Here is a 72,089-nt window from a genome sequence, read left to right as displayed (position 1 = left end):
ATTCTGAAAAAAGATGAGAGAGGCAGATTGCCATACATATAGTGCTTCTTGAGCATTGTGGATCCAAGGAATTACAAAAAAGTTCCTTTCCTTGATCCTGATTCTAGTGTTCCTGCCTATGAGGCTTCTTCTACTACTATAGATCCTTACAAACTGCAGACACCAAAATTTACAACTGCAAACCATAGCTAATCTATCTCTATGTGACTCATCTTCCTTGCTGTAGAATCTTCCGGGTTTAGATCTGGCTCGTTCAGTTTTGCACTGGAGGAGGATGACGCTTCTTTGAACTTTTTATCCATCATGTACCTGAGGACGGTGATCGATTCTTCGGCATGACTACATCTGTTGTGCAGACTGCTGAACTGCTCATGCAAAGAGTGAACTCTATGCAGGAAGAGATTCATCTCGGCTCGATACTTTTCATGTAAAATTCTGCATTGTTCATCGAATTTTGCTTCCAGATTCCGAACTTGGTCTGCATGCCTTGCTTCCATACTGCGCACTTGGTCTTCCAGGGTCCTCTGTTGCACGCGCACCTCCTCAAATTCTGCCTGCAGGTCACGGCAGTGGAAGCACTGTTCTGGCCGCTCCATTGGCACAGGGGAATGCCTATTTGTTCTGGACGTATCTCTGATGCAGGGGCGCTGGACTCGCTGCTTGCCACTAATGGCACCCGCTGAATACTCGGAAATCTTATGATCGGCACCTCTGGCAGAAAGGAAGTAGACAGAGGCGTCTCTGAAGCAATGATCACAGTCACAAAAAGCTTCTCCGGAATGAAGGATCCTGAAGCTCAAAATAGGTATATATAACGCATACATGCTGTTGAGGCGGGAACGAACCCGTCTGCGACTTCCAAAAATGGACCACACTGCCCAATGCAAATCCTGATAGGCACAGGGGATCTGTCTGGCGGGACGATTTCCCCCTGCAATTCGCCTGTTTCCCACGCTCTGAGTAGATCTCCCAATCCGAATTCTGATCAAAATCTTATCAACCATACCTGTTCTGTCCCCTGCACTGATTGTTTGCCGGTAGTCATAGATGCTGTCAACTGTGGTACGATGAGTGTTGACTGGATGCGTGTAATTCATGGAAGCGGTTGGAGAGAGGAGGTGTTATTGCAGTACAGGTTGCCCTTGGAGCGCTCACATGCCTTGTTGGCACACATGTCAGCCTCCTTATTCAGTCCACGGAGGATATGGTAGTAACGGACTTCTTGCATGGAATCGTGGAGGATTTGGTTCCTGTAGTTGATCTGTTGCAGGAGGATGTTCGGCGTGCTCTGCCGTTGCACCATGAGCCTGATGATGATTGCTGAATCCCCGAAGACTACTGCTGTTCTTATCCCAATCTTGATCAGTTGGAGGAGCCCTTGATACAAAGCCAATCCTTCTGCTCTGTTATTGGATAATTCTCCCAATCCCCATTCGAATTGAAGAATTTTTTCGCCATTCGCATTGCAGATTAGACCCCCTGCACCTGCTTGGCCCGGATTAGATTTAGAGGCGCCATCAAAGAACAGAAAGAACCTGTTGCAGTTTCTCAGCCAAGTTGCAAACTCCTCCTCCTTTAATCTCAGCTTCCATGTCCTGTGTGTCTCTTTCGTTTGCACCCTTCTTTGGCTTATCTCCTGAGCACTGGTTATGTTTTCTTGTACATGGCTAATCAGAATTCTCTCTTCGACGCTGCAGTTGGTGACCTCTATCTTGCCTTTGGTATGGGCTGTGATTGTCTCTACCGCTAAGATCCTAACCTTGTGACACATGACTCTGATATTGCAACTTTTTTCTTGAAAGATCTTGCCGTTACGGGCTAACCAGATTCGCCATAGGAGGGTTATTGACATGGTGTTCCAAATCCTTTGTGTCAATTTACTCTGCTTTCCTTTCCAGGGGCAGATTTTCTTCCAGCTATAAAGAGTGTCTGCAATAGATGCCTTAGGCTCCCATGGAGCATTCCCGAGTGATGCCATCGTTCTCCAGCATTCCTCAGCTACTGGGCAGTCTATGAACAGATGTTGTATTGTTTCTTCTGATCTGCAGCAGTTTGGGCATCGAGAGGGTCCCATTATGCCTCTTTTTTTTAAGTTTTCTGCTGTTAGAACCTTCCCTTTTAAAAGGAGCCAAATAAAGAATTTGATTTTGGGGGGAGCTTCCGCTCTCCATACCAGTTTCCAATGACTCCAAACATCCTGTGGGAAGATGTTGTCGCATAAGTATTGGTGCCCAGCCTTGGTCGTGTACTGTGTTCCAGTTGGGTCCCAACGGTAGCCATCTTGCTTGCCTTTTTGCGTCGGGGCTTTGCTGTGTAGGAGGTTCTTGAGTGCAGCAAGGCTGGTCTCTAGCTCTCTAGGGTATTCCGGAAATTCCCAACCTATCCATGCTTGTGAAGAATTTTCCCATTGTGATATTTGGGACAGGTACACTATTTCTTTAGTACTGAGCCAGTTTATTGCAGGGATTGCCTCCGTTTGTGATCCAATTGGGTGCTGTCCGAGAATTCTATCTGTAGAGAAGTTGACACTGTTCCCTCCTCCAGGGACCTTTGAGATATTTTGAGTCATGAAGGGTATGGCTTTCTTGCAGAGCTGCCATATTTTTGTGCTATCTCTGTTGGGAATATTTGTATCCAAAAGTTGTTGTCTCGTGTTGTTCAGATATTTAGCCTCTAAGACCTTCTTCCACCAAGCTGCGGGACCAGTGATCATTCTCCAAATTATTTTAGCTCCAAGAGCTAAATTCAGAATTTTTGGTGATCTTATTCCTAGCCCACCTTTTTCCTGAGATTGGATGACATTCTTCCAACTAACAAGGTTGAACTTTCTTTTTTCCGTTTTGCCTCCTTGCGAGAGGAAATGCTTGAGATCCTTTTCCATTTTCTGATGAAAGGCAGCAGGAGCTTGGTATAAAGAGAAGCGGTAAATGGGCAGAGAGGCCAAGCCTGATTTCAGAAGAACAAGCCGTCCTGCTGGGTTCAGCCACATGGTGCCCCATTGTTGGATTTTTCTCTTTATTTTGTCGAGGATTTCACTCCAGGTGTCAGATTTCAATGGTCCCAAACTTACTGGCATCCCAAGGTAAGTGAAGTGGTTCCAATTGAGCTTGTATGAGACTCCTAGAGTGCTTGCAATGCTGTGGATGGTATGGCTGGGAGTGTTCCAACCATATATGCAACTTTTTAACTGATTAACCTTTCCTCCTGAGTATTCCATGAATTGGTCTAAGATCTTCTTGAAGCGCCTTGCAATGGTGATGGACGCTCCTCCTATCAGTAGAGTATCATCTGCAAATTGGGAGTGATTAATATTTTTTGTGCCATGCTCAAATTTGATGCCGGTGATTAGGCCTATTCTTCGATTGAAATCCAGGGTTTGGCTAAGGGACTCAGCCAAGAGGATAAACAAGTAGGGAGACAGGGGACAGCCTTGTCTAAGGCCTCGAGAGGATTGGAAAGCAGCACACGGTCTTCCATTAATCAGAGGGGATATCCAAGGGTCCGAAATACAAGCTTTGATCATTGTGATAAAGGAGGAGTCAAAACCCATTCTATGAAGGACTGCAAACAGAAAGGAGTGCCTAACCCTGTCAAAGGCATTGGCTAGGTCCAGCTTGAGGACAAACCCTTTCTCCTTTCTACTTAGGCTGGAGTGAATGGCCTCTTGTACAAGGAGGATGGAGTCAGAAACGTACCTATTGGGGAGGAATCCCCCTTGGTTTTCGGAGATCAGAGATGAGAGATGAGGTTTGAGCCTGGAGGACAGGATTTTTGTGATAATTTTGTAAGATGAGTTGCATAAAGAAATTGGCCGAAATCTTGAAAAAGAGGAAGGTCTGTTCTCTTTTGGTATTAAAGCAAGATGGGTAGAGTTGGTGAATCCCCCCGTTGTGCCTTTATTTAGAACCCAGCGTATCATCTTTAAGAGGTCTTTCTTGATCATTTGCCAATACTCTCTATAAAAACTGATTGAAAACCCATCAGGCCCAGGGGCCTTATCTGGGTGTAGACTCCAAACTGCATTTTACACTTCTTCCTCTTCGACTTCTTTCTTGAGACTGTTATTCATTTCGTGAGTAACTTCCTTATTCATGTGCTGTAAAAAACTTGAGTAATCCTCTTCACTTTTGTCCTCAGTCAAAAGATTTTTGAAGTGAGTTGTGGCTGCTTCTTTTATCTCTTCCTGAGTATAATAACTGTTCCCCTCATTATCTTTAATTGTATTCATAGTGTTTCTGACCTTTCGAACTGTAGCCTGCTTATGAAAATAGGAAGTATTTTTATCTCCCTCCTGCAGCCAGAGCTGTCTTGACTTCAATCTCCATTTTATTTCTTCATCCTTTGTAATTTGCCTCAGCTGTGAGTATAATTTTGTTTCTCTCTCTTTGGCTTGTTGGGACAACCCAATGGCTTCTATGTGTTGCTGCACATCCTCTAATTCTTGTTTGATTTTCTTTTTGCTCACCTCGGGCTCTTGATAGTTGTTCTTTGCCCATTCTTTTAGAGCCTGTCTTGCTCTCTTTAATTTTGTTTCCCATATGAAAGTTGGGGATCCTTCCACATGTTGAGACCAAGCCTGCCAAACCACATCTTTTGCTGCTGGGATACGATTCCAAATGGGGCAATATTTGAAGGGAAGAGGTCCTAGCTGACATTGACTATGCAGAGTAAGCGTGATTGGGTAATGATCAGAGGCGGAGACATTGAGGATGTTCGACTGGCCAGTGGTGAAGGTAGATAAATAAGCAATACTTATGAGGAATCTATCGAGACGTTCCATAATATTGCCAACTCCTATTCGTCTATTGCTCCAGGTGTACCTTCGGTTCTTGGGTCTGATATTGACCAGATCTTGCTCCTGCATTATGTTTTCAAGTCGATCCCTGAAAGGATCGGGGTTGAAATTTCCCCCTCTTTTTTCGTTGGAATGCAACACCAGGTTTAGATCCCCTGCAAGTATGAGGTTGTTATCCTGCTCTTCTTCTATACTTGTTTCCAAAGTGTTCCAGCACTCTTCTTTCTCTCTATAATGATTCGGGGCATATATATTGTAAATTTTTACTGTTGTTCCATCTGTTTTGTTCTCTAGATTAACACAGATCCAATGCTGATGTATTCTGGAGGAATGGCAGCTCCATTTGTTGCAGTCCCACATTGTTAAAATGCCACCTGAGGCTCCTCTTGCTTCACTTGCACATCCACTGTAACGCTTTTGCTGGCTGATGACTCTATTGATTTCAGATTGGTCTTGCTTTGTTTCTTGAATGAGTACTATTTCAGGGTTTTCACTTTTGATTAGATCCTTGAGGGCTACTATCTTGGAGGGGTGCCCTAATCCCCTACTATTCTAGGATAGTATTTTCATCATGTTTTACTGCTTACATGGAGAGGTGCCCGCCTCTCTTTGCCTTTGTTATTATTTTCTTTGTCCGAGAGTCCAAGAATAAAGGATTCTATAGGAGTCTGGGAGCCCATGGCGATATCTTTCTGGGTGCTTTCTTCTCTATGCTGTTTGGCCGATTTCGTACCTGGCCCATGCTTTTTGGGGATATCACTGGGAGCTCCATGCTCCTTTGAGGAGCTTCTAGTAACTCGAGCAGAAGGGGTGTCAGGGGAAGGATGAGAGATTAGGGGGGGGGGAGGGATGAAGGGTAGGTTCAGAGGAGGGGATTTCAGGCTCAGGTCCTTCCTCAGAGAGGGAGGCAAAGGGATTAGAAGATGGAGGAATGGAAGGATCAGAGGTCCGGGGAGGAGATGAAGGGTGCTGAATAGGGGATTGTTGGGAGGAAGAGGAGGGGTGGAAGGGGGGGGGATGATGAAGGGGAGGGGGCTGTTGGGATGGGCCAGGAACATCAGAATCCATAGATTTGAGAGGAAGGGATGATTTTTTCCTTTTAACAGTTTCCCATTGTCCTTCTTGCTCTTCAGATTCTACATTAACTACTTTAGGGCATCTATTTGCAAAATGTCCATATTCGTGACATACCTTGCATTTGAAGGGTATTTGTTCGTAGTCCAGCTGCTGAATATGGCACCAGTCATCCACTTTCAGTTTGATTGCTTCCGGCAGTCCACGGCCCAAATCAACCTCAACACAGATCCGCGCACAAGCCTGCATGTTGTCTTTGGGTTCGCTGCGATCTATATATTTTCCCACCGTGTTTCCTATTGCTTTAACCAAATCGTCCCCCAGCAATGAAGAGGAAGATGGGGCAATCTGACCCAGACAGGAACTGCATTCGGAATATCTAGCTCTGGATCGAAATCCGGGGTCCATTTGTTGAGATAGAGGCCCCTAGAATCCATAAAATAGGGCCCGTTTCTGAAAATAAGGTCTTTATCCTCCTTGGTTTCAAAGTGAAAGGTAAAATATCCTCTGCCACAGAATCTTATTGATATTTTGCCCTGGATCTTGTCCGACCAGTTTCGCTCGACCCATCGTTGCACAGTTTTGGGAGAAGGCCATAGTCTTGTAAATTGCCCGATTAACCCTTTCTCAGCTAGGGAGAGGGCTGCCATGCGAGGGATGGTCGGAGGTAGAAGAACTTCCTGTAAAACATCCAGCTTCTTCACAAACTTAGATGCTGTTGGTCTAGGTCTTTGCGGAGGGAGAGATTTAACCAGAGATGAAAAAGCTCGTTGCAGCTCCGGATCCCCACCAGGCGGATCCGGAGGGTCCATGGCGCAGGTTCTTCAGACAGAGGCCGGCAACAATGGCAGTCTCCAGACGCGCGCGCGCGCACAACAGCAACTCTTTTACTCTATTTTGTTATTATTATTATTATTGAAATTATATATATATATATATATATATTTTTATTTTTATTTTTACTTTCAAATATTATATATAAATGATTTTTTTTTTCAAATATTTAAATATAATATTATTAATAAACTTGGGAAATTAACCTGGATGCGGGTGATTTAATGAGCCGTTAATGCCCATACGAGCGACGCCGGCATCGGGTATCATCGTGAAGCAAGTAGGTGATTTATGGCAGCGCATCAAATCCCATTAATGAGGAATTGGACGTACAGCATGCAGAGTAAGTTCTTCATGATGATAAGCATACGATTCATTTCAATTGCCCAGAGCTCGACATTATCTCTGGCTCATTCTAGCAGAGACATTCCCGGGCGAATTGGTTCACAGGAGTTAGGAGCAAAGTTAAGCATTTGGGAGCCATCATGGCTCCATAGAAGCCCGCATCTGGACAACCTCAACCATTTCATTGCGGTTCTTCTGGCTCGCATCTGGTATGGTCAATGTTTTTTCTTTTGGTATATAACTGTAATAGGTCGTGTTACGGTGTCTGTTGAAGCTGCTTGGGTAGGGTGTGGGACTCATTCAGACAATTCTGGAATTTATTTAGGGGTTCTGATTTCTATCTGTGTGGTGCTTTCCCTGGGTGTTCTCTACTCTGAGCACTGTTATCCTCTGTTTATTTCAAATTGGGGTGGGTCGTTATTCTTCATCCTTCAACCCTTTTGTTCACTCAGTTTATCAATCTTTGATGCTATGGCCCGACGTAGAGGAGTTTCCCGGAGGGGTAGTAGTTCAGGCACTCGTGGGGGTATTAGAGGAAGGGGAGGTCCTGTTCCACGACGCATTTCCCCGCTAGCTTCTGTCTCGCCGGCCTCACCGTCATCCGACCACTCTGGTCCGTCCCTCCACAGTTCTTTCCACTCCTCCCGTTTCACATTTAAAAGCAAGCTAAACAAGCCTACTATCTCTGCTATTATCACGGTCATATTCTCAGAGGAAGAAGATGACCTCACTGGCTCTGATGAACAATACATGGACAGGACTCTCTCTCAGAATTCTAAGGATTCTCAAGGAAGCATGGCAGAGGATATCCTCAATCTTCTAGAGGTGCAGCAGGCCGAAGGTCATGAAAAGGACGCGCATCTTCCGCAAACTCCTTAACACGAGGAGCTCATTCCTTGTGCACCGGCGCAGTTCTCAGGTACTCTTCTGTATCCGGTGATGCCTCCTGGTCGCAGTATTATGGATGTCGAAGACAATGTGATGATTGAATGGGTCAGCTCTCCGGGCAAAGCCAACGATGCCGATGCAGAACTACCACCTCAGGTTGAAACAATCAACGACGGAGAATGATGGAGCAGATCGGACGGCGGTGGACGATTTCGGAAGGCCCCTTTTTGATGAACTTTACGTCCCGAAAAGTCAGAAATGATGACGTAAGTAGAGAGCCACGTGTCAACAGGAGATTATATCGGGCTCGTTCATACGGAAACCGCTTGCTGGTCGACAACGGCCCGATATACTGGTGGTTTATGATAAGCGGTTTTGTGCTGCAGTTGTTGTCCGCGTCCGCTTTTTTATGTATAATTCTCCATCGTCGTCTAGTTTTTGGTTTTTGGTGGTGGTTTCTAGTTCTAAAGAGTCTTGGGCTCTCGTTTTTTATATATGTAAACAGACAGTTAAGAGCTGATGGTAGAATTTTTTTTGACAGAGGGCTGGCTTTAGCCCCCTCAGAGGTTCCAACCTCTTTGTAAATGTTTTCCTCTTTTATTTATACATAATAGAATAGTCTTTACTCAGGAAAAAAAAAAAAAAAAACCTTGGGAAATTAAATATTATTAAAGAAACTACATGGCATAAATTTATGATTTATAATTTCTTTTATGACATAAATCTTTGTAATTTTGTAATAATGTCTAAAAAAATTTAAATATTAAAAAATATATATTTATCTTAAAATATAATATATATATATATATATATATATATATATATATATATATATATATATATATGTATATATTCAATTAAATTTTGTAATAATCTCTAAATATTTGTAACTTCAATACGCTCTCCTTCAACTTTTTACATTCAAATATCCCCTTCAATTCTTACAACGATGTCAACATGTGGAGACCCAGGAAGGCCACTTATTTTTAACAACGAAGTACAAGTAGGAATTGTACTTCAAATTTGGAAGAGGAATAATGCATTTTAACACATGAAAACAACCGAAAAACTATTAGCGCACCCAATCAGAGTTCCCATTGTTGCAGACTGCCATAAACTGAGTTCATGATCTCTGAAGAAACATCTACTTCCCATGAAAACCATGTACAGGTAACCTGCCAAACTTAGTCGCCATTCAATTTAACTGTGATCATTGTGCACCTACGACACAGCAAGCAAATACGCCCAACGATCTAATAAATTTTCTTGTTTCTGTGGTTTGAGCCCAGGCGTCACATGGTTTACCAGAAGGCGTGGAAGGAGGAAACCATGGATGGTTTACTAGGAGTGATGGTCTAAGTCTGTCTTCCACTTGTCAAACTTTTCGAATTGAAATGGCGACTTCTTGATATCCCACATTCAACAAGCTACATTCTAAAACTCAATACATAAGGCCATATCTGGCCATCCATCCGATCGCAAGATTTGGGCCGGCCAGAGCATGCCACATGGCAGTCATCGGACGTCGAGATCTGTGCTATTGAAAATGTGCCACGTGGCGGTCATCGGACGGCGAAATTTGGGCTATTGAGAATGCGCCACGTGGCGATCATCCAACAACGAGATCTGGGCCGTTAAGAACAAGCCACGTGGCCATCATCCGACGACCAGATCTTAGCCATTCAGAATGAGCCAGTGGTCATCATTCGACAGCTAGATCTAAGCCGTTGAGAATCAGCCACGTGGCAGTCTTCCGATGGCCAGATCTAAGCCTTTGAGAATGAGCCATGTGACGACCAGATCTAAGCCATTGAGAAAGAGTCACGTGGTGGTCGTCCGACGGCCAGATCTGGGCCGTTGAGAATGGGTCACGTGGCAGTCATCCGATGGCTAGATCTTTGCCGTACAGAGGGCGCCACGTGGCAGTCACAGACGGCCAGATATGGGCCGTCCAGAGGGCGCCATGTGGCAGTCATCGGATGGCCAGATATGGGCCGTCCAGAGGGCGCCACATGGTGGTCATCAAATGACCAGATCTGGGCCGTTGAGAATGAGCCACGTGGCAGTCATCGGATGGCCAAATCTGGTCCGTTGAGAATGAGCCACGTGGCGATCATCGGACGACCAAATCTTGTCCATTGAGAATGAGCCATGTGGCAGTCATCCGAAGGCCAGATCTAAGCCATTGAGAATGAGCCACATGGCGGTCATCCGATAACCAAATCTGGGCCGTTGAGAATGAGCCACATGGCGGTCATCCAATGGCCAGATCTAAGCTGTCCAGAGGATGCCACGTGGCAGATATATGACAACCAGATCTGGGCCATTGAAAATGGGATACGTGGCGGTCATCCGACAGCTAGGTCTGGGCCATCCAGAGAGCACCATGTGGCGTTCATCGAACGGCTAGGTCTGGGTCTTCTAGAGAGCATCATGTGGCATTCATCGGACAACCAGATTTGAGCCGTTGAAAATGAGCCACGTGGCGGTCATCCGACCGCCAAATTGAAGCTGTTGAGAATGGGCCACGTGACGGTCATCAGATAGCCAGATTTGGGCCATTGAAAATGAGCCACGTGGTCGTCATCGAACAGCCAGATCTGGGCCGTTGAGAATGAGCCACATGGCGGTCATCCGACGGGCAGATCTAAGCCGATGAAAATGAACCACGTGGCAGTCATCTGATGGTAAGATCTCTACCATCCAGAGGGTGCCTCGTGGTGGTCATCCGACGGCCAGATCTAAACCGTTGAGAATGAGCCATGTGGCGGTCATCCGATGGTCAGATCTAAGCCGTTGAAAATGAGCCACGTGGTGGTCATCCGATGGCCAGATCTAAGCCGTCCAGAGGGCGCCACGTGGCAGTTATCCGACAACCAGATCTGAGCCGTTAATACTGAGCCATGTGGCGGTCATCGGATGGTCGCATGCAAGTCCACTGGAGTACTGAACAGGCTCGCTGGCAGTGGAGCAATGCGTGTGTTCCTACGTGACTCTGTCGGGGTACTATCCAGGCTTGCTGGTAGTGGAGAAACACCAGAGATGAAACTTATACTCTGAAAATCTTCAACTCGCGAGCTAAACTACCCTTCCCGATTTCGAAACACTGTGATCAAGCTGAACTTTTGTTGTGTTTGACTGAGTTGGAAAAAGGTGAACCATGTATGTCCATGGGGTAAGTGGGGAAGCCGAAATAACTCGCATAGCGATTCAATACTCCCCGAAATACCAAGGCCCTGTGTTGTCAATGAACCAAAACAGAGAAGCTGGAGTTCTACCAGTGTGTCGCCAAGTGTTGTAGCGGCTGCAACACCCTCCAAAATTTTGGCCTACATCCAATTTTAGAGCCTCCTTTGAGATTTTTACTTGATGACTGCATGCACTCAGGTTCACTCTGTGAGCTCGTGTGAGTCTTCGCACCCACCTTTCTTGATCATTCCACCAACAACTTTTGCATGTTGATGTCAATGTCATGCTTGCGACCATGTTCTGGTCATACACAAGGTCTTCGCTTCGTGTGTACATGTTGTGTTCGCTATGTAAACATCTGTCGCACTCACACATGGAGTCATATACACTGTCGTGCAAGCATCATCGCGGTCATCCAATGATCAATCACAAGCGTCGCGCTTGTCACTCACACTGTCAATCAGTCATGTTGAGCATGTGTGTCTAGATGGTTTGAATCGTCTCATCGTCAAGTCATGTAAGTGTGTGTTTGTAAGTACATGAATGCATCTTTTCACTTGCTCACACACTTAGTCATTTTGTTGAAGTTCTGACGACTAGATTCCCCTCTGACAGTCGGGCCTTCACCCCACCATCATCTTGATCGACTGTCACCCAGGATAGCACAGAAGCATCAAGTAGGCCATTTCAAAATACGATGCCTGCAAGCTGATCAATCAACCTTCATGCTGGTTAAATGGAGAATTTGACCCGGCAGTCACCCTGGCACTCATTCCCCTCAAAAATTGCGCAGTGGTTGCAAACTTTTCTCACTCCACTCACTGAGAAAATTCCGTAGATAGGACAAACAAACACCCAGTGCTCGTCCCTATCTCCCTTAGAAAATTGCGTAGTTTTTCCATCCAACCCTCTAGTTAGACGAACGGCTGCTCACCTAGAAAACTGCGCAGATTTCACGAGCAAGCCCTCTACTTCCCAGTAATCCGCTCGACTTAGAAACTGTGCAGAGGTGATTAGCAGGCCAGCCTCCCAGCATCAACACAGTTTTTCCCACCAGCAGATCCTAATAGCTGACTCCCAGTTCCCTCTAGGAATTGTGTAGTTTTTGTTGCCAAGCTCCCAGCAGCTGACTGCCAGTTCCCTCCAGGAATTGCGCAGTTTTCTCTGCCAAGATCCCAACAGCCAGATGCCAGTTCCCTCTAGGAATTGCGTAGTTTTGGTTTCCAGGCTCCCGCTCCTTCCAAAAATTGTGCAAATTTTGTCTGCCCAACCTAGACTGCTCCTCCCAAAATTTGCGCAGTTTTGTCTTCCAATTGAGCCAGACCCTGTGGATAGTCACTATCGATCCAGATTTCTCATCTCCATCACCTAGTGACTTATGTGCAATTTTCACTAGTAGTGGCCCGAGCCACCATCCCAGCTCGAAACTCGCAACCTTGTCTCCTCTCCCGGTCCCCTGCATCTGAAACAATCATGCATCATGGTAGCCTAGGAGGTTTATGGATTTGATGTCATATCGTCATGAGTGACTGTAGATACAGGTACACAAACAAACATGGCATGGCAATGGATGGGATGAACAAAGGGAGTACATGCAGAAGGACATGTTCGCCAATGGACGAACAAATGATGCATGCAAAGAGATGTGCTCACGAATAGACGATCATGCAAAGATGTGTTCACGGACAGACAGATGAACGAATATGCAAGGATGTGTTCTCACATGGACGGACGGATGGACATGCACTTTTTGTGAACAAATGAACCTGTCAAGAATGCTAACATGCAAGCAAGGAGAAACGTACGAATGCAACATCAAGCCAACCCAACGACCATCGAAGACTCCGCACACTTTGCCATGCAGAGGTGAAGCTGTGACACACCATGAGGACATCCATCATCCAGAAACACTGCATTTCAACATGCACACCAGCAACAACATGAATGTACCAGCACTATCATGTCGAGTCTTGTCATGAGTCATGTCGTCCACATCTCTACTATGGGCCATACTGTCAATCAATGTAATGTAACGTGGAAGTCCAAGAGACCCACTTGTCATATGAAGAGTCATGTAAATTCAAAAGGTCATGGAAGTCAAACAATCATGAGGGAAGTCGAACAACCACAAGGGTCAGTTTCACCCTTGGCTATAAATACCCCCTCATTTGTACATGCAAAGGACTTTTCACCTCAGCTCCTCCCACATAGCCTTGAGAGTTTGTAATATTTTCTTTGAGGAGTAAGTAGTGGCTCCAACGCCCCACCCACGGGGTTAGTGATGTATGGTGTAATGATGTGTCTTGGAAATTTCGCTTAATTCAGAAGCCTGCTAACAGGCCAGCATGTTTTCACATGTGTTGTAACTGTTGTAAGACTAATCTTGAACACTTGTAATGCATGTTGCTTTAACCTGTGTTTAACACTTGAACTCATTCAATTGTTGTAATACATATATATTAATGAAAATGTGTTGTATGAGCTGTTAATGTTGTCCTATCCATGTTGGTTACCTCCCCGGACATCAGATAGACCTTTCACGTAAACTTGCTATAACAATCGTCGCACTCGCGTAGACTCCTCCATTGTGTGTTGTACGTGTTATCTTTCCTTGTGTGTTGTGACTGTCGCATCTGTGTGGATTGCTCTTCTAGAATTTGTGCACGTCCTGTTGTGTTGTGTGTTCCTAACAGAGTTGGGGCTTCCTCTCATCCGACTTGGGACTCACTACCACCCTCTCCCTCTATGGTGAATGAACCTTTGACACAAGTCACACTGGAAATCACCAGGCATGCGAACCTCACTACTCGAAGACAAAGCATACCACTCTCTTGTGCTGATAAGCAAGAGCTAAGGAAAATATTTAAGATAATGGCAACCGGGCCATCATACCGGATGGGACTCCCACACCAAACGGTGTGAGGTCTAGTTGGGACTTCATACCGAGGTGATCCCCTAAATGTTGGCGGGTCCAACACCGTCAACAAGTACATATCTACTAAAGAACAGATAATAGATATCTTTACTAAGCCCTTGGAAAGAGAACCATTTGAATATCTAAGGATCAAATTAGGGATAGTCCCCGCTGCCTCTTTTCATCAGTTTGAATTCAAAGATGAGCTTAAAAGGAATGTAGAGAATATGAAAATGATGTACTATCTAAGGGGGAGTCTCTATAATCACATGATAGCAACAAAATGAGAATACTAGATATGAAAATCCGTAGCACAATAATCTATATAGGCTGGATCAACCTTCTTCATGTAGAAAACCATCAAGTTGATTCAACAATAAAAAAGTTGACATCTTATAATATAGCTTTGGTATCAAAATCTATCCAAGAAATGTGTATCTAACCTATCATCATCAAAAGGGTAAACAGTTGGACATACATAGTCAGAGCTTTTTTAATATGAATCTAATTTAGTATATGTATATTCTTGCATCACTAGGATTTCTTCAAAATCCTTCAGCTCTGTCATTACAATCACAAATAATTTGAATGATATATATGCTTAGTATTGATGCCAAATTTATGATCTTATGTACTCATGTATACAAGTGATGGATGCCTAAAATTTTGAAGTTCCTCTGCAATTAAATGAAAAAGGGCTAATGAGTTCAAAGACATAAGAACAAGCACACAAATTGTGACTTCCTCAACAATATGCTTGAACAATAAACCATGGAGAACAACTGCATTTTTTAAGACAAAGAGAACGAATTTATCAAAGAAGTATTGGTCAAATGGAGAGCCACAACCTCATAAAATGACAACATAGCCTTGTAAAATGACATTGTTTATGTAATGAAATTACTAAAGGGCCACTAGCACTATGAAAAAATGAGAACAATTAGACTCAAGTATGCATTAATCAAACTATGTACATGAAGTGCAGATGGGGATAGAGAGTATATTAAAAAATGCAAGGCCAATATTTGTTACAAAGAGAAAATAAAAATAAAAATTTGAAGTGCTTCAATATAATCATTACTAGTTTGGTGACTTTGGACACCATGTTCATTTCCTCAATCATAATATTGGATATGAGTGAAAAGATCTTTGAATTTCTAAGTTTTATTGTTAACAAAAAAAGACAGCTCTACTAATACTACAAAGAAATAAATATAGACACAAAGAAAACAACAACTCAAATCACACACATTACAACTCACATTGTAGGGTGAGGAGTGAAGTAACTATAGTTAGAGTCATTTTAAGGTTCTCGTCTATAGAGCATGCACAAGATGGTGCACTAAACTCTTAGGACTGTAGCATAGATCATGTGAGTGCATTCATGGGTTGAAACTTATGTATAGGCAATCTGGAACGATGCAACAAGGTGCGGACTATGGACGACTTGAACCAAGAGTTGTTGCACAGTGTAAAACTAAGTTGTGGCATGGGGTAAGCCAAGGGTTGTGCATGATGTAGGATCAAGGACTACACACAACATTGAACTAGGAGATGCAAGAAAATTAGATTGTCAGCTCATACGGAAAGTTGGATCTTGGCCTCATATGGCAGGTTGGATTACAAACCCATACGATAGAGGAACTATGTATTGTGTGATGAGTTTGAATCTTGGGTTAAGTGTGTGGGTGGCATGACCCACTGATTCTATTTGATATTGTATGTTTGCATGATTGGCTTAGCATGGGACCGGAGTTCATAAACATTGTAACAAACATATATATTTTAGGTTTAAAATGCCCCCATCAACTGAGAGATATGAGATCATCTAAACAGTGAAAGGAATGAAGCAAAACTTTGTCAATAACAACCCCTAGTTGATTTTCGATGTAAAAAAACATATAAGGCCAAGGTCATGGGACACGTATTCCAAGATGAATGGTGGGAAAAACATTCTAGTGGGTGTCAAATCAATTGATTATGGCTAAGGAAATTGGTAAAGGTTTTGAAAAGGTAAAGAGGCATTAATTGGCATTTTATTTATGAAAACAAAGAAAAATAGAAGAAAAGGGAGATGAAAGGTCACAAATTGCTTGTGAGGAGGAAAATGAAGAAAAATAATAGAAATTGAAGAAAATAGAGGCCTCATTGATAAAAAGGCTTCTAAGGATCAGTTCATAGCCTTTTGACAAGATTTGGGTGGAGCTCTCTTATATTCTCTCATTCTCTAATACACTTGCACACTAGAGTTTCTTGGAGCACTCTTGCAGGATTTTGGGCATACTTTGGATTTGGAGCAAGAAGGAAAACGAAAAGCATGAAGGCACAAGGGGAAAACGAGATTAGTAGCTACAACGGGTTTTCTTTGTAGGTACCGACTTGCATGTATGATTTCCTCGCTAGTTTTGGCATGCATGGCATATGCATGTGGTTGTTTGGTTATGATATATCATTGGCATGGAGGATTGCGTGGATTGATAGTGGTTTTTCCTAGCCTTTCCATTTCTTGTATATCCATGTTCTTGTGGGCTTTCCCATTTTTTTTCTAATTGGTGCTCATGTTCCTTATGCCTATGAGTTGATCTATTAGTTCCTGGAGCCTTGGTTGGAAAAACAGTCTGGAAGCCCTGGAACAACTTGGGTTGAGTTACTAGTCCTGGAAGCATTGGTCAGACAAACATTGTGGAGCCCTTGGTGGGTTTAGTTATTAGTCATGGAAGCCTTGGTTGGAGAAATGCTCTGGAGCCCTACGACAACTATGGGTTAAGTAAATAGTCCTGGAGTCAGGTTGGAACAAACACTCTGGAGCCCTGGACAACTTTCGTAGAGACCGATCTGGTGGTGGTTAGTGAAGTTCAGCCATAAGGTGGAATCATTGGTTGAGGTTTGAGGCGGTTTGGCCTCTTGATGCCCTAGTTTGGTTTTGTTTGGTTTATTCCATGAGATCCCACATTCATGCTTGGAATATGGCGTGGGGGTGATTAGCTGAAAGAAAGATTTGGTTCAGCTCAATCTATGGTCGGGTGGTATGTGGAAGTCCTTGACTTGGTTGGCATTTTCATATGTTAATAAGAGGAAATTTCTATTGTGATTCATGTATATATGTATTAATTATGATGGTGATATTATGGTTGAGTTGCCATGGTTTATATATCGATTAATTGTTGGTTTATATGTTGGTTATATGTTGGTTGCATGATGTATATTGTCTATGGTTTTGTTGTCGCGTCGAATGTTTGTTGTGCCAACAAAGGGAACCAACCCAATCGCAAACCCCAATTAGATCCACTTTCGTTTGGAGTGGCTAGTTCCAACGGGTTTTAAAGGATCCCGTAAACTATTATAGGTGTTGAAAGATTACTTCTAGGAGGAAGACTTCAATTAAATTAACAAAAGAAATAGCTAACCTATATGCACTAAGCTCTACCTATACTGATTCTACCTACTTGTGTTAATCTTAACTATTCTAACCTATCTTACAGGAGCATAATCAAAAGAGATTAAACATCATACATAGATTCCAAGTCCAAATGAATCAATTATTGTGTTCACCGATGAACAAGGCTATATTTAAGCTTAATTGCAATCTAATTATTCATACAAGAATACACATTCATGTTTCTACAAATAAAACTTGCAATTGATGTTTAATATAGCTTCGAATTAGAGACCGCTCATGAGTTAACCGTGATAACGAATTATATTCAAATAACCAAGACTAGTCATAAGTTGTCTGTTATCAATGTGCATAAAAACAAAACATATATATCCTCATGCCAGTCACAACACCCTGATTCCAAACATGAAAGAAAAAGGAAAATGAATCTAAAAAAAGGCTTCTTCTTGACCGAAACAGTCTTCTTTATTAGCATAATAAAATTAACCCCTGTTCCGCCAAAAAAAATCCTCCTTTTGATCTCCAGAGGTAATACTTATGCAGAAAGAAACTGACCCTCCGTCTTCTCCTGACTTTCCACCTTCCTGCCCTTTTCGATATACAAATTAAAATATACAGACGTAGAACAGTCGGTGAAACCACTGACACGTTGAGGCCACATTTGCTGGAGCGTTTTATTTCCTGGGGAAATGAATGGATGTCGATGGAAAGGAGCATGACTGCGTGTCATCTCTTCATGATAAAACCCGGGACAACATAACTTTCGAAATACACAGGCAACACATGGAAACCCGACCGTGAACGCCTAAGGTCGGATCTTCAATAGAATACACCGGCATATATAAACTCTTCGGATCCGCTCATGCGTCTTTTACCCGCAGCCATTCCTGATGCTTACGCATCCGCTCTTCGACCTCGCTTGCCTTCCCTTGATTCTCGCCTGCAGAAATAATTAACATTAGCTATGATTATGAAAAATATGCTAGAAATGCCCAAAAAACAAATCTTGCCCTCATTAAAACTTTTATAAAGAGATGGACTATGGTGAAAGAATCGGCCCCTGGTTTAGCCAAGGTTGCGATGCGATCAAGTCGCAATCGCACACCACAGCGGGCAGTCACATGCAACATCACCCCTGGTTCCGCCGATTGCGATTTGCGATGGGCCGGACCTGAAAAAATATATGCGTTATGTTTAATAATCCCGGCGGGTCCGCCATATCGCGGAATGTTGAAGCTTGGGCCGATGCACTGGTTGAAAGTGCTGATTGCGATTTGCGATAAGCGACATTATGGCTGACCGTTGGATCATATTCTCTGATCAACGGTGGAGAAGCTTAAATGAACATCGCATCACAATGTTTCAATGGCGAGTGAATGGACCTTGGGTTTTAATGAAGCGCGATTGCGATGTGCGATGCGATCGGAGGCCTGATCGGATCGCAATTATTCATGGGAGGTAGACCTTAGCCCTTAACCAATGTAAAATGCGATATGCGATGGAGCGATGTAACGGTGGACCCGATAGGATATGGACATGGTTAATTGCATTTGAAGTCAGGGAGGTCATCGCACATCGGATGCAAAAGAGGAATGCGTAGTGTGACCGCGGAGATTGCGGGATTGTGATAGTGATAAAGGCAAGCTTCGAGAAATGTGTAAAGACCGAGGAAGCACGAAAAAGGTAAGTTATGCATGCTTGTAGAGTATTTCTATTATAAAAGCGTTATAATAGAAATAAAGACGCGATAGAAGGTTTTGTGGGTTGAGTAAGTCCTGATGAAAGGATATGAATGAAGGGTTGGACTGGGTTATAAATAAATCATTCCGCAGAGATTTATTCAAGGGGGTCTTGACCATTAAGAATTGAAAACATAATTCCATGTGACAACTCCAGTTAGAAATGAAAGACCAAACGTCTAGGGGACCCATTCAAATTTGCCACCAGAGCAGGTTTTAATAGGGTGGTGGTTGTGGCCACAACAGGTTCTTGACGTGTTTGATGAATAAATGAATTGTTGATGAATGCATGGACTAACAAATGTTATTGCAACTATTATGAGAGGGTATTTGACCTTCTTGATGATTTTCACCTAAGTATCAAACCCTTATGTTTAATTATGTATTCATGGCCTGTAAATTACATGTTTGCCATGTGTTTGACTAAATGACTGTCATGGTTAGGCTTGGTTAGGTCAAGTCCTTGATCAAGTTTTGTGTTAGAGGCTTTGTCTTCATGTCATTTATTTTTTGGAAAGTTTCATCAAGTTCTGGGCAGTGGTCTGGAGACTAGCCCTTAAAAGGTGGCTCAAATTTCGTGGTCATAGGCACAAAACTGGGAAAAAAAGACTGCAGTCTCTCCCTTGCAAGATTATTAATGCAACTGGAGGCCTGTAGTTGCATGGATGTAGGCTTGTGCATGCAACTGGGAGTTCAAGCCAGTGAAAAATCAATTTTACTCAGGTTTTGTGCCCCTGGAGGGGTGGTTTAGCTCTTGGGGGTCATGTAGCTCCTAAGGAAGGTTATTAACGTTTCTATTTGTCGATTCCACTTCCTTAATTGTACTTAAGAGGTTAATTCATGTCATAATAACTCTTCGTCACATATTTACCCTGATGGACCAATAAACTTGGGTAAGCGTGGGAGGAGGTGGTTATAGAGTGGTATAAGAGCATGGTTCAAACACTTGGACTAGATGGGTGGAATGTGTTTGTCATGCATGCATGTTAGTTGTCTATGTGATTGTTATGCATGCATTGTGATATTAATTACTGCAGTTTGTGTTATCATGATATTGTTGGTATGTTATGATGTTGATATGTTGGTTGAGATAGAGCAGGAGAAGCATGTTATTAGAGTGAGGTTGTAGCACTAGACCTCAAGGTAAGAGTAGATCGTCATATAGGTTTATATGTTGGGCATGAAGGTATGTTGGTTAATGGTTGTTAGATGCGTTACAGTTATATATAAGTTTTTCATTCTATTGTTGTTGTGGTTACATGCATGATAGAGGTTAGTTAATTAGTGCAGTCATAAGCACATGTGTGAGATAGCCATGCATGGTAGTAACTTGTTGTCATATGCATGATGAGCATGTTCATTGAAACTAAGATCTTAATGTTATATGTATCATGCTAGTCTAGATTGGGCTATGCAGATGGTTATTGTTATGATATCTAGGTATGAGTCAATATATTTGTGATATTGGGTCATACTAATCTGGACTGAATTGTGCAGACGTGATAGCCTCCCTTGAAATACACTGTCATATGAGTTTGATTATGTCACTTAGTTGGTTTATCTATTATGACTAATGAATGTGAGTTGATTGTCGATTATGAAATGGTTGTTAGTATTGGTAAAGGCTGATTTCATATTAACAAACATGATGTCTTGATCTTTGGAACATGTGATTGACATGTGTGAACAATTGCAGGGCAACATGCTTGATATTAACATGACAAGGTAACAATTGATTTGTTTATATAACTAACAGTTGGGTGATGTGATAACACCCAATAAGATTCAATTGCAGCAAGGTAAAAGGGTAAATGAAAGGAATTGGATGATAATTACTTGGCTATGTTTGAGAAACTGCAATTCCAAATGAATGAGTGCTTTGCCTGAATACAAGAAGTCTTCTTAACCTTGATTTCGTTTTACATTATGTGGATATGTGCTATATTCCTGAACATTTATCTAACATGCATAGTAGTTGGTTTTCAGTTATGGTAGGATTCATCAAGGAATCAGAGTCCCTTGAGAAATTATACATGTATGTGTTCAGTTATAGGTTAGCGTGCTGGGTATTACAAGGTAAGGTAACTAGTATATCGTTATGTTGATTTATGAATTGACAATTATGTTTTATGGCAGTATGATGAAGGGAATTGCATGGAAAAGACACTGCCATGAAATCTTGAAGAAGGCTCGGGTTGAGCTTTCCCTTAGAAGCATTGGGAACCCATGGGGATCGAGTCACAGTGTTTGTTGCTAGTTTTGAGTTTTTGGTGCTTTGTGATTTGTTTGCAATTGATTTGCAGTTTTGTTTATGTCTGGTGCATGGGCATGCCACTTTTTTTATGTTGTCGCATGCCACTTTGGTTGTGGTGTCGTATTGTTATTGGTTTTCATGGTCTTCTTCATCTTTGTTTCTTGTTCTTGTGTTTTATGTTTTGGGGGTCTTGGGATTGGTTGGGAAAGAGGAAGTTATTGGAGCTTGGCGAGAGCCATGTGGTACCCAACAAGTAATGTAAGACATGGATGAAGCCCGGTACATGTATAAGGGCAACTGAAGACAAGATTATGATAATCGATTAAGTTGGTTGGGTCCATTCGGATAAATGGATGGTGGCAGGAAAGTCATGAGGAAGGTAACCAAGAAAGGTAAATTAAATGGATTTGAGGTGTCATATGCCTTGGCTATGTTGTCAGTTGTTGTTCTCCATGTTGTGCATGGATAAAGGGAGTTCTCTTAACCTTATCCTTATGATATCTAGTATTATGTGGTGATCATGATTATGCCAATGTTTATATGTATATATGTATGTATGTATATTGTTGTTTGATAGGGTCATCATGGATCATGTTTTTTTTATGCTAATGTTTATATGTATATATGTATGTATGTATGTCATTTCCTGACAGGGTCATTAAGAATCATTCTTGTGGAGGAATGATTGTTTATGCATTTGGATGGCAAGAAGAGGTTCCTGGTCTTATGAGGAACCAAGTGGGAAGAGTAGCCTTGACAGATCTATGAGGTCAGTATTATGTGGATATGAATTAATATTATGTGATTATACTATGTCTATGTTTATGTTATGGACAGGCTATGCTGAGGGATACAGCAGCGAAATGAAAGCAATGTGATCTACGACATGTTGGACAAGCATGGATAATGGAAAGACACTATAAGCAAGGTTGCATGGTAGAGTCAGTGTGGTCTCTCAATGTGTAATACTATTGTTGTATATGTGGTGCTATGTACATATGGTGTTGTGTACACATTTTATAGCGGTGTTATGTACATATGGTGTTGTGTACGTGTTGTATATGCGGTGTTATGTACATATGGTGTTGGGTACATGTTGTATATGAGGTGTTGTGTACATGTTGGATATGCGGTGTTGTGTACATATGATGTCGTGGGCATGTTGGACATGCGGTGTTGTGTACATATGGTGTTGTCCACATGTTGTATATGTGGTGCTATGTACATATGGTGTTATGTACAAGTTGCATATGTAGTGTTGTGTAAATATGGTGTTGTGTGCATGATTGTACATATGTTGTTGTGTGCATGTGGTGTTGTGACACATCGTGCATGTGGTTTTATGTACATGTGGTGTTGTGCACACGTTGTGCAGGTGGTGTTGTGTACACGTTATGCAAGTGGTGTTGCGTGCATGTGGTGTTGTGTACATGTTGTGCAAGTGGTGTTGTGTACATGTTGTACATGTGGTATTGTGTGCATGTCGTACATGTTGTGTTATGTAAATGTGGTAATGTGTGCATGTTGTACATGTTGTGTTGTGTACATATGTGCACTTTGTAGTCATTGTATTGTGACATGTGTATTCATTGTGTTGTACTCTGTGTACGTATATGTGTTGTGTTCTACACCGGATGTAGGTGTATGTGTTGTGTGGTACATGGTGTGTGGGTGTATGCGTGTGATGTACATTGTATGTATGTGTACATGATCGAAGAGAAGAGAAGGTATTGGATGCTTGTCGAGTTTGGAAACCGATCATGTGTGTGTATGGAAAGGACGAAGAACAAAGGGTGAAGTAAAGGACTGGTTGAAGGATAAGTATTAGTATTTTATTTCAGTTTTATTATGCATATGATATATGTCTATGATTTATGATGGTTACATGTGATTTATGATTCTGATTTATGATGGTTGCATTTGAGCTAACCTGATGTGATATGTTATACATGATGATTTGATCAAATAACTAGTTTGACTTGTTGTGACAGGAAGTGAACAAAATTGCAAGTATACCATATTGACGAGCTACTGATGAGGTATGATATGAATTTATTTCAATTTATTTTTAATGTAACGGAAATTATGTGGTTGGTATAGGAAATCATGAAAGTTCCCAATTAGGTGGTTGGAACTAACTGCAAGGATTAGCAACAACAACAAAAGGAATTGGAACAAGCAGTAGTATGTTGGTAAAGCATTTCAGGAGTAGGGCCATTGTGGGACACTGGTACCAAATACTGTCCATTGATTATCAAGCATGTTATTACTGGTATGATGGTTTTAAGGAAGGGATATGCCTTGGTTTTTCGACCTTCCGATGCGAGGAAACCTTGCCAAGGGATGGGTCACCCGAGGGAATGTGTAGCAGAGAAGGGAATGCCCATGAAACTTAAAAGGTGTGTGATTACATGGAAAGGGGTTACCAAATTTCCCGAGGGACTGTGTAGCAGAGAAGGGAAGGCTACGGAATACATTGATTATGCTCATTAGCATTGTCAGATGGAATCAGAAACACATTAGGAGTGTGCCTTAGTCATCGGACGTCGAGATCTGTGCTATTGAAAATGTGCCACGTGGCGGTCATCGGACGGCGAAATTTGGGCTATTGAGAATGCGCCACGTGGCGATCATCCAACAACGAGATCTGGGCCGTTAAGAACAAGCCACGTGGCCATCATCCGACGACCAGATCTTAGCCATTCAGAATGAGCCAGTGGTCATCATTCGACAGCTAGATCTAAGCCGTTGAGAATCAGCCACGTGGCAGTCTTCCGATGGCCAGATCTAAGCCTTTGAGAATGAGCCATGTGACGACCAGATCTAAGCCATTGAGAAAGAGTCACGTGGTGGTCGTCCGACGGCCAGATCTGGGCCGTTGAGAATGGGTCACGTGGCAGTCATCCGATGGCTAGATCTTTGCCGTACAGAGGGCGCCACGTGGCAGTCACAGACGGCCAGATATGGGCCGTCCAGAGGGCGCCATGTGGCAGTCATCGGATGGCCAGATATGGGCCGTCCAGAGGGCGCCACATGGTGGTCATCAAATGACCAGATCTGGGCCGTTGAGAATGAGCCACGTGGCAGTCATCGGATGGCCAAATCTGGTCCGTTGAGAATGAGCCACGTGGCGATCATCGGACGACCAAATCTTGTCCATTGAGAATGAGCCATGTGGCAGTCATCCGAAGGCCAGATCTAAGCCATTGAGAATGAGCCACATGGCGGTCATCCGATAACCAAATCTGGGCCGTTGAGAATGAGCCACATGGCGGTCATCCAATGGCCAGATCTAAGCTGTCCAGAGGATGCCACGTGGCAGATATATGACAACCAGATCTGGGCCATTGAAAATGGGATACGTGGCGGTCATCCGACAGCTAGGTCTGGGCCATCCAGAGAGCACCATGTGGCGTTCATCGAACGGCTAGGTCTGGGTCTTCTAGAGAGCATCATGTGGCATTCATCGGACAACCAGATTTGAGCCGTTGAAAATGAGCCACGTGGCGGTCATCCGACCGCCAAATTGAAGCTGTTGAGAATGGGCCACGTGACGGTCATCAGATAGCCAGATTTGGGCCATTGAAAATGAGCCACGTGGTCGTCATCGAACAGCCAGATCTGGGCCGTTGAGAATGAGCCACATGGCGGTCATCCGACGGGCAGATCTAAGCCGATGAAAATGAACCACGTGGCAGTCATCTGATGGTAAGATCTCTACCATCCAGAGGGTGCCTCGTGGTGGTCATCCGACGGCCAGATCTAAACCGTTGAGAATGAGCCATGTGGCGGTCATCCGATGGTCAGATCTAAGCCGTTGAAAATGAGCCACGTGGTGGTCATCCGATGGCCAGATCTAAGCCGTCCAGAGGGCGCCACGTGGCAGTTATCCGACAACCAGATCTGAGCCGTTAAGACTGAGCCACGTGGCAGTCATCGGACGGTCGCATGCAAGTCCACTGGAGTACTGAACAGGCTCGCTGGCAGTGGAGCAATGCGTGTGTTCCTACGTGACTCTGTCGGGGTACTATCAAGGCTTGCTGGTAGTGGAGAAACACCAGAGATGAAACTTATATTCTGAAAATCTTCAACTCGCGAGCTAAACTACCCTTCCCGATTTCGAAACACTGTGATCAAGCTGAAGTTTTGTTGTGTTTGACTGAGTTGGAAAAAGGTGAACCATGTATGTCCATGGGATAAGTGGGGAAGCCGAAATAACTGGCATAGCGATTCAATACTCCCCGAAATACCAAGGGCCCTGTGTTGTCAATGAACCAAAACAGAGAAGCTGGAGTTCTACCAGTGTGTTGCCAAGTGTTGTAGCGGCTGCAACAACCTCCAAAATTTTGGCCTACATCCAATTTTAGAGCCTCCTTTGAGATTTTTACTTGATGACTGCATGCACTCAGGTTCACTCTGTGAGCTCGTGTGAGTCTTCGCACCCACCTTTCTTGATCATTCCACCAACAACTTTTGCATGTTGATGTCAATGTCATGCTTGCGACCATGTTCTGGTCATACACAAGGTCTTCGCTTCGTGTGTACATGTTGTGTTCGCTATGTAAACATCTGTCGCACTCACACATGGAGTCATATACAATGTCGTGCAAGCATCATCGCGGTCATCCAAGGATCAAACACAAGCGTCGCGCTTGTCACTCACACTGTCAATGAGTCATGTTGAGTATGTGTGTCTAGAGGGTTTGAATCGTCTCATCGTCAAATCATGTAAGTGTGTGTTTGTAAGTACATGAATGCATCTTTTCACTTGCTCACACACTTAGTCATTTTGTTGAAGTTCTGACGACTAGATTCCCCTCTGACAGTCGGGCCTTCAGCCCACCCTCATCTTGATCGACTGTCACCCAGGATAGCACAGAAGCATCAAGTAGGCCATTTCAAAATACGATGCCTGCAAGCTGATCAATCAACCTTCATGCTGGTTAAATGGAGAATTTGACCCGGCAGTCACCCTGGCACTCATTCCCCTCAAAAATTGCGCAGTGGTTGCAAACTTTTCTCACTCCACTCACTGAGAAAATTCCGTAGATAGGACAAACAAACACCCAGTGCTCGTCCCTATCTCCCTTAGAAAATTGCGTAGTTTTTCCATCCAACCCTCTAGTTAGACGAACGGCTGCTCACCTAGAAAACTGCAAAGATTTCATGAGCAAGCCCTCTACTTCCCAGTAGTCTGCTCAACTTAGAAACTATGTAGAGGTGATCAGTAGGCTAGCCTCCCAACATCAACACAATTTTTCCCACCAGCAGATTCCAGTAGCTGACTCCCAGTTCCCTCTAGGAATTGTGTAGTTTTTGTTGCCAAGCTCCCAGCAGCTGACTGCCAGTTCCCTCCAGGAATTGCGCAGTTTTTGCTGCCAAGATCCCAACAGCCAGATGCCAGTTCCCTCTAGGAATTGCGCAGTTTTGGCTGCCAGGCTCCCACTCCTTCCAAAAATTGTGCAGATTTTGTCTGCCCAACCCAGACTGCTCATCCCAAAATTTGCGCAGTTTTGTCCTCCAATTGAGCCAAACCTCACGGACAGTCACTATCGATCCAGATTTCTCATCTCCATCACCTAGTGACTTATGTGCAATTTTCACTAGTAGTGGCCCGAGCCTCCATCCCAGCTCGAAACTCGCAACCTTGTCTCCTCTCCCGGTCCCCTGCATCTGAAACGATCATGCATCATGGTAGACTAGGAGGTTTATGGATTTGATGTCATATCGTCATGAGTGACTGTAGATACAGGTACACAAACAAACATGGCATGGCAATGGGTGGGATGAACAAAGGGAGTACATGCGGAAGGACATGTTCGCCAATTGACGAACAAATGATGCATGCAAAGAGATGTGCTCACGAATAGACGATCATGCAAAGATGTGTTCACGGACAGACAGATGAACGAATATGCAAGGATGTGTTCTCACATGGACGGACGGATGGACATGCACTTTTTGTGAACGAATGAACCTGTCAAGAATGCCAACATGCAAGCAAGGAGAAACGTACGAATGCAACATCAAGCCAACCCAACGACCATCGAAGACTCCGCACACTTTGCCATGCAGAGGTGAAGCTGTGACACACCATGAGGACATCCATCATCCAGAAACACTGCAGCTCAACATGCACACCAGCAACAACATGAATGTACCAGCACTATCATGTCGAGTCTTGTCATGAGTCATGTCGTCCACATCTCTACTATGGGCCATACTGTCAATCAATGTAATGTAACGTGGAAGTCCAAGAGACCCACTTGTCATATGAAGAGTCATGTAAATTCAAAAGGTCATGGAAGTCAAACAATCATGAGGGAAGTCGAACAACCACAAGGGTCAGTTTCACCCTTGGCTATAAATACCCCCTCATTTGTACATGCAAAGGACTTTTCACCTCAGCTCCTCCCACATAGCCTTGAGAGTTTGTAATATTTTCTTTGAGGAGTAAGTAGTGGCTCCAACGCCCCACCCACGGGGTTAGTGATGTATGGTGTAATGATGTGTCTTGGAAATTTCGCTTAATTCAGAAGCCTGCTAACAGGCCAGCATGTTTTCACATGTGTTGTAACTGTTGTAAGACTAATCTTGAACACTTGTAATGCATGTTGCTTTAACCTGTGTTTAACACTTGAACTCATTCAATTGTTGTAATACATATATATTAATGAAAATGTGTTGTATGAGCTGTTAATGTTGTCCTACCCATGTTGGTTACCTCCCCGGACATCAGATAGACCTTTCACGTAAACTTGCTATAACAATCGTCGCACTCGCGTAGACTCCTCCATTGTGTGTTGTACGTGTTATCTTTCCTTGTGTGTTGTGACTGTCGCATCTGTGTGGATTGCTCTTCTAGAATTTGTGCACGTCCTGTTGTGTTGTGTGTTCCTAACAGAGTTGGGGCTTCCTCCCATCCGACTTGGGACTCACTCCCACCCTCTCCCTCTATGGTGAAAGAACCTTTGACACAAGTCACACTGGAAATCACCAGGCATGCGAACCTCACTACTCGAAGACAAAGCATACCACTCTCTTGTGCTGATAAGCAAGAGCTAAGGAAAATATTTAAGGTAATGGCAACCGGGCCATCATACCGGATGGGACTCCCACACCAAACGGTGTGAGGTCTAGTTGGGACTTCATACCGAGGTGATCCCCTAAATGTTGGCGGGTCCAACACCGTCAACAAGTACATATCTACTAAAGAACAGATAATAGATATCTTTACTAAGCCCTTGGAAAGAGAACCATTTGAATATCTAAGGATCAAATTAGGGATAGTCCCCGCTGCCTCTTTTCATCAGTTTGAATTCAAAGATGAGCTTAAAAGGAATGTAGAGAATATAAAAATGATGTACTATCTAAGGGGGAGTCTCTATAATCACATGATAGCAACAAAACGAGAATACTAGATATGAAAATCCATAGCACAATAATCTATATAGGCTGGATCAACCTTCTTCATGTAGAAAACCATCAAGCTGATTCAACAATAAAAATGTTGACATCTTATAATATAGCTTTGGTATCAAAATCTATCCAAGAAATGTGTATCTAACCTATCATCATCAAAAGGGTAAACAGTTGGACATACATAGTCAGAGCTTTTTTAATATGAATCTAATTTAGTATATGTATATTCTTGCATCACTAGGATTTCTTCAAAATCCTTCAGCTCTGTCATTACAATCACAAATAATTTGAATGATATATATGCTTAGTATTGATGCCAAATTTATGATCTTATGTACTCATGTATACAAGTGATGGATGCCTAAAATTTTGAAGTTCCTCTGCAATTAAATGAAAAAGGGCTAATGAGTTCAAAGACATAAGAACAAGCACACAAATTGTGACTTCCTCAACAATATGCTTGAACAATAAACCATGGAGAACAACTGCATTTTTTAAGACAAAGAGAACGAATTTATCAAAGAAGTATTGGTCAAATGGAGAGCCACAACCTCATAAAATGACAACATAGCCTTGTAAAATGACATTGTTTATGTAATGAAATTACTAAAGGGCCACTAGCACTATGAAAAAATGAGAACAATTAGACTCAAGTATGCATTAATCAAACTATGTACATGAAGTGCAGATGGGGATAGAGAGTATATTAAAAAATGCAAGGCCAATATTTGTTACAAAGAGAAAATAAAAATAAAAATTTGAAGTGCTTCAATATAATCATTACTAGTTTGGTGACTTTGGACACCATGTTCATTTCCTCAATCATAATATTGGATATGAGTGAAAAGATCTTTGAATTTCTAAGTTTTATTGTTAACAAAAAAAGACAGCTCTACTAATACTACAAAGAAATAAATATAGACACAAAGAAAACAACAACTCAAATCACACACATTACAACTCACATTGTAGGGTGAGGAGTGAAGTAACTATAGTTAGAGTCATTTTAAGGTTCTCGTCTATAGAGCATGCACAAGATGGTGCACTAAACTCTTAGGACTGTAGCATAGATCATGTGAGTGCATTCATGGGTTGAAACTTATGTATAGGCAATCTGGAACGATGCAACAAGGTGCGGACTATGGACGACTTGAACCAAGAGTTGTTGCACAGTGTAAAACTAAGTTGTGGCATGGGGTAAGCCAAGGGTTGTGCATGATGTAGGATCAAGGACTACACACAACATTGAACTAGGAGATGCAAGAAAATTAGATTGTCAGCTCATACGGAAAGTTGGATCTTGGCCTCATATGGCAGGTTGGATTACAAACCCATACGATAGAGGAACTATGTATTGTGTGATGAGTTTGAATCTTGGGTTAAGTGTGTGGGTGGCATGACCCACTGATTCTATTTGATATTGTATGTTTGCATGATTGGCTTAGCATGGGACCGGAGTTCATAAACATTGTAACAAACATATATATTTTAGGTTTAAAATGCCCCCATCAACTGAGAGATATGAGATCATCTAAACAGTGAAAGGAATGAAGCAAAACTTTGTCAATAACAACCCCTAGTTGATTTTCGATGTAAAAAAACATATAAGGCCAAGGTCATGGGACACGTATTCCAAGATGAATGGTGGGAAAAACATTCTAGTGGGTGTCAAATCAATTGATTATGGCTAAGGAAATTGGTAAAGGTTTTGAAAAGGTAAAGAGGCATTAATTGGCATTTTATTTATGAAAACAAAGAAAAATAGAAGAAAAGGGAGATGAAAGGTCACAAATTGCTTGTGAGGAGGAAAATGAAGAAAAATAATAGAAATTGAAGAAAATAGAGGCCTCATTGATAAAAAGGCTTCTAAGGATCAGTTCATAGCCTTTTGACAAGATTTGGGTGGAGCTCTCTTATATTCTCTCATTCTCTAATACACTTGCACACTAGAGTTTCTTGGAGCACTCTTGCAGGATTTTGGGCATACTTTGGATTTGGAGCAAGAAGGAAAACGAAAAGCATGAAGGCACAAGGGGAAAACGAGATTAGTAGCTACAACGGGTTTTCTTTGTAGGTACCGACTTGCATGTATGATTTCCTCGCTAGTTTTGGCATGCATGGCATATGCATGTGGTTGTTTGGTTATGATATATCATTGGCATGGAGGATTGCGTGGATTGATAGTGGTTTTTCCTAGCCTTTCCATTTCTTGTATATCCATGTTCTTGTGGGCTTTCCCATTTTTTTTCTAATTGGTGCTCATGTTCCTTATGCCTATGAGTTGATCTATTAGTTCCTGGAGCCTTGGTTGGAAAAACAGTCTGGAAGCCCTGGAACAACTTGGGTTGAGTTACTAGTCCTGGAAGCATTGGTCAGACAAACATTGTGGAGCCCTTGGTGGGTTTAGTTATTAGTCATGGAAGCCTTGGTTGGAGAAATGCTCTGGAGCCCTACGACAACTATGGGTTAAGTAAATAGTCCTGGAGTCAGGTTGGAACAAACACTCTGGAGCCCTGGACAACTTTCGTAGAGACCGATCTGGTGGTGGTTAGTGAAGTTCAGCCATAAGGTGGAATCATTGGTTGAGGTTTGAGGCGGTTTGGCCTCTTGATGCCCTAGTTTGGTTTTGTTTGGTTTATTCCATGAGATCCCACATTCATGCTTGGAATATGGCGTGGGGGTGATTAGCTGAAAGAAAGATTTGGTTCAGCTCAATCTATGGTCGGGTGGTATGTGGAAGTCCTTGACTTGGTTGGCATTTTCATATGTTAATAAGAGGAAATTTCTATTGTGATTCATGTATATATGTATTAATTATGATGGTGATATTATGGTTGAGTTGCCATGGTTTATATATCGATTAATTGTTGGTTTATATGTTGGTTATATGTTGGTTGCATGATGTATATTGTCTATGGTTTTGTTGTCGCGTCGAATGTTTGTTGTGCCAACAAAGGGAACCAACCCAATCGCAAACCCCAATTAGATCCACTTTCGTTTGGAGTGGCTAGTTCCAACGGGTTTTAAAGGATCCCGTAAACTATTATAGGTGTTGAAAGATTACTTCTAGGAGGAAGACTTCAATTAAATTAACAAAAGAAATAGCTAACCTATATGCACTAAGCTCTACCTATACTGATTCTACCTACTTGTGTTAATCTTAACTATTCTAACCTATCTTACAGGAGCATAATCAAAAGAGATTAAACATCATACATAGATTCCAAGTCCAAATGAATCAATTATTGTGTTCACCGATGAACAAGGCTATATTTAAGCTTAATTGCAATCTAATTATTCATACAAGAATACACATTCATGTTTCTACAAATAAAACTTGCAATTGATGTTTAATATAGCTTCGAATTAGAGACCGCTCATGAGTTAACCGTGATAACGAATTATATTCAAATAACCAAGACTAGTCATAAGTTGTCTGTTATCATTGTGCATAAAAACAAAACATATATATCCTCATGCCACTCACAACACCCTGATTCCAAACATGAAAGAAAAAGGAAAATGAATCTAAAAAAAGGTTTCTTCTTGACCGAAACAGTCTTCTTTATTAGCATAATAAAATTAACCCCTATTCCGCCAAAAAAAATCCTCCTTTTGATCTCCAGAGGTAATACTTATGCAGAAAGAAACTGACCCTCCGTCTTATCCTGACTTTCCACCTTCCTGCCCTTTTCGATATACAAATTAAAATATACAGACGTACCACAGTCGGTGAAACCACTAACAGTTGAGGCCACATTTGCTGGAGCGTTTTATTTCCTGGGGAAATGAATGGATGTCAATGGAAAGGAGCATGACTGCGTGTCATCTCTTCATGATAAAACCCGGGACAACATAACTTTCGAAATACACAGGCAACACATGGAAACCCGACCGTGAACGCCTAAGGTCGGATCTTCAATAGAATACACCGGCATATATAAACTCTTCGGATCTACTCATGTGTCTTTTACCCGCAACCATTCTTGATGCTTACGCATCTGCTCTTCGACCTCGCTTGCCTTCCCTTGATTCTCGCCTGCAGAAATAATTAACATTAGCTATGATTATGAAAAATATGCTAGAAATGCCCAAAAAACAAATCTTGCCCTCATTAAAACTTTTATAAAGAGATGGACTATGGTGAAAGAATCGGCCCCTGGTTTAGCCAAGGTTGCGATGCGATCAAGTCGCAATCGCACACCACAGCGGGCAGTCACATGCAACATCACCCCTGGTTCCGCCGATTGCGATTTGCGATGGGCCGGACCTGACAAAATATATGCGTTATGTTTAATAATCCCGGCGGGTCCGCCATATCGCAGAATGTCGAAGCTTGGGCCGATGCACTGGTTGAAAGTGCTGATTGCGATTTGCGATAAGCGACATTATGGCTGACCGTTGGATCATATTCTCTGATCAACGGTGGAGAAGCTTAAATGAACATCACATCACAATGTTTCAATGGCGAGTGAATGGACCTTGGGTTTTAATGAAGCGCGATTGCGATGTGCGATGCGATCGGAGGCCTGATCGGATCGCAATTATTCATGGGAGGTAGACCTTAGCCCTTAACCAATGTAAAATGCGATATGCGATGGAGCGATGTAACGGTGGACCCGATAGGATATGGACATGGTTAATTGCATTTGAAGTCAGGGAGGTCATCGCACATTGGATGCAAAAGAGGAATGCGTAGTGTGACCGCGGAGATTGCGGGATTGTGATAGTGATAAAGGCAAGCTTCGAGAAATGTGTAAAGACCGAGGAAGCACGAAAAAGGTAAGTTATGCATGCTTGTAGAGTATTTCTATTATAAAAGCGTTATAATAGAAATAAAGACGCGATAGAAGGTTTTGTGGGTTGAGTAAGTCCTGATGAAAGGATATGAATGAAGGGTTGGACTGGGTTATAAATAAATCATTCCGCAGAGATTTATTCAAGGGGGTCTTGACCATTAAGAATTGAAAACATAATTCCATGTGACAACTCCAGTTAGAAATGAAAGACCAAACGTCTAGGGGACCCATTCAAATTTGCCACCAGAGCAGGTTTTAATAGGGTGGTGGTTGTGGCCACAACAGGTTCTTGACGTGTTTGATGAATAAATGAATTGTTGATGAATGCATGGACTAACAAATGTTATTGCAACTATTATGAGAGGGTATTTGACCTTCTTGATGATTTTCACCTAAGTATCACACCCTTATGTTTAAATATGCATTCATGGCCTGTAGATTACATGTTTGCCATGTGTTTGACAAAATGACTGTCATGGTTAGGCTTGGTTAGGTCAAGTCCTTGATCAAGTTTTGTGTTAGAGGCTTTGTCTTTGTGTCATTTATTTTTTGGAAAGTTTCATCAAGTTCTGGGCAGTGGTCTGGAGACTAGCCCTTAAAAGGTGGCTCAAATTTCGTGGTCATAGGCACAAAACTGGGAAAAAAAAGACTGCAGTCTCTCCCTTGCAAGATTATTAATGCAACTGGAGGCCTGTAGTTGCATGGATGTAGGCTTGTGCATGCAACTGGGAGTTCAAGCCAGTGAAAAATCAATTTTACTCAGGTTTTGTGCCCCTGGAGGGGTGGTTTAGCTCTTGGGGGTCATGTAGCTCCTAAGGAAGGTTATTAACGTTTCTATTTGTCGATTCCACTTCCTTAATTGTACTTAAGAGGTTAAGTCATGTCATAATAACTCTTCGTCACATATTTACCCCGATGGACCAATAAACTTGGGTAAGCATGGGAGGAGGTGGTTATAGAGTGGTATAAGAGCATGGTTCAAACACTTGGACTAGACGGGTGGAATGTGTTTGTCATGCATGCATGTTAGTTGTCTATGTGATTGTTATGCATGCATTGTGATATTAATTACTGCAGTTTGTGTTATCATGATATTGTTGGTATGTTATGATGTTGATATGTTGGTTGAGATAGAGCAGGAGAAGCATTTTATTAGAGTGAGCTTGTAGCACTAGACCTCGAGGTAAGAGTAGATCATCATATAGGTTTGTATGTTGGGCATGAAAGTATGTTGGTTAATGGTTGTTAGATGCGTTACAGTTATATATAAGTTTTTCATTCTATTGTTGTTGTGGTTACATGCATGATAGAGGTTAGTTAATTAGTGCAGTCATAAGCACATGTGTGAGATAGCCATGCATGGTAGTAACTTGTTGTCATATGCATGATGAGCATGTTCATTGAAACTAAGATCTTAATGTTATATGTATCATGCTAGTCTAGATTGGGCTATGCAGATGGTTATTGTTATGATATCTAGGTATGAGTCAATATATTTGTGATATTGGGTCATACTAATCTGGACTGAATTGTGCAGACGTGATAGCCTCCCTTGAAATACACTGTCATATGAGTTTGATTATGTCACTTAGTTGGTTTATCTATTATGACTAATGAATGTGAGTTGATTGTCGATTATGAAATGGTTGTTAGTATTGGTAAAGGCTGATTTCATATTAACAAACATGATGTCTTGATCTTTGGAACATGTGATTGACATGTGTGAACAATTGCAGGGCAACATGCTTGATATTAACATGACAAGGTAACAATTGATTTGTTTATATAACTAACAGTTGGGTGATGTGATAACACCCAATAAGATTCAATTGCAGCAAGGTAAAAGGGTAAATGAAAGGAATTGGATGATAATTACTTGGCTATGTTTGAGAAACTGCAATTCCAAATGAATGAGTGCTTTGCCTGAATACAAGAAGTCTTCTTAACCTTGATTTCGTTTTACATTATGTGGATATGTGCTATATTCCTGAACATTTATCTAACATGCATAGTAGTTGGTTTTCAGTTATGGTAGGATTCATCAAGGAATCAGAGTCCCTTGAGAAATTATACATGTATGTGTTCAGTTATAGGTTAGCGTGCTGGGTATTACAAGGTAAGGTAACTAGTATATCGTTATGTTGATTTATGAATTGACAATTATGTTTTATGGCAGTATGATGAAGGGAATTGCATGGAAAAGACACTGCCATGAAATCTTGAAGAAGGCTCGGGTTGAGCTTTCCCTTAGAAGCATTGGGAACCCATGGGGATCGAGTCACAGTGTTTGTTGCTAGTTTTGAGTTTTTGGTGCTTTGTGATTTGTTTGCAATTGATTTGCAGTTTTGTTTATGTCTGGTGCATGGGCATGCCACTTTTTTTATGTTGTCGCATGCCACTTTGGTTGTGGTGTCGTATTGTTATTGGTTTTCATGGTCTTCTTCATCTTTGTTTCTTGTTCTTGTGTTTTATGTTTTGGGGGTCTTGGGATTGGTTGGGAAAGAGGAAGTTATTGGAGCTTGGCGAGAGCCATGTGGTACCCAACAAGTAATGTAAGACATGGATGAAGCCCGGTACATGTATAAGGGCAACTGAAGACAAGATTATGATAATCGATTAAGTTGGTTGGGTCCATTCGGATAAATGGATGGTGGCAGGAAAGTCATGAGGAAGGTAACCAAGAAAGGTAAATTAAATGGATTTGAGGTGTCATATGCCTTGGCTATGTTGTCAGTTGTTGTTCTCCATGTTGTGCATGGATAAAGGGAGTTCTCTTAACCTTATCCTTATGATATCTAGTATTATGTGGTGATCATGATTATGCCAATGTTTATATGTATATATGTATGTATGTATATTGTTGTTTGATAGGGTCATCATGGATCATGTTTTTTTTATGCTAATGTTTATATGTATATATGTATGTATGTATGTCATTTCCTGACAGGGTCATTAAGAATCATTCTTGTGGAGGAATGATTGTTTATGCATTTGGATGGCAAGAAGAGGTTCCTGGTCTTATGAGGAACCAAGTGGGAAGAGTAGCCTTGACAGATCTATGAGGTCAGTATTATGTGGATATGAATTAATATTATGTGATTATACTATGTCTATGTTTATGTTATGGACAGGCTATGCTGAGGGATACAGCAGCGAAATGAAAGCAATGTGATCTACGACATGTTGGACAAGCATGGATAATGGAAAGACACTATAAGCAAGGTTGCATGGTAGAGTCAGTGTGGTCTCTCAATGTGTAATACTATTGTTGTATATGTGGTGCTATGTACATATGGTGTTGTGTACACATTTTATAGCGGTGTTATGTACATATGGTGTTGTGTACGTGTTGTATATGCGGTGTTATGTACATATGGTGTTGGGTACATGTTGTATATGAGGTGTTGTGTACATGTTGGATATGCGGTGTTGTGTACATATGATGTCGTGGGCATGTTGGACATGCGGTGTTGTGTACATATGGTGTTGTCCACATGTTGTATATGTGGTGCTATGTACATATGGTGTTATGTACAAGTTGCATATGTAGTGTTGTGTAAATATGGTGTTGTGTGCATGATTGTACATATGTTGTTGTGTGCATGTGGTGTTGTGACACATCGTGCATGTGGTTTTATGTACATGTGGTGTTGTGCACACGTTGTGCAGGTGGTGTTGTGTACACGTTATGCAAGTGGTGTTGCGTGCATGTGGTGTTGTGTACATGTTGTGCAAGTGGTGTTGTGTACATGTTGTACATGTGGTATTGTGTGCATGTCGTACATGTTGTGTTATGTAAATGTGGTAATGTGTGCATGTTGTACATGTTGTGTTGTGTACATATGTGCACTTTGTAGTCATTGTATTGTGACATGTGTATTCATTGTGTTGTACTCTGTGTACGTATATGTGTTGTGTTCTACACCGGATGTAGGTGTATGTGTTGTGTGGTACATGGTGTGTGGGTGTATGCGTGTGATGTACATTGTATGTATGTGTACATGATCGAAGAGAAGAGAAGGTATTGGATGCTTGTCGAGTTTGGAAACCGATCATGTGTGTGTATGGAAAGGACGAAGAACAAAGGGTGAAGTAAAGGACTGGTTGAAGGATAAGTATTAGTATTTTATTTCAGTTTTATTATGCATATGATATATGTCTATGATTTATGATGGTTACATGTGATTTATGATTCTGATTTATGATGGTTGCATTTGAGCTAACCTGATGTGATATGTTATACATGATGATTTGATCAAATAACTAGTTTGACTTGTTGTGACAGGAAGTGAACAAAATTGCAAGTATACCATATTGACGAGCTACTGATGAGGTATGATATGAATTTATTTCAATTTATTTTTAATGTAACGGAAATTATGTGGTTGGTATAGGAAATCATGAAAGTTCCCAATTAGGTGGTTGGAACTAACTGCAAGGATTAGCAACAACAACAAAAGGAATTGGAACAAGCAGTAGTATGTTGGTAAAGCATTTCAGGAGTAGGGCCATTGTGGGACACTGGTACCAAATACTGTCCATTGATTATCAAGCATGTTATTACTGGTATGATGGTTTTAAGGAAGGGATATGCCTTGGTTTTTCGACCTTCCGATGCGAGGAAACCTTGCCAAGGGATGGGTCACCCGAGGGAATGTGTAGCAGAGAAGGGAATGCCCATGAAACTTAAAAGGTGTGTGATTACATGGAAAGGGGTTACCAAATTTCCCGAGGGACTGTGTAGCAGAGAAGGGAAGGCTAGGGAATACATTGATTATGCTCATTAGCATTGTCAGATGGAATCAGAAACACATTAGGAGTGTGCCTTAGAACAATGAGTCAGTAACTGTTCACTGAGAGAACAAGTAGCGCAAGGATCGTAGAGTTGGACATTGGATGCAGATTTTGAATTTCGCGGTGAATTCCAGACTTCCTAGGAAGGAGTTGAATCCTGGTATTACTTTGAGGGTGGAGGTGCGAGGCTTTGGATTCCCTTGTTGTTGATGTAGGCATTGTATCATTTTATTTGTTGGTTAGAGTAAATGTGCATATGTGTATATGTGTATGTTATTGTGAATATTGTATCAAGTTGTGGCTATAAAGCTCGATAGACAATATAATTATTTGTTGGTTGAAGCAAATGTGCATGAGTATATATGTGGATGTTATTATAAATACCGTAAATGAGTTGTGCTGTAAATATCTAGTAAATGGTATGTTTCTTATGTTTTCAGCAGTGGTCATTGTAAATATTGCAACGAGCTGAGTTATAAAGCTCCATGGGCAGTATGTTTTGTTTACAGCGGCTTGTTGGTTTATAGGTGTCATTGAACATTGGGGACGATGTTCCCCCAAGGGGGAGGGTTCTATAACAACCCCTGCATGATTTTCCATGTAAAAAAAATATAAGATCAAGGTCATGGGACACGTATTCCAAGATCAATGGTGGCCAAAAATCCTAATGGGTGTTATTTCAGTTTATTATGGCTAAGGAAATTGGAAATGGTTATGAAAAGGAAAAGAGGCAGCAATTGGAATTTAACATATGAAAATAAAGAAAATTAAGAGAAAAGGGAGATGAAAGGTCATGGGTTGCATGTGAGGAGGAAAATGGAGGAAAATAATGGAAATTGAAGAAAAAAGAGGCCTCATTAATAAAAAGGATTATGAGCATCAATTCATGGCATTTTGACAGGTTTTGGTGGAGCTCTATTCTATTCTCTCATACTCTTGCACACTTAGAGTTTCTTGGAGCACTCTTGGAGGATTTTGGGCATACTTTGGATTTGGAGCAAGAAGGCAAAGGAAAAGCAGTAAAGCACAAGGGGACAACAATATCAACAACTACAGTAGGTTTTCTTTGCAGGTACCGAAGTTGCATGTATGATTTCCTTGTTAGTTTTGGCATGCATGTGGTTGGTTGGTTATGATCTGTCATTGGCATGCAGGATTGTCTGGATTGACAGTGGTTTTGCCTAGCCTTGTTATTTTCTAGATAGCCATGGTGTTGTAGATTTTCCCATTTGTTTTCTGATTGGTGTTCATATTCCTTATGGTTGTGGGTTGAGCTATTAATTCTTGGAGCCTTGGTTGGACAAACGCTATGGAAGCCTTAGAATAACTATGGTTGAGTTAATAGTCCTAGAAGCCTTAGTTGGACAAATTCTCTGGAGCCCTTGGTGAGTTGATTTACTAGTCTTGGAAGCCTTGGTTGGACAAATGCTATGGATCCCTGTGAGAGTTGTGGGTTGAGTTACTAGTCCCGGAGTCAGGTTGGAACAAACGCTCTGGAGCCCTAGACAACTTTGGTAGAGATCGATCTGGTGGTGTTTAGTGATCCAACCGTGAGGTGGAATCACTAGTTGAGGCAGTTTGGCCTCTTGAAGCCTTGGTTTGGTTTTGTTTGATTCATTCCATGAGATACCACATTCATGCTTGGAATATGGCATGAGGGTGATTGGTTGAAAGAAAGATTTGGTTCAACCCAATCTATGGTTGGGTGGTATGTGGAAGTCCTTGACTTGGTTGGCATTTTCATATGTTAATAAGAGGAATTTATATTGTGATTCATGTATATATGTATTGATTATGATGGTGATATTATGGCTGAGTTGTCATGGTTTATATGTTGGTTATTTGTTGGTTTATATGTTGGTTATATGTTAGTTACATGATGTATATTGTCTATGGATCTTGACATGTTTGATGAATACATGAATGGTTGATGAATGCATGGACTAACAAATGTTATTGCAACTATTATGAGAGGGTATTAGACCTTCTTGATGATTCTCAGATAAATATCAGAACCCTATGTTTAATTATGCATTCATGACTTGTAAATTACATGTTCGCGATGTGTTTGATGAAATGACTATCATGGTTAGGCTTGTTTAGGTCAAGTCCTTAATCAATTTTTATGTTAGAGGCTTTTTATTTGTGTCATTTATAGTTTTGGAAAGTTTCATCAAGTTTTGGGCAGTGGTATGGAGACTAGCCTTGAAAACGTGGCTCAGATTCTGCGGTTGCAAGCACAAAACTGGGAAAAAAAGGTTGCAATTTATTTCTTGCAGGCTTATGCATGCGACTGGGGCCTACAATCGCATGGATGCAGGCTTGTACATGCGACTGGGAGTTTAGGTAAGTGAAAAAGCAATTTGACTCAGGGTTTGGGCACCTGGAGGGGTGGTTTAGCTCTCGAGGGTCTTGTAGCTCATGAGGAAGATTAGTAAGGTTTCAGTTGTCAATTCCACTTCCTTAATTGTACTTAGGAGGTTGAGTCATGTCATAGTAAATCTTTGTCACATATTTACGCCGATGGACCAGTGAACTTGGGTAAGTGTGGGAGGAGGTGGTTATAGAGTGGTATCAGAGCATGGTTCAAACACTTGGACTGGATGGGCAGAATGTGTTTGTCATGCATGCATGTTAGTTGTCTATGTGATTTTTATACCTGCATTGTGATAGTAATTATTGCAGTTTGTGTCATCATGATGTTGATGGTATGTTATGCTGCTAATATGTTGGTTGAGATAGAGCAGGAGAAGCAAATTATTAGAGCGAGGTTGCAGCACTAAACCTCGGGGTAAGAGTAGATCGTCATATATGGGCATGCAGGTAATGGTTGTTATATTCCTTATGTGTGTTTGTGTGTCATTCTATTGTTGTTGTGGTTACATGCATGATAGATGTTAGTTAATTAGTGTGGTCTTAAGCACATACGCAGAGCCATGATTTCATATACAAAGAAATACTATACACACAGTGAGAGTGATATTGGTGATAAAAAATGATCAAAAGAGATCTTAATGATCTCAAGACCATATATTTAATGGCCTAAGTGTATGATTGAGCTCTCTTGATATGTCTTCCATTTGGTGAAGTAGTAACGTAGGCCCTAAGATATGCCAAAGGTATTTTGGTGGTAACGTAGAGAATCAAAGAGTAACATTGTATGCAGTGGATAAAAAGGTACTCCAGGTAACAGAGATTCCATAGAGGTCATGCCAGGTGACAGAGGCCAAATAATGATAATGATACATTAATGACTCAAATACGTTAAGGACTTAGATGTGTTAGGGACAGAGGTCAAGCTAGGTGACAGAAGCCGAAGAATTTGTAAAAAAAAGCAGAAAAAGACTTAGGTGGAGATCCCAATGAGGATATAGGTGTAATGCACAAAACTCTAAGGTGTAATGCACCAATACAAAATGAAAAAGGATGCATTAAGGATTCTGAGTAGATGAAATGGACCGAAAATGTTTAATTTTGACCATGACATATGTAACAAATCAAATTCTCCATAGCTCATTCCAAAAATTGATAGAATGCATATTTACTTTCTCATTTATAACGTCTACCAAGAACAAATGACATGCCTTCTCCATTTACTTTGCTAACTATTCTCTAGATTGATTTTTTTTTGTTATCACCCATTTTGTTGTTGAGATTGTAATCAACATATGTTTGTTCATGCACTACATATCCACAAAAGCTTTTAGAATCTTATTTGTGTGCTACAAGTTTGCATATATATTAGTATCATGAATGGGCCATCTTCTCTCTCAATCATTGTTTTGAGTATTCTAGATTTTCAAGCTTATAAGAAACATACATTTTTCCATGTGCTGCAAATCTATAAAAGCTTTTAGAATCTTATTCATCAAGAGAAATTTACAAATCTTGGAGGTCAAGATATCATTCAACAAGGGAAACCATAATTCACATCACATGTAGAAAAGATTGGTCTAACTATATGCATTCAATTTGGTCAATTCTTAGGTATATTAGCAACTATCTCTACAATTGCTCTTCTCACCACAAGAAGTAATGAGAAAATTTGATGTCAAATGGAAGCCCCATCCTTTGACTTCTATTTCTTTGCGAATTATGTTGGCACGATGTTGGGGAAGTCGTGGATATCAAAACTCCTTGTTGGATGTCATGCATTTTTAGAACTTGTTCTTGAATGTCAGTTGTTATTATGCAGGGTTGAGTTTCCAATCTTAATGCTCTTCCATACAAAGAGGACAAAATTTTTGCTTATATCTTTTGGGTGTTTTATGGTACTTAGTGGGAAACGGGTAATCTTTTTAAAACTTCAATGGTCATAATTTCAACGTATGGAAGGAGTGCAGAATCATCCATCTTCTAATATAATTATCAGTGAAACCACATATACTATTGGTTTCTAGTCAAAAGTTGAATGATCAAAATTTTAATGTATATAAACAGTGTATGATTATCCTCTTCTATCACAAGTTATTGTTAAAGTAAATCACTACTAAAGAGAAGAGATCACCATCTTCCATTAATACAAGAAGCTCATGAATTGAAACAAATTTACACTCTTTGCCAAAATCACTATCAATTCTTTTTTCCCATCTCTGATTCCAAATTATGTCGAAAACCATTGCCTAAAATGAAGTGGGGGTAGGCACAAACAAGAGCCCTTTTCCATTAATGTCAAAGGGGGAGGTAAGCAGAGAATACGATAAATTCTCAAGGAAGCTAGGAGAAATAAGAAGGATGATTCTCAAGACAAAAGGATGTTGCCATCAATGCCAAAGGGAAGAATGTTGGTAATGTTGGCATTGATGTCAAATGGCTATGAAGGTTGAGATTATGAAGAAGACTGATTTCACAAGGCTAATTAACGTAATGTGATATGATGTGTAAGGTTGATCCAATGAAGGTTGATTGATGTACATTGAAAGGTTGATGTGTAAGGCTAATCCTTGTTCAATACATTACAATGAAGGTTTATCCTTGCTCAAGACATTACAATGAAGATTGATCCTCGTTCAAGATATTACAATGTAGATTGATATTTGTTCAAGACATTACAATGGTGTGTGAGGCTAATCAAATTAAGGTTGATCCAATGATACAATGCATATTTTATGAACAATGGTTGTGGTATTGTTTGTTTTATAAACAAATTAAATGCATGGCACATGATAGCTTGAGAACAAAGTCTAGAGAACTTGATATTTTCATTGAATATTATATGTTGAGTTTACATTTGCAAGAAGGCACTAATATGTGTTGAATTTACATTTCCAAGACATATAGTGCAATCATTGTTGTTGGATTATATTATTTCAACTCTTTTTAATATTACAAAGTTCATTTGTCTTGAATTGAGTTTCAAATTTGGAAATGAAGAGGCGGATTATGAACAACCCTAGAAGATCAAGTGACAAATCTTTAATTTGTATTCCTACATGGAATGCAAATAGTTAGAAAGCCTAGTTTATAAAAGCTACCATTTTGAATGGAAAAAAAGAGTTAGTGAATTGATTTATGAGATAAAGAGAGAGCTCATAAATAAGTCTCATAAGAAGCATAGAAGAGAAGGAACAAAAGCAAAGCAGAACAGAAAAATAGTAGTAGAGAAGAGAAGCAACATAATAGACGATATAATCAAATTTCAAAGCATAGAAAAGTGACTATGTAACCAGTAACATTCATTTGTAATTTGGGTAGGAGATTTTAGTCTCCTTTCAGGAAATTTCTTTAAAAAGAATAGGTTAGAGCCTATAAGTGGAAGTAGGAGCTTCCAAGCAAGTTGTAGCTTGTAAAATAAATTGAGGTAGTAGCTTCCTGTATGTTGGAGCCTACTAAAAAAATGTAATAAGGGAGTAGGAGCTTGCATTCATATCACTTTATCTAAAATTCGTGGTTTTTCCCTTTATGGGTTTCCACTTATATCTGGTGTCTTCATGTGTTTCATGTTGAATGTCTCGCTTGTGTGAATGCTTTTGAATTCATTATTATATGATGAATGCAAATGTCTCTCTGGTAACTGCAAAAGAGATAATTAAGAGTTGAACATATACATAATTCACTAGTTGCAAAAGAAAATACTTGAAAGAAAATTAACTTGAATTGATTGTTTAAAAAGACACAATTACTAATTCATTGCCACCTCTCAATAATTGCCAAGTATTCATCGGGACACTTACTACATGCAATATGTTGAAGATGAATCTCAAGAATTGGTATATAAACCACTTGGGAAACTTTTTTTTATGCCTTCAAGGAGGGATTCTAATATGTTGGGAATTGCAAAAACCAATATATGAGATGAACAACTTCGCACTAGAAGAAAGACTATGTAGTGTTAGAGTACACTATCACATTCCATACCTTGCATTTAAAGCCAAGTATTAAGTACTCCAAGAGGCACTATAGTGGCCTACATAGGTACATTTAAATAGAAATGTAGTTTGTAGCCATATTTCACTTGGAGTCACTTATCAATATCTTGCTAAGATCAAGCAAAAATTACAATAGAAGAATAAGAGAGAGTTTGGTTTGAAAATAAACCACAACAAAAGAGTAGTAAAGACAAACTTAATTATTAAAACAAAGGGTAGAGTAAGGTCATCCAATCTTGTGACAACCAGTCTAAGCTGCATACAAAAAAGAGCAATATGAAGTTGAAGAAGGGTGCTAGAAAGTGGCGTGAAATCCATAAAATCCCTTGGCAAAACACTTATGAATTTCATTCCAAACAACCATTATTGGTTTAACTGAAAGGCTCAAAATCTTATTATAGGTTAGACTCTAATTCCAAATTAGATAAGGAAATATTGATCATCGACATGGAACCTAGTGTTACCATTGCTACTATAAATATCCAATGAAAGGAACTAGATGAACTGAAGCAACAACTATTCCACTTACAAACATGGTTGAATGGGATTCCAATGCATTTTGCTATTGATAATTATGGCTATAAGAACTTATCTCAACATTGGTTCTCAAGAAGTTGAAGTTATTGACAACACTACATCCCCAATAGTTCACCATTGCTTAGTTGAGCTAGGGCCAAGACATCTACATGAGTAAGTAATGTCCCTTGAAATACAATATAAGGGCATGAAAAGATGAGGTACCAGGCACTATTTCCATGCTTGAAGCTTGTGATGATATTTTAGGACAACCATTTACATGGACATTTCATGATGTTTACAATAATAGGTCCCATAGTGCCATTTTTATTTTGGGAGGTGAACTCTACAAAGTACTAGAGGTATCCTTGATTACCACAATCTCTTTGATCATAGCTAAGAAATGTAGGAATGTAATCTTCATATTGGGAGATTTATCATGTGGTTTCATAAAAATGTGAACAACAGATCAATATAACTATTAATGCTTCTACAAGGGGTTTATCTACACAATAGAAGTAAGTGGAAGAATATAGAGACGTCTTCACCTCACTTCTAAGGTTGGCTTTGCATTGTTAGGTAAATCATGAAATTAATTTGACACATAGGGCCTCATTACTTAATAACCAGGAATGTAGACTCTCTCTTTCAGAGAAAAAGGAGATCAAGTGTTGGATTCAAGAGCTAATACAAAAGGGCCCCATTTGAACAAGCTCCTCACCTTGCAGAAGCTTGATTATGTTAGTTTAGAAAAAGGGTGGGACATGGTGACTCTATATTAATTACAAAGCCCCAAACAAAATCACAATTAAGAACTTGTATCCAATCCCCCATACTGATGAACTTTTTGATCAACTCAAGGACATTTAATTTGTCCATAGGATTGATTTGACGTTTGGGTATCTCCAAGTGCCAATTGAGTAAACTATTGTGTGGGAGACAACTTTCAATTCTAAATAAGGTCTATTCGAATGGTTAGTCATGCTAGCTTAATTAATTCCATAGGAAGGTTCATAAAGATAGTGGACAGTATGTTACAAACATTCATTGATTCTTTTGTGGTTATATATTTGAACAATATCCTTATATTCAGTAGAACCCATAAGGGTATTTGAAGCATATTCAACAAGTTATAAGAATCGTACAACAACCCAAGTTATAAGTTAATTCAATATATGGGATGCATCATAGATGATCACGGTGTGCACGTGGACCCAACCAAGATTGAAGTTGTTCATGGTTGCCTAGCCCTGAAGCTAGTAATATAGATTTGTAGCTTCTTAGGATTTGCCAATTTCTATCAGAGGTTTGTGTTGGGGTTCTCTCATATTTCTTAGCCCCTAAGCCAAGTGACAATGGGTGGAGCCAAAGCCAAGTTTGTTTGAGTTGTGGCATAACAAAAAAAATTCTAGGATCTAAAACACCACCTTTTCTTAGCTCTACAACTTATTTTTCCAAACTTGCAAATATTTTTTGAAGATTGAGACATATGATTTAGATTATGTTGTCAATGTAGTCCTCATTCAACATGAAATTTGATGGTCCATCATAATGAGACATTCTATAACATGGTTCATAGGTACCCCACCTATGAAACGAAGATGTACTCCATTGAGCAGACATGTTGGTAATGGAAGCATTATATTATGGAAAATAAAAGTATCATCCACACCAATTGAAAGGTCTTCCAATTCATGTAGATGCAATGGAAGTTGTGGAATGACTACTAATAGAAGTGTTCATGTACCTTCAAAAACCCCACTTGAACACCAAGTACAAGAAGGACAACACAAACCAAGTTGTGGATTACCTCAACCAACCTCTAATTGTGGCACTAATCTCAAACCTTAATTCTTTTGGACATGAGACTTTTGGGAGACCTAATTTGTATGACAATAATTTTGACTTTACTACCTCCTATCAAACACTAGATGCAAGGAAACAAGTTTTATATTTCCACCTCCAAGATGAACTTATATGCCATCTTGGACATCTTTGTGTTCCTTCAAGCAAGTGTACTAAGCTAATTTTGAAGATGAATTGTAGTAAAGTAGCAGGGCACTTTGGTGTGGAAAAAAAAATGTTGTAACATAACCCCTACTGACCCTAGCCCCCACTAATTGTAGAAAAAAGCAGTTATTGTGATGACCCAATCTCCAAGGTATAGTTATGGAAATGGGGCCTATTTCAACCTTTACCAACTTCCTTGAAACTTAAAATGGATAACATCGTTGCGTCGATCTCATCAAGACCTTTCCAATTGTATAAAATTTGCTTTAATCTGACTCTTGAATCAAAATATACGTTCGATTAAAGTCTGACCTATTAGATAGTGCCATGTCACTTTGGCCTGCCATGTGGTCCCCTCGTGGCACTCGTGTGGCTACCCAAGTCAGAGCCCTTGATTGCCACATGGTATTTCTACCCAATTTTCCAACCCATTCATGTTGGTTAGCCGTATAACATATGCATATAATACAATCGGGGTATGCTTACGTGGGCCCCTCTACGACCATGTCATCCCGAGAATAAAATCCAGACGAGATCCTCTATTGTTCCCCATCGAAAATTTTGGGGAGGAAATGTCAGGGTTACGTGGATCCCCGGTGGACCCTCCTCTAATGTGCACCAATCACTCATTTGCTACGATCGCACACTTGGCTCCACCACCATCAGATCATCCCCGTCTTTAATTCCTTGTGACGCATTTAAAACCGTTGGGGTTACGTGGAGTTGGAAGGTTTTATCACCACACCGACGTGATTCAACCAATCACATGGGTCACATTCCCATTACACCTATGCTTGTGGGCCCCACCATGACCACATGACCCTGGGATTAAATCTCGGCGGGATCTGCACATGCCTCCACTTGAACCCTCCAAGGTAATTATTATGGTGCTACGTGGACGGTATTGATGCTCATGCGCATCCAACAACTCATATCTCCTCCTCCTTTGCACTTGGTTGTGGCTCCTAACCTTATGGTTCATCACAAATTTTAACCTATAGCCTCCAACAAATGAATTTTGACCCCCGCTCTTAGCGCTTGGACACGATGCTTGTTTGCGTAGCTACATAATATTAAACCACTTTGCTCCTCGAGGCATTGAACTTTTAGTCCTCACAACATGAACATATATATGGTTAAGGCACCTGATTGTAAGGACATCTGAGGTTCGAAACCACTCCTCTGCAATATTGTAGACTCCCAGAGATGTGCATCCTACATGAGAGACTCATTGTAGACAGAATCACTTGCAGTAGTCACCTCCGAGCCAAATACATGATCTAAGGAGAATTTTCTTCAGCAGTGTTAGCAGGAGGCCCTAATCAACTCAAAGATGACAATGGTTACTTATGAAATTAGGTGGTTTATCAACTCTTTAGCAACCACCCTCAATGTTGTTCTCAGCCAATTATTGACAAGCACTCATTCCCATTTTCCTCAAAATTTCTTGAGCTCCTCCAGGCCTTCCAGAGGAATTTCATTCCCTCCACTTTGCATATCTTTCCAACACTTCTCATATGCTTTCTCTAGAAGAAAATCTGTTAAATTGGCAACTAGGGCCAAACTCCATGTGGGTCAACTTATTTATGGCAGCTGATATTTTTATTGGATCCCTCTCGTCGAGAGGTGTAGGATTGATCCAAAGATCATCCGATTCCAATAAGTATTTATGGAGATATGAATTTATTTTGTTTATGTAATTATTATCAAGCCGACCAGCACATATTTAGGCTCTAGAAGCCCAACCGACGTGTCTATTCAACCTCTACATTTTTAGTATAAATAGAAGATGATTTGAAGTCATTAGGGACACACTCTTTAGGTGATCTCCCCTCCACGTCTAGGTTTTTGGAGAAGGAGAAAATGCTAAGAGTACTTGCTATGATGCCCTAACTGCAGTAGCATTAATCTGGGTAGCCGTAGCATTATTATGAAACGTTGTTATGGTGATAGCCATAGCATTATAGTGAAACGCCTCTTGATTCATGGAGCTCACTGCGCCTCTTCATGTCCATGCTCTTCGAAGTTCCTCGAATGATTACTTCTGCATTTCACCTTCATTGCGGTGGGCGTCGTTGCATTCTACAAAAAATGTAAAGGGCAAATTTCGATGACCAGACCGCGCAATTTTATGCAGTGTGATACGGATTTCGCCATCCTTCTTACAAATAAGTCGAAAATTGAGATACGCAATAAAAGTAGGCTTACAACTCATGCACAATCTTATGAGGATAGAATGTCGGTGTCCTTAAATGACAAGCCTGAAAGGACGTCAAATATTAAGGAGGAAGATGCAGATGATGGGGAAGATTCTGGCTACGGCGATCTCAGTGTTGGCCCCGACCACCGGAGCGGATATGTAGCTGTAGTCGGCAAGCCAAATGTTGGAAAGAGTACACTTCTGAATCAGATGATTGGACAAAAGCTTTCCATAGTTACAGACAAACCCTAGACTACACGGCATCGAATCCTTGGCTTGTGTTCTGCCCCTGATTATCAGGTGATACGCAAGGCATAAGATTAATACGCAGGCAATAAGATCAACGCAGCAAGATATATTTTACGCAGGCAATAAAGATACAACGCCACAATGACATCAACGCAGCAAGATATATTTTACGCAGGCAATAAGATACAACGCAACTGTCAGGCCAGGAGTAACTCCAGACTTGGCAGAAAAACTCAGAAAAACTGATTCGTTTATTTCATTAGGTAGCTATTGTTATATACATGAATGTGACTGATCAGTTCATCTTCTTGATGACTGTTCACATTCCAAATTCATTTATTTACATAAAATTCCCAATCATGAAGATTAGGTGTCAACATTCCCCCCCTTAATCTGAAGGGATGTTGGTGAGTCCAAGCATCATTCTGAATCGTTCAAGCTTTTCCCTTCCAAGTGCTTTGGTGAAGATGTCTGTAATTTGCTCATTTGTGGAACAATGACGGAGATGGATTGTTTTGGCCTCAACATGATGTCGGATCAGATGATATTTAGTATTGATGTGCTTTGTACGATCGTGGAACTTTGGGTTCTTGGCCAACTTTATTGCAGAGGTGTTATCAATCATGAGTGGAGTTGATTGTACTTGTTTTACCTGCAAATCTTCAAGAATTTTCCTGAGCCACACAATTTCTTTCGTTGCTTCAGCTGCTGCCACGTATTCTGCTTCTGTTGTGGAATCTGCTGGAACTGATTGTTTGTGTGATCTCCAGGAAACAGCTCCCGATCCAAGACTCATAGCATATCCTAAAGTAGATACCCCAATTTCTTTGTCTCCATCGAAGTCTGAATCTGAGTATCCAATCAAGCTGAAGTCGTCCACCTGTGTATACTTGATTCCAAGGTCTTGAGTTCCCTTCAAGTACCTTAGAACTCTTTTTGCAGCAGACCAATGTCCCTCACAAGGCTTTTGCATAAACCTGGAGAGGATTCCAACAGCAAATGAAATGTCTGGTCTAGTAGTAGTGAGGTAGATGAGACTTCCTACAAGCTGTCTATACTTTGTTGCATCCTCAAATTCCTTTCCTTCAACAGATGTGAGCTTTAAGTTTTGTTCCATTGGAGTAGAAAGAGGATTGCACTCTGTCATGCCAAATTTGTTTAACAAGTCTCCAATGTATTTCTTTTGAGAAAGAAATATGGATTTTGGATGTTGGGTTACTTCAATGCCAAGATAGTAATGAACATAGCCCAAATCAATCATTTCAAAACTTTTTCCTAATTCTTTCTTTATGGATGCAATATAGCTTTCATTGTTCCCTGTCATTAAAAGATCATCTACATATACCAGAAGATATACAACTGTTTTGCCAACTTTCTTGAAAAATAAAGTTGCATCATCAAGATCAAAATGATTGAAGTTGAGTTTCAGAAGATGCTCAGTTAGTTTTTCATACCAGGCTCGTGGTGCTTGTTTGAGGCCATACAAGAACTTCACAAGTTTGCATACTTTATGTTCATGTCCTTTCACAGCAAATCCTTCAGGCTGGGACATAAAAACATTCTCTTTTAGATCTCCATTCAAGAATGCAGTTTTTACATCCATTTGATGGACTTTCCAACCGTTCTGAGCAACTAGTGCAAAGAGTGTCCGGATGGTGGCCCATTTTGCTGTGGGAGCAAAAGTTTCCTCATAATCGACCCCTTCCTTTTGTGCAAAGCCTTTTGCCACAAGCCTAGCTTTGTGCTTGTCAAGTGAGCCATCAGCTTTGTATTTGTTCTTGTAGACCCACTTGCAGCCAATTGGTTTGGTTCCAAATGGAGGATCAACCAGCTTCCAAGTGCCATTCTTTATGAGGGCATCATACTCCTTTTTCATCACTTCTTTCCATTCATCATGAGAAGCAGCTTCTTTGAAGGAAGTTGGTTCAAAATCTGTAGACAAGTTCAATTCACAATCATAAGTAACATCCATATCAACAGGTGAATTAGAGTCATCTAAATCACCTCCATTTTGTCGGTTTGAATTTCTGGTTCCTGTTTTTCCAATTTCATCAGGATGAACACTTTCAAGTGTCTTTGTCAGCCACTTTGGGGGACCTTTCTGAGATGGTCCAGGCTGCTCTGTTGATTGAGTTGGGACTGAATCAAGATTGAGTCTCCCAATTCTATCAATTACATCACTTAAAGCATCATCCGTTGTTGGAGTTTCATGCAGGGGAGATTGTTCTTCAGAAGAAGATTCCACATGTTGATCTAGTATATGAATCCCCCCTTCAAGATGTGGAATCTAATTATCAAACTCTTGAAATGATTTCATTTTTGTGAATCTATCCAAGCGATCAAGTTGCCGCTCAACAACATTGTCAGATTTGGATGATTCAAGAAAAATGACATCTCTAGATACAACAAACTTTTTATTTACTTCATCATAGAGGCGGTATGCTTTAGAGGTGTTTGAATACCCCAGGAAGATACACTTATGACTTCTAGCACCAAGTTTGTTTCTATGTACCTTTGGTATCAAAGCATAACAGGTGGAACCAAAAATCCTGAGATGTTTTACCGAAGGAACATTTCCATACCACAATTCATAAGGAGTCTTGTTTCTTATAGCACTAGATGGACATATATTCTTTATATATGCAGCACATAGAACAACATCAGCCCAAAACATTATCTTTACATTTTTGAAGAAAAGCATGGATCGTACCATATTCAAGATTGTTCTATTCATTCTTTCTGCTACACCATTCTGTTGGGGATTATAAGGCACAGTTGTTTGATGTTTGATCCCATGTTGGCGAAGATAGTGTTCAAATTCATTTGATGTATATTCTTTTCCATTATCAGTGCGTATAGACCCAATATGAGATTGTGCATCATTTTCAATCCATTTATGAAAATTCTTGAATGTTTGAAAAGCATCAGATTTGTTCTTCAATAAATAAACCCAACACATTCTGGTGTAATCATCAATAAATGTCATGATATATTTATTTCCATTTGCAGAAGGAACAGGCATTGGACCACATAAATCTGAATGAATGAGTTCAAGCTTCCTATGTGCTCTTGAATGTGAACCATGAAAAGATTGTTTGCTATGCTTTCCTAGAATGCAAGCATCACATTGCTTATGTTTCCTAGGAATTGTGGGCAAACCAGCAACACCATTTTTCTTCAATAAGCGGAGACTGTCATAGTTTAAATGTCCAAATCTAGCATGCCATAATAAACTTGATGGAAGTGTACCTTCTTCATGATGAGAAATATATGAGAAATGTTGTGCATGAGCAGAGGTTCCTTGCAGTTTGAGAAGTCTTTCTTCTTCTATTCCCCTCATGACAAGTGAGTGGTCAGATGCTTTTCTTACCTCAAGCTTGCCATCAAACATATGAATGGAGTGACCTTGCTGGCGGATGTGGACCAAGGACAGCAAGTTTCTCTTGAGCTGTGGGAGATATAGAACATGATCCAGAAGAAAGTCTGGAAGACCAGGCAGTTTAAGCCTGATTGTGCCAAGCCCTGATGGCTTGATTTTTGACTGATCTGCAAAGTATATTGCTCCATCAACATTGTCAGTGAAATCTTCAAAAAAATCTTTCCTATGAGTCATATGACAGGTTGCTCCTGAATCAAGCAACCAATCATTTTTCGAAGAAGCAAGTGAAGCATTAAACAAATCTTCATTTACTCCAATGTTACATTGTGCCTCAATATAGTGAGCAGATTCAGGTGCTTTACCTTTGTTTGTATCATCAGTTTTACCTTTCTGCTGGTTTCTTTTCTGCTCAATTTTGTCCCATGGTAGCTTGCATGTAGAAGCATCATGTGATCCATTTCGTTTGCAGCGAATGCAATGCAGATCTGCTTTTTCTGCTTGAGAATGTCTGCCCCCCTGCCTCTAAAGTATCTTCCTCTTCCTCTTCGTCCACCTCTTCCTCTTGTAGAATCTTGAGCAGGATGCTTTTCTTTATGAGCAAGGCAAACAGTCTCTTCAGAAGATTCAGGGACTGTCTTCTTTCCAAAGGCTTTCTCGCTTTCAGCAAACTTTTCACAAGAGAGTCAAAGGTTATATCTTTAAGATTTCCATTTGCTTGTAAAGACTCAAGATAATTGGAGTACGTAGGATAGAATGCCTTGAGAAAAGTAATAAGAGGGATATCCAGCTCAACCTTAGTGGATTTGATATCATGCACTATGGATTTTACTTCAGATGCAAGAGCAAGAGGATCATTATTTTTTAGTTCAAGAGTGAAGAGTTTAATCATGAGCTGAACAACTTCAAGTGCAGAATGTGAGTCATAAAGTTCTTTCAGCTTTTGTAAAGCTTCAAAGGCAGTTGAATATGATGAAATATGGCGACTTACTTCTTCATTTACAGATGTTGCGATTAATGCATAGGCTTTGCTGTTCTTGTTTTCCCAAATGACGAGCTCTTTGTCTAATGTAGGTTGTACTGGGTCATTGTCTCCTTCTCTGACACACACTCCCTTCCACAACTCATTGTAGATGAGGGTGTGTTTTACCATCCGGGACCATTCAGGATAGTTCTCCTTGCCAGTGAGAACTATCCCTACCATAGAGATGATTGAATGCATTTTGTAAAAAATGCCTCTGCTGATAAAAAACTTTTGTTGAAAAAAAACTTCTGCTGATATACAGTGAAGTAGTATTCAAAAAAGGAAACAGATTTCAAATACTTTTATGTACTGTTTCTTCAAATCCCTCCAAGTATCCTCATATAATATATCCACCACATTCCATATCTACAACTATTCAAACAACGTCCAAAAAACCATTCAAAACTTATTTAAATAGCGTCCAAAACACATTCAAAAAAAAATTATTCAAACAAGATGGTCAATATATATATGCTGGTTAATCATCAGGCGTCCAAAACTCAAACGCTGGTCAATGTAACCACAGTGCACACATATATATACAGCGTTAGCGCACATATAAACCACGCATTAATTCAGCACCGCTTTAATATAAGCCACAACAACAGGCATTAACTCAGCACCGCTATCTCAAATAAAAGGAACACCGCATACAGCTATTCAGGTCTTTGTTAAAAGGAGGAGCACTGCACGATAGCCTCAACTCCAAAAGATCTATCAAAAAACTTTGCAATTAAAGCTAAGAGCCGGGAGTTTAAATCATTTAAAAGCACGTTAATTTACCAGGCCACATGCTTTAGCTTAGATCGTGAAAATTGAGCCTCGCTTAAATAAGGCCTGTTCGCTGACGTAGAGTGGAAAACTGCCAGGCTTGCTTTGAACCAGAGACGCTCTACTTGTGCCCCACGGTGGGCGCCATGTCACCACCGCGCTTCAAAACCACCACGCTTCAAAACCACCAAAGTCTCGGCTGTCGTTCGGAGACCACAACGACTAATCGACCTCCAAAGTCTCGGCAAAATGAGGGTGGAGGTTGTCCCTAAGAAACCACGATGCGCTTCTGTGGAGCCATACCTGACACTGAATCAAGAGTTGAGGGATGGCTCTTGGCTACCATAAACCGAGGTAAAAAACTCTGGCTCTAGCGTTTCTGAGTTCCTAGGGTATCTGAACAGTGGTATAGTTAAAATGGCTCAGAAATATACGAGGACCACTTGTTTCAAACCGCGTTTGGCAACGTGTTCGAAGCATTCAAGCAATACATTGCGAGACCAGATCCGATAACGATAGGCTCAGGCTAATTCAGATGGCGGATGAGACAGTAAGGGTAGCGCACTGTATGGTGCAGGTAATAGAATATGAAGCAGAGCGCAGGTACAGCTCAGGGATGGCAGTGGAGCAGACCAGGAGTTACAAAGACACAAAGGTTAAAAAAAGGAGCTGGCTCTGATACCATGTCAGGCCAGGAGTAACTCCAGACTTGGCAGAAAAACTCAGAAAAACTGATTCGTTTATTTCATTAGGTAGCTATTGTTATATACATGAATGTGACTGATCAGTTCATCTTCTTGATGACTGTTAACATTCCAAATTTATTTATTTACATAAAATTCCCAATCATGAAGATTAGGTGTCAACAGCAATAATGACATCAACGCAGTAAGATATATTTTACGCAGGCAATAAAGATACAACGCAACAATGACATTCAACGCAGCAAGATATATGATACGCAGGCAATAAAGATACAACGCCACAATGACATTCAACGCAGCAACCTACGCTATCAGGAAATCATCTTCTACGCAGTCATGGAGACAAGGCTTTATACGTAGTCAGAGGAGACTTGCCTCGGACATTCTCCTGCTCAATCTCAGATAGACAAGACTTAAAATGGTAAGCTTCAGTCTTGTTGACAGTAAACCCTTCTCTGAGATCTCGATCAAAGGAGTAGATCTCGGATGCCATGAATGAAGGTATGATCTCGATGTCATCTGGGATGGATGAAAAAGGTATGTGTATTAACATATATATCAATATATAAACATGTGTTGATCTGTGCTCCTACTAGTTCGTATACCACCAGCAGTAATACATTGATGATCCTAGCGTTTATATGATGAAACTGTCATTATATAAAAGATGCAACAGTAACAACTTCAATGGTACAACAAGCATGATCTTAGTAAAGGAGCAACAATGATGCAACTGTGATGACATCGAGCATGATGGAGGATGGGCAGCAACATGATATATTGTGGATGGACTGTGCAACGAATACATGGAGAATGGGCAGTAGCATGATGGGCAGCACTATGAGATCATGTGCATGGGTAGCACAATGATACATTAGCAGGGGCAGCAGCATGATGATGATGCACATTAGTTTGAGTAGCGTTATGATGGATAAGATCATGGACATGGATAGCCGCATGAGGTAGTATGCAGTGGTGCAACTAAAGAACGAGATGCAGCATGATGATAGGTATCAGTTGAAGCAAAATGTCTTCAACTGGTCTCATCGTTATAGGAGATGATCTATGCTTAGATCTAGATAAAGTCAAAGTGTTGACCTCTATTGTAAATGTACTCTCTCTCTCTTTCTCTGCTGAACTTTGAAGATAAAAGAAGATTTGATCAAAGGGTTTCCCCACACATTGTGGGGTTTGTCCCTGGCTCGCGCCATATCTTGTGTCCTCTTGCCTTGGCTTGTCTCCTATGTTTTATATTTATGTTCTATCTGCAGTTTATCGTAATGCTGATGTGATTGCTAACTGTGAAAATTTAAATAAATTGCTCTAGCATAGAACATACCTAATCTTAACATGGTATCAGAGCTGAGGTGAAGACAATGCCCAAGCAAGAGTGAAAGAGCAATCACCGAAGACAGTTGGGACAAGACATTCACCTAGGGTGAAGTCAAAGCAGAAAGCCTTGTTGAAATAAGTTCGGCCGTTATGCGAAGGAGTGTCCGAATGGCAGAGACACATCTCTTGATGAAGATAACAATCATTCCTAGGACATCTTCAATGATCAAAAGAATGACTGGTAATGCAGGTCATCAAGGAAATGGTCGACTCTTCCACGAAAGCAAGGAACCCCAAAATCTCTTTTATGTACCTGATCGAACCTGATGTCCATCTCGGAAATGGAAGTCAAAGGTTACACGGTGGCACTTATCAATGGAAAGGTACGTGTTTGAAAATAGATCTTTTAAATATGTTTTTGAGTTCAAGGTTGTATCAAGTTGCAGGAAGTCCACTAGGGACCATGTCTATTGACTCAACACCGGAGGTCTGTGAGTCAGATGGTGACTAGGATGCCTGAATTCAAAAAGAAGCATGAAGGTACATGTCTGAAATGTACCAAAGGAAAATATTATAAGGGGACCATTCCCCTCATGCAGCAGGTTCACAGGTTTGGAACAACCCGAGGAGTTTGAGAATCATGATCAAGGAATCTCATGTATACAGGTGGAAGAAAGCCCTCTATGGCTTGAAGAAAAACACCTCGGGCATAGTATGAGAGGATGGATAGCTGTCTAATGCAGCGGAGATCCACTAGGAGTGAAACCGATCCAAACCATTACTCGAAGGTTGTGGATGATAAACCTCTCATACCAGCACCTATGTCTGACAGGTGCAGACCCTCTCATTTATAGGAGACAGAGGGAGTTGGATTCTGAATGTGGGAAGACAAGATGCAAGCTTGTGACTGCCTCGAGGATCTTAACTTTCAGAAGTTATATGGTAATGATGTCAGACCAGATTTGGGAAATGCCTCTGAGTTTCATAAACTCATTCGCGTTGATGTTCTTGGAGAACCTCCGTCCGGACATCTGTGTTGCAGTTAGCATGGTGAGAGCATATTTGGTTGAGCCTCACTAGATTGGTGCCAAGAATCTTCTAAGATATCTTCAAGGTACAATCTCTCATGAATTGAGATACACTGCCGGAAATATGAAACCACATGATTATTCGAATGATGACTGGGCAGGAAGTATGGAGGATCACTAGAGCACTTCTCAGTGTTGTTTGGAATCTGCCTTGATATCCTGGATGGGCAGGAAGCAGAAGTCGGTGACTCTGAGCACCACCAAGGTAGAATACATTGCTGATAGTATGGCCTTCTATGAGGCAGTCTGGTTGCTGAAGCTCTTCAGTGAGCTGTTTGTACACATGATGAATACCACTGTGAATCTCTGTGACAACCAGAGATGGGATTCGATTATTGAGGAATCCCGTATTTGACAATTGCTCCAGCAGATAGACATCAATTACTGCCTTATCTGGGATATGGTAAGTCGATGATCAAGGAGGCTCCATCACACTGAGATGATGTACAGGACAGAGCCCTGAGGAAAGATCGAATTTGTGATTTTCCCGAACGACTTAGAGTTGTCGAGAGACCTTTGTAAAAGGGTCCTGCATGCTGCATACATTGAGCTCTAGGAGCTTTGGGGGGCTTGCAGTTCTATTGGAGCAACATACGACCACAGGGTGACTCACCCTCCCCTGGTGGTGCGCACTGAAACCAGATGATTCGCTTTCTTGTGGGACAAGATGATTCGCTCTCTTGTGTAGCAGGATGATTAGTTCTCCTGTGAGGCCTGGATTGATGTGTTCTCCATGGCGATTGTAGCAGGATTGATGTGTTCTCCATGGCAGCCTGGATTGATGTGTTCTCCATGGCGATTGTAGCAGGATTGATGTGTTCTCCTGTGAGGACAGGATTGATTAAGTTCTCTTGTCGAGGCATCCTACCCATGCAGTCTAGGACTCATGGGAAGTACCTCTCATCTGATCAATGAGCAGGGAAATGAAGTTAGGGACCATAGTAGTACCGATGGACGCATCGTTGTATCTACCGTACTCCCTACGCTAGGATGTCCTCCATTGATCTAGGATCAATGATACTGGTCTGGGACCAGTGGTAGGAGTTGTACATGTTGTGACGCTGACTTCGGGTCGGCTGAGACTGGTCTGGGACCAGTGGTACATACTCCGAGACTGACTTCGTGTCAGTGCAGTATCGGTCTAGGACCAGTGAGAGTGGTACATACTATGACACTGACTTCGGGTCGGTTGAGACTGGTCTGGGACCAGTGGTACACTCTCTGAGACTGCGATACTGGTCTGGGACCAGTGGTAGGAGTGGTACTTACTGTGAAGCTGACTTCGGGTCAGTTGAGACTGGTCTGTGACTAGTAGTATGCACTCTGAGACTGACTTCAGGTCAGTGGAGAATGATATGACTCATTCTCGATCAATTCTTCTTCTTCATAGTTCAGCGGAGATGAGCAGAGCAAAGCTAGCAGAGCTGAGCAGACCCAGTAGAGCTAAGCAAAGCAGAGCCAGCAGTGCTGAGCAGAGCAGAGCCGAGCCAGAAGAGCTGAGCAGAGCAAAGCAAAGTCAGCAGAGCTGAGTAGAGCTAGCAGAGCTAGGCAGAGTAGTGCAAGGCACTAATGGCAGAGATAGTACAGTCGTACAACGGATGGAATTCTCCCTAGTTGAGAGGGAGTGTTAAATTGGCAACTAGGGCCAAACTCCATGTGGGTCAACTTATTTATGGCAGCTGATATTTTTATTGGATCCCTCTCGTCAAGAGGTGTAGGATTGATCCAAAGATCATCCGATTCCGATAAGTATTTATGGAGATATGAATTTATTTTGTTTATGTAATTATTATCAAGCCGACCAGCACATATGTAGGCTCTAGAAGCCCAACCGACGTGTCTATTCAACCTCTACATTTTTAGTATAAATAGAAGATGATTTGAAGTCATTAGGGACACACTCTTTAGGTGATCTCCCCTCGACGTCTGGGTTTTTGGAGAAGGAGAAAACGCTAAGAGTACTTGCTATGATGCCCTAACTGTAGTAGCATTAATCTGGGTAGCCGTAGCATTATTATGAAACGTTGTTATGGTGATAGTCGTAGCATTATAGTGAAACGCCTCTTGATTCATGGAGCTCATTGCGCCTCTTCATGTCCATGCTCTTCGAAGTTCCTCGAATGATTATTTCTGCATTTCACCTTCATTGCGGTGGGCGTCGTTGCATTCTGCAAAAACTGTAAAGGGCAAATTTCGATGACCAGACCGCGCAATTTTATGCAGTGTGATACGGATTTCGCCATCCTTCTTACAAATAAGTCGAAAATTGAGATACGCAATAAAAGTAGGCTTACAACTCATGCACAATCTTATGAGGATAGAATGTCGGTGTCCTTAAATGACAAGCCCGAAAGGACGTCAAATATTAAGGAGGAAGATGCAGATGATGGGGAAGATTCTGGCTACGGCGATCTCAGTGTTGGCCCCGACCACCGGAGAGGATATGTAGCTGAAGTCGGCAAGCCAAATGTTGGAAAGAGTACACTTCTGAATCAGATGATTGGACAAAAGCTTTCCATAGTTACAGACAAACCCCAGACTACATGGCATCGAATCCTTGGCTTGTGTTCTGCCCCTGATTATCAGGTGATACGCAGAGCATAAGATTAATACGTAAGCAATAAGATCAACGCAGCAAGATATATTTTACGCAGGCAATAAAGATACAACGCCACAATGACATCAATGCAGTAAGATATATTTTACGCAGGCAATAAGATACAACGCAACAATGACATCAACGTAGGAAGATATATTTTACGCAGGCAATATAGATACAACACAACAATGACATTCAACGCAGCAAGATATATGATACGTAGGCAATAAAGATACAACGCCACAATGACATTCAACGCAGCAACCTACGCTATCAGGAAATCATCTTCTACGCAGTCATGGAGACAAGGCTTTTTACGCAGTCAGAGGAGACTTGCCTCGAACATTCTCCTGCTCAATCTCGAATAGACAAGACTTCAAATGGTAAGCTTCAGACTTGTTGACAGTAAACCCTTCTCTGAGATCTCGATCAAAGGAGTAGATCTCGGATGCCATGAATGAAGGTATGATCTCGATGTCATTGGGATGGATGAAAAAGGTATGTGTATTAACATATATATCAATATACAAACATGTGTTGATCTGTGCTCCTACTAGCTCGTATACCCCCAGCAGTAATACATTGATGATCCTAGCGTTTATATGATGAAACTGTCATTATATAAAAGATGCAACAGTAACAAATTCAAAGGTATAGCAAGCATGATCTCAGTAAAGGAGCAACAATGATGCAACTCTGATGACATCGAGCATGATGGAGGATGGGCAGCAACATGATATATTGTGGATGGACTGTGCAATGAATACATGGAGCATGGGTAGTAGCATGATGGGCAGCACTATGAGATCATGTGCATGGGCAACACAATGATACATTAGCAGGGCAGCATCATGATGATGATGCACATTAGTTTGAGCAGCGTTATGATGGATAAGATCATGGACATGGACAGCCGCATGAGGTAGTATGCAGTGGTGCAACTAAAAAACGAGATGCAGCATGATGATAGGTATCAGTTGAAGCAAAATGTCTTCAACTGGTCTCATCGTTATAGGAGATGATCTATGCTTAGATCTAGATAAAGTCAAAGTGTTGACCTCTGTTGTAAATGTACTCTCTCTCTCTTTCTCTGCTGAACTTTGAAGATAAAAGAAGATTTGATCAAAGGGTTTCCCCACACATTGTGGGGTTTGTCCCTGGCTCGCGCCATATCTTGTGTCCTCTTGCCTTGGCTTGTCTCCTGTGTTTTATATTTATGTTCTATCTGCAGTTTATCGTAATGCTGATGTGATTGCTAACTGTGAAAATTTAAATAATTGCTCTAGCATAGAACATACCTAATCTTAACAAAATCCAACCCCAACATTGTTGTGTTAATTCCATTTTATAATTTCTCAAGGCCACCTCTTATCTTGGGCTCTTCGTCTTCCTTTTTTTTAATAATTGCACCATAAAATTAATTAATGGTGCCAACCACCCCACATGGGTACAAAATTCCTCTTCCTTCTTAGATCATGGATATGTGGTCCCTCACTTAAGGCCTATTAATAAAAATATACTCATTTATAATTGAGAATATCATTACATTACAAAAACCAAGGGGAAAGCAGGCCATGGGTGTCACAAACCCCACCCCCTTAAAGGGGACATTGTTCTCAATGTTCTTATCCAAACAACTAATTAAACATAAAAAGTTTAACTGAATCAACCACTTTCATGGCTCCTTTGTAGTTTCTTGATGTTCTTGCTACACCTAATCCAACTTCACAACGTTGTCTTTTTCCTGGAGTGTTGCCTACCTCCACGTCCAGTGTTATTGTCCTTTGTGCTCCTTGTTCCTTCAACAAAAAAATCTCAATGCATTACTTCCCGGAACACCCCAATGTGCTTCTAATTCTAATCAGCCATGCTCATGACCCTTTAAAAAGCAATGTCATTTTTTGGCTTCCCTTTCTCTACTTATGGGTCCCTCAAGTGATCTGATCACCCTTCCATGTGGTTGTTCACCTTCCAAGTTTAGGCATACCCTTCTCCGCTTCCCAATCCCTTGGGTGATCCATTCCTTGGCAATGTTTCCTCACATTAGAAGAGTCTCATGACCAAGGCAAGTTCTTGCCTCCACACTTTCATACTGACCATGGCATGCTTCATGGCAATCAATAGACACCATTGAGTGCTTTTTTTATCAATGGAAAAAACCTGTGAGCAAATTTTGAAACCGACGTTTCGGACTAGCTAGGTGAGTCCATCATCAGGGTAATGAGATCTGCATTTTGAGAAGAGAGAGTCTAGCAATTGTGAACCTATTAATAGAAAGATAGAGAGGATAGAGAGATAACTTTGGGCATGCGAGGTCGGCTAGATTTTCATATATTTAATTATAAATTAATTAAACTAATTTTTAATTTTGTTTTAAATTTTATTTTATTTTACTTTAATTCATCAACTTAAACCTAAATTAAAAATAAAATTAATCTGACCTCAATTAAAGATAAAATTAAAAATTGATTTAACCTAAATTAATATAACCTAAACTAACTTGAATTAAATTAATTATAACCTAAATTGATTTAACCTAAATTAATTTAACCTAACATACTTTACTTTAACATAAATTAAATTAATATGACCTAAATTAAATTAAATTACTTTAATTTTACCTTAAATAAAATAATTTGACCTAAATTAATTTTATTTAGGTTAAATTAATTTAACCTAAATTTTTTTATTTTAATTGAAGTTAAATTAGTTAACCTAAATTAAAAATAAAATTCAAATTAATTTAACTTAAATTAATTTAAACTAAATTAAATTACTATGACTTAAATTAAAATGAATTAATTTAACCTAAGATAAAGCTAAAATAAAATTAAAATTAATTTAAACTAAATTTTAAAATAAAATCAATTTAATTAATTAATTAATTAAATTAATTTTAAATTTAATTTAGATTTTGTTTTAATTAGTTAATTAATTTAAATATCTATATATATATATAATATATATATATATAATTTTTATTTTAATTAAATTGGATTACTTTAAGATAAATTAGTTAACCTAAATTAAAAATAAAATTCAAATTAATTTAACTTAAATTAAATTAATTTAAACTAAATTAAATTACTAGGACCTAAATTAAATTGAATTAATTTAACCTAAGATAAAGCTAAATTAAAATTAAAATTAATTAAACTAGATTTAAAATAAAATCAATTTAATTAATTAATTAATTAATTAATTAAATTAATTTTAAATTTAGATTAGATTTTGTTTTAATTAGTTAATTAATTTATATATCTATAGATATATTTATAATTTTTATTTTAATTTTAATTAAATTGGATTACTTTAAGTTAAATTAGCTAACCTAAATTTAAAATAAAATTCAAATAGGATTCATATAAACAGGATTCCTTGTTTATATAGGTGAAACAGGATTCCCTGTTCGTGCGGTAAAGTTTATATAGGTGAAACAGATTCCCTGTTCGTGCGGTAAAGTTTATATAGGTGAAACAGATTCCCTGTTCGTGCGGTAAAGTTTATATAGGTGAAACAGGATTCCCTGTTCGTGCGGTAAAGTTTATATAGGTGAAACAGGATTCCTTGTTCGTGCGGTAAAGTTTATATAGGTGAAACAGGATTCCCTGTTCGTGCAGTAAAGTTTATATAGGTGAAACAGGATTCCCTGTTCGTGCGGTAAAGTTTATATAGGTGAAACAGGATTCCCTGTTCGTGCGGTAAAGTTTATATAGGTGAAACAGGATTCCCTGTTCGTGCGGTAAAGTTTATATAGGTGAAACAGGATTCCCTGTTCGTGCGGTAAAGTTTATATAGGTTAAACATGAAGATCTTTTGGAGTAAGATTAAAAGAACACATTAGTGATATTACTAGAAACAGGTCTGATAAATCAGGTCTAGCTGAGCACGCCTGTTCCTCCTCTCACTATATATGTATGGAACAAGCTAAATTAATCCATAAGGAAGACCACTATTTAAAAAGAAGAATTAAGGAAGCAATTGAAATTGAAAAATCCTCCAATAATATGAATAGGGATGATGGTCTGAAACTGAGTAGTACCTGGAAACCCTTACTAAATAAAGTAAAGTAATCCAATTTAATTAAAATAAAAATTATATATATATATATATATATATTTAGATATATACATTAATTAACTAATTAAATCAAAATCTAAACTAAATTTAAAATTAATTTAATTAATTAATTAATTAAATTGATTTTATTTTTAATTTAGTTTAAATTAATTTTAATTTTAATTTAGCTTTATCTTAGGTTAAATTAATTCAATTCAATTTAGGTCATAATAATTTAATTTAGTTTAAATTAATTTAATCCAAGTTAAATTAATTTGAATTTTATTTTTAATTTAGGTTAGCTAATTTAACTTAAAGTAATCCAATTTAATTAAAATTAAAATTAAAATTATAAATATATATATATATATATATATATATATATATATATAAATTAATTAACTAATTAAAACAAAATCTAATCTAAATTTTAAATTAATTTAATTAATTAATTAAATTGATTTTATTTTAAATCTAGTTTAATTAATTTTAATTTTAATTTAGCTTTATCTTAGGTTAAGTTAATTCAATTTAATTTAGGTCCTAGTAATTTAATTTAGTTTAAATTAATTTAATTTAAGTTAAATTAATTTGAATTTTATTTTTAATTTAGGTTAACTAATTTATCTTAAAGTAATCCAATTTAATTAAAATAAAAATTATATATATATATATATATATATATATATATATATATATATATATATATATATATATATAAATTAATTAACTAATTAAAACAAAATCTAAACTAAATTTAAAATTAATTTAATTAATTAATTAATTAAATTGATTTTATTTTAAAATTTAGTTTAAATTAATTTTAATTTTATTTTAGCTTTATCTTAGGTTAAATTAATTCATTTTAATTTAAGTCATAGTAATTTAATTTAGTTTAAATTAATTTAAGTTAAATTAATTTGAATTTTATTTTTAATTTAGGTTAACTAATTTAACTTAAATTAAAATAAATTTTTTTAGGTTAAATTAATTTAACCTAAATAAAATTAATTTAGGTCAAATTATTTTATTTAAGGTAAAATTAAAGTAATTTAATTTAATTTAGGTCATATTAATTTAATTTAGGTTAAAGTAAAGTATGTTAGGTTAAATTAATTTAGGTTAAATCAATTTAGGTTATAATTAATTTAATTCAAGTTAGTTTAGGTTATATTAATTTAGGTTAAATCAATTTTTAATTTTATCTTTAATTTAGGTCAGATTAATTTTATTTTTAATTTAGGTTTAAGTTGATCAATTAAAGTAAAATAAAATAAAATTTAAAACAAAATTAAAAATTAGTTTAATTAATTTATATTTAAATATATGAAAATCTAGCCGACCTCACATGCCCAAAGTTATCTCTCTATCCTCTCTATCCTTCTATTAATAGGTTCACAATTGCTAGACTCTCTCTTCTCAAAATGCAGATCTCATTACCCTGATGATGGACTCACCTAGCTAGTCCGAAACGTCGGTTTCAAAATTTGCTCACAGGTTTTTTCCATTGATTAAAATTCTCTACCAGCCTGTATGGAATCTCTCTTCAACACCATTGAGTGCTAGTGTCCCACATTGGCCATATTCCTAAAATCTTTAATTAGTGTTCCACTGTGCACTCTGATATCTTCAAACTATTTTTATTCACCTTATAGCTAAGTCCATCCACCAAAACCGGGAAATTCCACGCTTTCCTACATCATAATAGATAAATGTCGATGAGTTTCACCATAAGGAAATTGCAATAATTTAAATCATACCTCATTAATAGCTTATTCACGAGATGACATTTGCAATTTTATTTTGCTTCCTATCATAACAAGCCAAATTAGCTCCTAAACTAATTATCATAAATCAGAATAATAATTCATGTTCATAATTTGGAAAATAATAAAAATCAATGAAATACTGATACTTATATTTGGGTTGATCGTTACTTCATACACATTGGGTCGGTTGTCAAACCCAACAAGCACCCAATGACCTTCTTTCCTCTCATACACACAATGGATCAGTTGCCCAAATCTGGAAAGCATCCAGTGCCTTCTCTTCTCTTCGACCCCATACACACACTGGATTGGTTACCCAACTTTGGCAAGCATCTTGTGCCTTCTCTTCTCTTTGACCTCGTACACACATTGGATCCATTACCCCCTCTGGCAAGCATCCAGTGGTGGATATATATATATATATATATATATATATATATATATATATATATATATATATATATATATATATATATATATATATATATATGGGCACTACCAATCTCGGTAGTCTTCTATTGACAAGAATATAGGTGTATCCTGCATCTTCATATGCCCAAGAAACCTCCAATCTTGGGTGACTTACCTATCCTAAAACTGACCCAGACAGTTCCATACCTGTTTGTCCGATCACACGGGCCCAAGCAGTCCCATACCTGCCTATCCCAACACATTACACAACACATGCACGTATACACAATGTACAACACAACACATGCACATATACACATGATACAACACAACGAATACACACGATACACCATAGCACATATGTAGTGCACATGGCATAGTACAACACGTACACATCAATATTGAAAATCTAGAGACCTCACTATCTCTATCCATAGACACCGGGCAACACCGCCTTTAGTGTCTTTCCCACGTTTTACCACATGCATCCACAACCCAAATCCCCGGTTTGTGGTTTCTTCAATTATTCATGCTTGTCCCAACATGCCCTAGATCCCACTTCTTTCGTTCCACTAATATATCCTTCAACATTCACTGTTCATAATATAAACATGGGCATAATTATGGGAATTATAGTCACATGATATCAAGATCATAAATCAACCATGGCTACCTCTTGCCCAATTGATTCCTCACACAACCGAAAATATTTTCATGCCATCTATACCATCATTCTCCCATGAGAATGATCCTTGATAAGAACCTGTTAGTCACAATGACACACACACACGTCAACATGAACATATCACATATATACATATGTAAATAGAGTCAAGGTTAAGAAAACCTCTTGTGTGTCATTTTTATTGCTACCATGTCTATTATTCCCCATGGACCAAACCATACCATTAGGTTGTCATAGCGATGTCCTCTCAATCATGAACATATTACACATTAACACATGTTAAATGAAACAAGAGTTTTAGAGAACTCCCTGTATTGTTGTTATTGTTCACACAAACAATTTTTAGCCTGTAAATAATTTCATTCTTGCTTATTGTCATATTTAGGAGTGGTGCTCCAACGTACAATAGTGATGGTCTTTCCCGACCCATCGCCCAAGCCCAACCTTTCTCATTTTTGTATTCATGGTCTTTATTCATGCATAGGGCCTCCTTGGCTCTATTACTAGAGCTCTGTGGCTTCTTTTGCATACCCAACGAATTTTTCCCAAGGCCCCAAGCATGGAAATTGAAAGGCAAATTCAAAATAAATGAAGGGAAATCAACAAAAGAAGGAAGTCACAAAAATAATTATAAAAAATTCAACACCGCAACATGCCCATCCCCAATTCAGTAATCAAGGCAATAAACAATCCATGAGGCCAACACAACACATAAGCATTAAAATAAACAAGTCCCAATAATTGATTCGATTCCCATGAGTCTCGGAGTTTAATGTGTCCTTCATTTTTATATCCACACATATACATAAATATATTTTTGTCGAAGACTTTTCCCAAGGTTCTCAACAACCTTGAAGTCTTAGTTCCCTTCAAGTAACTCGCAAGGGAATTATTTTCAATATATGTATCCATATATTACGAGGGCTTGAGGGGATGTCCCCTCCTTCTTTTCGACATCATGCATTACTGATTCATGTCCTTGTAGTTTGCATGTGTTATACTCCTCTTTTTTCTTCTTATGGGGACAATCCCTTTTCAAGTGTTCCTCCCCACATAACCAACATGAGATGGGCTTCTTTTCCTTTTCAGCCTCATAGGCCCTCTTCCTGCCAATATCATTTCCCCCTTTTGAGGATTTAGTTTGATGTGTCAATTCCTGTAGATGTTCTTGCGGTTCATAGTTCCACTTAACCAATTCTTAATGTTTCGTGGTGAGATTCCTAATTTTTGCCTTGCTGAGCTTTAGCTTAGTTTCCAAGTCCTTGAGCTCAACCTTCCAGTCCCTGAAGGTTCCTTCTCTTCCAAGAGAGCTTCCCCTCTTTGGTTCATGTAGAGTTCCACTGGTCATATTTTTCCCTTTCCCTGCCACTTAGTCTTCCTACGTGTTGCCACATACACTAAGTTGTTAGTGCCTAAATGAAATATAAACAAACATACCAGCTTTCATCCTTCCATGCTAAGCCAAGCATGTTACCATACAACTATTCAAACATCTCAAAGTTCTCATCAAGCACATGTCTCAAACCATAAATAATTTAACATATACATCAACTTGGTTTCGATATATATATATATATATATATATGCGCAATACAAGCAACACAGGGATTTCCCAACCCCTTGTATCACATAACATTCACATGCTCACTTATTCGAAGAGTGTAAGAATACACCATTTAACTAGTAGAGTTGGTATACTATAATCAATCATGCATAAAACCATGTAGGTAGTTCTAAAAAGAACTAAAGAAATAACACATGTCCATGGTCACAACAATACACTGTCTAGACCTTTAATATGCCTAATAGCAAATACGTGCCATACCATCGCATTTATTAATTAATTAAATCACATCAGAAACATCCTTGCAGTCAACACGCAAATTTCACAATAAAATATTATAAATAGCATATAATCATATTCAACTACTACACTCAAAGCTAGAGCTCCACTCATCTCCAAAGATCCATGCATTTGACCTATTGCTATGTTAATTATGTAATAGGATACTAATTTATTCCCAAAGGTCTAGAGTTGAAACCTTTGCCTACATTTCCTCTGCAATAGAGCCCATCCAGGCCAAGTGTTGAGCCTAGAAGCTCTAATACCACTTTGCAACATGACCCCTGCTCACCCTAGCCCCTGTAAAAATTCCTCAACCGAAATCACTACTGCAACAACTGATAATGTTTTTGCTATTTGTTCAATTAATCAACCAAATTATTTGCAGTTTCCTACAACAAATATTGAAACATATACATTGCAGCCTTCACTTAATTAAATATTATGCGGAAATATGAGTCTGAGCTAGAAAGAAAATACAACACAAATGACACCGTTATTTTTGGACAAATGTCCCCGGAAAAACCCAATGCAGGAAAAACGGTGCAATAGATTTGAGGGTTTTATTATTATGTAGGAGAAAATGCGAGTACAATTCTTGGATGCTCAACTAACAATCTAATACAGAGAGAAACTGGAAAAATGAATGGTGAAATGATCTCATCCTGTCACTAGGAAAATCTGAGTTTGATCACGCTGAACTGGAGCCTCTGCGTAGAACTGCGTCAATCCCACGCAGTTCCCGCGTCACCCCTACTGGGTGTCACGCTGCTCCTCCTTTGGACCCTTTGCTCGTTGGAAAATCCGAATCTCTGCCTCTCGGTCTCACACCCCGGCTCTCGGCTACTAAAAATTGATTTCCTTAGCAGGAATTCGATCTCCCTCTAAGGCCTGCACTACCACTGTGTCAGCTTTGCGTGGGCCAGCGTTTGCCTCTCTCTAGACGTCGTTCTGCCCTCTCTACGCCTCGTACTCTCTAGCCTAGGAAAACTTCCTTCTTCCAGATACTCATTGCCCCTCTATGTAAGAAATCTCCTCGATTAGAATTTCCTCCTGAGAACTTCTCACTTCAGAAATTTGATCTCTTGATCTCTCGATGTGTCTTCCAAATGACTCTTAAGCCCCTTCTTATATCTTCCTGTTGCACAACCAACGCCCTAGATTAAATCATAATCAAAGGCTCAGATCGTTTTGGCTTGATCCATGCCTTTTTCTAGAAGTTCCCCCCTTGATTAGATTAATACCCATTAATTTTTTAATTTTCCTAAGTTTAGACTTAAGAACCCATTAAAAATATTAATAATTTTAATAAAATCACTTTTGGGTGGAATTTCCCTAAATGCTTTATGGGTTCTTTGCAATACATGTGCCCAAGCCTCCCTACAAAAATTGAGGCTTAGAGCACATCTGATGCTACCTCAAATCAACACTCCCTCTTAGCGAGGAATGTGCTCTAGCAATACACTGCTACTGCATATTTCTCTGACTCTGAAGCATCGTCCTCTGCGTTCTTGATGTCTGACATGTGTCCACCAACCATTGCGTTGTTGTTGCTGCTGTGTTGCTGCCTTTGACACTTCCATTGCCAATGTTACTTCTGTACTGCAAGTCCTTCTCAAACGCTGCATCTGCTATGCTGCTAGCACTGCCACTGCTAACATTGCATTTGTACTGCAACTCAGTTGTTGAGAGAAGCAATTGAAAACACCCAAAGCTAGAAAACTATCCAGTGGATACACCTTGGTGTTTAAATCCTTACTGTTGCTAGTCCTACACTATCCTTAGAAGCCATTGCGCTATTGAAGCTCTGCACTGTGCCTCCATGCATTGTTGCCTCTCTGCTCCGCGCTGCTTACATTTTGGCACTACTAACTATTGCATCTATCGAATCAACACTCCATGGCACCAACTAAAAACTCCTCCATCCCGCTACTACTGATCATGGGCTCCCGTAGCAAGGTGATGATCCAAGAGGTGGGCTCCTCAAGGATCCTGCCCATTTGTAGCTCTATTGAACTACAACTCTATATCGGCCAACCTCTATCCTAAAGGTATCTTGGCTATTATGATGAACTCCTCCTCATGTTCAATCTTTGCGGCTGCAACCTTAGGATCATGCTTCTCATCCTTGTCCTTTTTCTTCAAATGACACTGGGATGCATAGTGGCCCATCTCGCCACATCTGAAGCACTTCACCTTGGAGACGTCCTTCTTTCGTCTCTATTGCCCCTGCCATCCCTTCAATGCAAGGGTTGCGTTATCCTCCTCCTCTACTTTGGGCTTCGACCCATTGCTGTTGTTGCTCTTGTTAAGTTTGACTTTAAGCATGTATCTCCTTAGCTCTCCTTGTTTTAGATCTGCTCACATCTCGTCCCGATTTGGCAATGATGCTCTGCCTAGGATACTATAGAAAAAGACTTACCATTCATCTGAGACGAAATTTAGAGCTAGTCTCACTAACTCCAAATCCTAAGGTATGTGCCCCACAGTTGACAACTCATCACGGGTCTCCTTCAATTTCACGAGGAATAGATCCACAGGTTGTCCCTTCTGCATCTGAGAAGATCTCAACTTTTGTTTTAAGTACATCTTCTGCTACTCGGAAGATCCCTGATACAATGTGGCCAAGGCATCCCACATC

General features: G+C 39.9%; 1 protein-coding gene and 2 pseudogenes across 1 annotated transcript; 2 read left to right on the top strand and 1 right to left on the bottom strand.

Moving 5' to 3' along the window:
• Positions 1–4,024: 4,024 nt before the first annotated feature.
• LOC149246752 (uncharacterized) lies at positions 4,025–5,155 on the bottom strand. Its single transcript, XM_089442447.1, has one exon. The coding sequence runs from the start codon at positions 5,153–5,155 to the stop codon at positions 4,025–4,027; it is 1,131 nt and encodes a 376-aa protein (XP_089298573.1).
• A 44,154-nt stretch (positions 5,156–49,309) lies between these two features.
• LOC149246751 (GTPase ERA-like, chloroplastic) lies at positions 49,310–49,856 on the top strand (annotated as a pseudogene).
• A 10,297-nt stretch (positions 49,857–60,153) lies between these two features.
• LOC149246750 (GTPase ERA-like, chloroplastic) lies at positions 60,154–60,686 on the top strand (annotated as a pseudogene).
• The last annotated feature ends 11,403 nt before the right edge of the window (positions 60,687–72,089 follow it).

Source organism: Pinus tabuliformis, chromosome 7 (assembly GCF_031772625.1).
Source record: "Pinus tabuliformis cultivar Carrire ecotype Pingquan chromosome 7, CPIR1, whole genome shotgun sequence".
Taxonomy (NCBI): Eukaryota; Viridiplantae; Streptophyta; class Pinopsida; order Pinales; family Pinaceae; genus Pinus; species Pinus tabuliformis.
This window is presented reverse-complemented; position numbering and strand designations above follow the sequence as displayed.

Bases quoted from the DNA above. Each gene is read 5' to 3' on its own strand.
- LOC149246752 (XM_089442447.1), bottom strand. From the start codon at position 5,155: ATGTGGGACTGCAACAAATGGAGCTGCCATTCCTCCAGAATACATCAG.